Source organism: Tachypleus tridentatus, chromosome 12, assembly GCF_004210375.1.
Source record: "Tachypleus tridentatus isolate NWPU-2018 chromosome 12, ASM421037v1, whole genome shotgun sequence".
Lineage (NCBI taxonomy): Eukaryota > Metazoa > Arthropoda > Merostomata > Xiphosura > Limulidae > Tachypleus > Tachypleus tridentatus.
The window spans coordinates 60,223,493-60,295,581 of NC_134836.1; positions in this window are offsets into that span (position 1 = coordinate 60,223,493).

Sequence of the window (72,089 nt, forward strand, 5' to 3'; positions counted from 1 at the left end):
ACATTTACTATGTCCACAATATAACTTGGCCTATTTTAAGAACACTTCCTAACTCCACAATATGACTTAGCCTGTTTTAAAAACACTTACAATATTCACAATATGAATTGGCCTGTTTTAAGAACACTTACTAGCTCCAAAATATGACTTGGATTGTTTTAAGAACACTTACTATGTCCACAATATGACTTGGCCTATTTTAAGAACACTTACTAATTCCACAATATGACCTGGCCTGTCTTAAAATCACTTACCAACTCCACAATATGATTTGACCTGTTTTAAAAAACACAATATGACTTGGCCTGTTTTAAGAACACTTACTACCTACCACTCTTACAGGAAAAATAAATTTAGATACGTTTTCTTTATGTTATCCAACTTTTGTACAATATGCATAATTCTTAAAAAAAACATTATTTATGCATTATACTAATCTATTTATGAACATATGGCCTTAACTTTAAACATCTGTTTTCTGTTTCTAGCGTTTATGACAGTAAAAATGTTTTTCATCTGATCAAATAAGTTTCAGACTCTGAACAATTAATAAATCATAAAAGAACACTGTGATATAATTGCACGTAAAGAAATGTATTCTAATTTTCGCTCGTTTTTAATCCATGTTAACTATAATTTTGGTCGTGTGACACCAATATAGGTTTCAGTAGCTAGTAGGCAGTTTCTCTGACAAATAAGCTTAAGGTATTTTTTATGTATTTCAAAATTATATCAAAATCGATGCTAAGAAATCGTGACGAGGCCATAACACTACGGTCTTTAGCGTTTAACCTACTTTCGTTGATATGTTTTTTTTAATGGTCACCCATTACCCATCGTTATATCCTTTATCTCGCTTGGAATGAAAAACCTTTTAAAACGAATACATTTAGCACTTTTATAACTATATAAAATATGTACTTGCATGTATAAGTTAACATTCCATAAATAACAAAGCTACTTATATCATCCTGCCTTCTTCCCTTCGTAAGAGCAAAAACGAAAATATTCCCAAATATGTAAAGTCCACTCTGGTAGTATTGGTGGAAGCCCAAAGAGATGAGCGTTCATGGATTACATTATATCTGTCAGAAGGCAGACGGCGGAGCTTGACTTCCAACATTAACCCTCTACCTACTGAATACTAGATGAAGTGAACGATAAGGCTGCTAATGATATTCTAACAGAAGAGTTATAGCCATACATATGGTAGATTTAGGACTGACTTGCAAATGTGATGTTCGGTATGAATTACTCCCTGACTCGTTTTCTCTGCCGAAATGGTCTTAGCTATAGTTGGAGATTCAAGAGGCTGGCTTAGAAATATACTTGCCACATACATTTTAGGCGAGAATAAATATATTTTAAGAAAACAATCTTTTGAAATTCATCAGTTATTCTCATTTCCTGGACTTAGTGCATGATAGAGATTTACTTATAAGCCAAAAATTAAGGTTTAAGGTATGCGTTTGTGTGGGGGGTATTTTTAGGTTTTCAGTGATGTTGTCCTCTGGAATAGAAGATTTAGTTTCGTTTATAAAATAAAGTTATGAGCATTTCACGTTTTGAAGTTTTCATATTTTGAACGAACAAATAAAAGGAAAGACATAATAAAAGAGGAGAAAACAACTCCAACGGCCTCAAGTGGATACAGCACGTTGTCTTCGCACTAATTTGCAAATATTCATTCAACTCAACAGATGTTGTTTTGAATTAAGCACAAAGCTACACAATAGGCTATCTGTGCTCTGCCCACCACAAGTATCGAAACCCGGTTTTTAGCGTTGTAAGTCTGCAGACATACCGCTGAACCACTGGGTGACCAGTTCAACAGAACTGTGTTTTTTGACTAACTACTCTTCAATTAATTCTAACTTATAGTTATTACCCTTAGCTTAAAATGATACTCAAAACTCAATTGATCAGTTTATTTTATCTATTTTTCTTGAATATTTCCTGTTAATAATTGATTGGTTTTGATTCTCGCGCAAAACTACGCGATGGCTATCTGCTCTAAGCGACTCTAGTTTAGCAGTGATGGATTATACGGAAAGCAGTTAGTCAAAACCACCCATTTCACTATAAGTTGTCAAGTCGGCTCATAATTAACTTATTTCTGGGAGTGATACTTATACAACAGTTTAGTTAACTTATTTCTAGGAGTAAAATAATATACGTTACTATAAACAACAACAGTATAGCAAGTGAGCTCTCATCACGTTGCGCCAAACATGCTCGCGCTTTCAGCCGTGGGCGCGTTATAATGTTATTGTTCATCCCACTATTCGTTGGTAAAAGAGTAGCCCAAGAGTTGGCGGTGGGTGGTGATGACTAGCTGCCTTCCCTCTAGCCTTACACGATTAAATTAGGGACGGCTAGCACAGATAGCCCTCGAGTAGCTTTGTGCGAAATTCATAAACAAACAAAGCAAACTCATCACGTTTGGTTTGAAAAAGCAACCAACACGATATAAAACTGATAGGACTGGTTTAGTAGTGATAGAGCAGAATAGGAACAGTTAACCAACACAACCTATTGGAATTCTTTTTTACTAACAAATAGTGGGATTGAGTGTTACGTTTTAACGCTCTCACTGGTCGAATGACAATGATATTCAATGATAGAGATTGGAACCTGCAATTCTTAGATTGCGAATCAAGTAACTTAATCATTAGGCTGTTTAGACCTTTCTATGAAACCACACACAAGCTCTTTAGTGAGCATAAAGTATACATGTACGAATCAAGCGCACAACTTAACAAATAAGCGTCTACTTACATCTCGTGTTAACTACAACCTCAGCGTTCTATAAATTTTATCTGTCATTCTTAACGACGAGAAACCCACTTGAATTAAAACTGTGTTTCAGAATCGCTGGTATAGGTATTAACACTATTAATCTGAAGATGACCTAGGAAGGTCGAAACGTTGTTCTCTGCTTTATTAATAAAAATGTTAATACCCATACCAGCCGTTCTGAGATGCATATATATCAGCCATTTTTCGTAGGTTATCACAATTAAAGAAACTACTGCGAGTGCATACACCTTTAAATACCAAGGTGCACATATGTTTTTAAGATCGACAGAAATCAACCACAAATGTCAAAAATTTCGTTATATGGATATTTACCTAGAAAGTTTACTGGAAACATTTTAATAAAACTTTAGTCATAAGAGACGGTCGTAATCCGAGGGTCGCGGGTTCGAATCACGGTCGCATCAAACATGCTTGCCCTTTCAACCGTTGGAGTGTCATTATGTGACGGTTAATCTCACTATTCATTGGTAAAAGAGAAGCCCAAGGGTTGGCGGTGGGTGGTGATGACTAGCTGCCTTCCCTCTAGTCTTACACTGCGAACTTAGGGACGGCTAGCACAGATATCCTCGAGTAGCTTTGTCATCATCACCCACCGCCAATTTTTGGGCTACTTTTTTACCAACGAATAGTGGAATTGTTCGTAACTTTGTAACGCCCCTATGGCTGAAAGATTGAGCATGTTTGGTTTGATAAAGATTCGAACCGGCAACCCTCAGATAACAAATCGAGTGCCTTAATAGCCAGGCCATGAATATGATAAAATGTTTACCAGTTCTATATGTAACTATCATGTTCTCGTGGGTGCTACAGCTAATGACGTTTAGTTTCGTCAATATAAGTAATTTTGTTACTACACGTGATAAATAAATGACCCACAAAATAATTAAATAACGAAATGTATATGATGGTTGAATTAAATATTCTCAGCTCTACTTGGGAATAGTATTTATACAACAGTTTAGTTAACTTATTTCTGGAAGTAGTACTTATATAACAGTTTAGTTAACTTATTTCTGGGAGTAGTACTTATACAACAGTTTAGTTAACTTATTTCTGGTAGTAGTACTTATATAACAGTTTAGTTAACTTATTTCTGGGAGTAGTACTTATATAACAGTTTAGTTAACTTATTTCTGGGAGTAGTACTTATATAAGAGTTTAGTTAACTTACTTCTATGAGTAGTACTTATACATCAGTTTAGTTAACTTATTTCTGGGAGTAGTACTTATATAAGAGTTTAGTTAACTTACTTCTATGAGTAGTACTTGTACAACGGTTAGTTAACTTATTTCTGGGAGTAGTACTTATACAACAGTTTAGTTAACTTATTTCTAGGAGTAGTACTTATACATCAGTTTAGTTAACTTATTTCTGGGAGTAGTACTTATATAAGAGTTTAGTTAACTTACTTCTATGAGTAGTACTTGTACAACGGTTAGTTAACTTATTTCTGGGAGTAGTACTTATACAACAGTTTAGTTAACTTATTTCTGTGAGTAGTACTTATACAACAGTTTAGTTAACTTATTTCTATGAGTAGTACTTATATAACAGTTTAGTTAACTTATTTCTGGGAGTAGTACTTGTACAACAGTTTAGTTAACTTATTTCTGAAAGTAGTACTTATATAACAGGTTAGTTAACTTATTTCTGGGAGTAGTACTTATATAACAGTTTAGTTAACTTATTTCTGTGAGCAGTACTTATACAACAGTTTAGTTAACTTATTTCTATGAGTAGTACTTATATAACAGTTTAGTTAACTTATTTCTGGGAGTAGTACTTATATAACAGTTTAATTAAGTTATTTCTGGAAGTAGTACTTATATAACAGTTTCGTTAACTTATTTCTATGAGCAGTACTTATATAACAGTTTAGTTAACTTATTTCTGGGAGTAGTACTTATATAACAGTTTAGTTAACTTATTTCTGGGAGTAGTACTTATATAACAGTTTAGTTAACTTATTTCTATGAGTAGTACTTATATAACAGTTTAGTTAACTTATTTCTGGGAGTAGTACTTATATAACAGTTTAGTTAACTTATTTCTGGGAGTAGTACTTATATAACAGTTTAATTAAGTTATTTCTGGAAGTAGTACTTATATAACAGTTTCGTTAACTTATTTCTATGAGCAGTACTTATATAACAGTTTAGTTAACTTATTTCTGGGAGTAGTACTTATATAACAGTTTAGTTAACTTATTTCTATGAGCAGTACTTATATAACAGTTTAGTTAACTTATTTCTGGGAGTAGTACTTATATAACAGTTTAGTTAACTTATTTCTGGGAGTAGTACTTATATAACAGTTTAGTTAACTTATTTCTATGAGTAGTACTTATATAACAGTTTAATTAACTTATTTCTGGGAGTAGTACTTATATAACAGTTTAATTAACTTATTTCTATGAGTAGTACTTATATAACAGTTTAGTTAACTTATTTCTGGGAGTAGTACTTATATAACAGTTTAGTTAACTTATTTCTGGGAGTAGTACTTATATAACAGTTTAGTTAACTTATTTCTATGAGTAGTACTTATATAACAGTTTAATTAACTTATTTCTGGGAGTAGTACTTATATAACAGTTTAATTAACTTATTTCTGGAAGTAGTACTTATATAACAGTTTCGTTAACTTATTTCTATGAGTAGTACTTGTATAACAGTTTAGTTAACTTATTTCTGTGAGTAGTACTTATACAACAGTTTAGTTAACTTATTTCTGTGAGTAGTACTTGTATAACAGTTTAGTTAACTTATTTCTGTGAGTAGTACTTATATAACAGTTTAGTTAACTTATTTCTGTGAGTAGTACTTGTATAACAGTTTAGTTAACTTATTTCTGTGAGTAGTACTTATATAACAGTTTAGTTAACTTATTTCTGGGAGTAGTACTTATACAACAGTTTAGTTAACTTATTTCTATGAGTAGTACTTGTATAACAGTTTAGTTAACTTATTTCTGTGAGTAGTACTTATACAACAGTTTAGTTAACTTATTTCTGTGAGTAGTACTTACACAACAGTTTAGTTAACTTATTTCTATGAGTAGTACTTATATAACAGTTTAGTTAACTTATTTCTGGGAGTAGTACTTGTATAACAGTTTAGTTAACTTATTTCTGGGAGTAGTACTTATATAACAGTTTAATTAACTTATTTCTATGAGTAGTACTTATATAACAGTTTAGTTAACTTATTTCTATGAGTAGTACTTATATAACAGTTTAGTTAACTTATTTCTGTGAGTAGTACTTCTACAACAGTTTAGTTAACTTATTTCTGGGAGTAGTACTTGTATAACAGTTTAGTTAACTTATTTCTGGGAGTAGTACTTATATAACAGTTTAATTAACTTATTTCTATGAGTAGTACTTATATAACAGTTTAGTTAACTTATTTCTATGAGTAGTACTTATATAACAGTTTAGTTAACTTATTTCTGTGAGTAGTACTTCTACAACAGTTTAGTTAACTTATTTCTGGGAGTACTACTTATATAACAGTTTAGTTAACTTATTTCTATGAGTAGTATATATATAACAGTTTAGTTAACTTATTTCTGGGAGTAGTACTTATATAACAGTTTAGTTAACTTATTTCTATGAGTAGTACTTATATAACAGTTTAATTAACTTATTTCTGGGAGTAGTACTTATATAACAGTTTAATTAACTTATTTCTGGAAGTAGTACTTATATAACAGTTTCGTTAACTTATTTCTATGAGTAGTACTTATATAACAGTTTAGTTAACTTATTTCTGTGAGTAGTACTTATACAACAGTTTAGTTAACTTATTTCTGTGAGTAGTACTTATATAACAGTTTAGTTAACTTATTTCTGTGAGTAGTACTTATACAACAGTTTAGTTAACTTATTTCTGTGAATAGTACTTATATAACAGTTTAGTTAACTTATTTCTGTGAGTAGTACTTATACAACAGTTTCGTTAACTTATTTCTATGAGTAGTACTTATATAACAGTTTAGTTAACTTATTTCTGTGAGTAGTACTTATACAACAGTTTAGTTAACTTATTTCTGTGAGTAGTACTTATATAACAGTTTCGTTAACTTATTTCTATGAGTAGTACTTATATAACAGTTTAGTTAACTTATTTCTGTGAGTAGTACTTATACAACAGTTTAGTTAACTTATTTCTATGAGTAGTACTTATATAACAGTTTAGTTAACTTATTTCTGTGAGTAGTACTTACACAACAGTTTAGTTAACTTATTTCTATGAGTAGTACTTATATAACAGTTTAGTTAACTTATTTCTGGGAGTAGTACTTGTATAACAGTTTAGTTAACTTATTTCTGGGAGTAGTACTTCTACAACAGTTTAGTTAACTTATTTCTGGGAGTAGTACTTGTATAACAGTTTAGTTAACTTATTTCTATGAGTAGTATATATATAACAGTTTAGTTAACTTATTTCTGGGAGTAGTACTTATATAACAGTTTAGTTAACTTATTTCTGTGAGTAGTACTTATACAACAGTTTAGTTAACTTATTTCTATGAGTAGTAGTTATATAACAGATTAGTTAACTTATTTCTGGGAGTAGTACTTATATAACAGTTTAGTTAACTTATTTCTAGGAGTAGTACTTATATAACAGTTTAGTTAACTTATTTCTGGGAGTAGTACTTATATAACAGTTTAGTTAACTTATTTCTATGAGTAGTACTTATATAACAGTTTAGTTAACTTATTTCTGGGAGTAGTACTTATATAACAGTTTAATTAACTTATTTCTGGGAGTGGTACTTATATAACAGTTTAGTTAACTTATTTCTATGAGTAGTACTTATATAACAGTTTAGTTAACTTATTTCTGGGAGTAGTACTTATATAACAGTTTAATTAACTTATTTCTGGGAGTGGTACTTATACAACAGTTTAGAACTTATTTCTGTGAGTAGTACTTATACAACAGTTTAGTTAACTTATTTCTATGAGTAGTACTTATATAACAGTTTAGTTAACTTATTTCTGGGAGTAGTACTTATATAACAGTTTAGTTAACTTATTTCTGGGAGTAGTACTTATATAACAGTTTAGTTAACTTATTTCTGGGAGTAGTACTTATACAACAGTTTAGTTAACTTATTTCTGTGAGTAGTACTTATATAACAGTTTAGTTAACTTATTTCTATGAGTAGTACTTATATAACAGTTTAGTTAACTTATTTCTGGGAGTAGTACTTATACAACAGTTTAGTTAACTTATTTCTGTGAGTAGTACTTATATAACAGTTTAGTTAACTTATTTCTATGAGTAGTACTTATATAACAGTTTAGTTAACTTATTTCTGGGAGTAGTACTTATACAACAGTTTAGTTAACTTATTTCTGTGAGTAGTACTTATATAACAGTTTAGTTAACTTATTTCTATGAGTAGTACTTATATAACAGTTTAGTTAACTTATTTCTGGGAGTAGTACTTATATAACAGTTTAGTTAACTTATTTCTGCGAGTAGTACTTATACAACAGTTTAGTTAACTTATTTCTAGGAGTAGTACTTATATAACAGTTTAGTTAACTTATTTCTGGGAGTAGTACTTATACAACAGTTTAGTTAACTTATTTCTGTGAGTAGTACTTATATAACAGTTTAGTTAACTTATTTCTGGGAGTAGTACTTATACAACAGTTTAGTTAACTTATCTCTATGAGTACTACTTATATAACAGTTTAGTTAACTTATTTCTATGAGTAGTACTTATATAACAGTTTAGTTAACTTATTTCTAGGAGTAGTACTTATATAACAGTTTAGTTAACTTATTTCTGCGAGTAGTACTTATACAACAGTTTAGTTAACTTATTTCTAGGAGTAGTACTTACATAACAGTTTAGTTAACTTATTTCTATGAGTACTATTTATATAACAGTTTAGTTAATTTATTTCTATGAGTAGTATATATAGAACAGTTTAGTTAACTTATTTCTGGGAGTAGTACTTGTATAACAGTTTAGTTAACTTATTTCTATGAGTACTACTTATATAACAGTTTAGTTAACTTATTTCTGGGAGTAGTACTTATATAACAGTTTAGTTAACTTATTTCTATGAGTAGTACTTATATAACAGTTTAGTTAACTTATTTCTATGAGTAGTACTTATATAACAGTTTAGTTAACTTATTTCTAGGAGTAGTACTTATATAACAGTTTAGTTAACTTATTTCTGCGAGTAGTACTTATACAACAGTTTAGTTAACTTATTTCTAGGAGTAGTACTTACATAACAGTTTAGTTAACTTATTTCTATGAGTACTATTTATATAACAGTTTAGTTAATTTATTTCTGGGAGTAGTACTTATACAACAGTTTAGTTAACTTATTTCTGGATGTAGTACTTATATAAGAGTTTAGTTAACTTATTTCTGGATGTAGTACTTATATAACAGTTTAATTAACTTATTTCTAGGAGTAGTACTTATCTAACAGTTTAGTTAACTTATTTCTATGAGTGCTATTTATTTAACAGTTTAGTTAATTTATTTCTGGGAGTAGTACTTATATAACAGTTTAATTAACTTATTTCTAGGAGTAGTACTTATCTAACAGTTTAGTTAACTTATTTCTATGAGTGCTATTTATTTAACAGTTTAGTTAATTTATTTCTGGGAGTAGTACTTATATAACAGTTTAGTTACCTTATTTCTATGAGTAGTACTTATATAACAGTTTAGTTAACTTATTTCTGGGAGTAGTACTTATATAACAGTTTAGTTACCTTATTTCTATGAGTAGTACTTATATAACAGTTTAGTTAACTTATTTCTGGGAGTAGTACTTATACAACAGTTTAGTTAACTTATTTCTGGGAGTAGTACTTTTATAACAGTTTAGTTAATTTATTTCTAAGAATTATGCTCCATTTACATAAATAACAAAAAAAAAAAAGATAAAAATAGGACAAGTTTAGGAACAGTAATCCGTTTAGTGTCGCATGTGTGAATAAATTGTAATTCAAGGCTTGAGGAATGAATGAAGCTTTCTTGGAGAACTTCATTTGGTTTAAGATAATAATGTGCATTATATTGTTGGTTTGTTATAATAATGTGCAATATATTGTTGTTTTGTTATAATAATATACAATATATTGTTGTTTTGTTATAATAATGTACTATATATTTTTGTTTTGTTATAATAATGTACAATATATTGTTGTTTTGTTATAATAATGTTCAATATATTGTTGTTTTTATCATAATAATGTACAATATATTGTTGTTTTGTTAGAATAATGTTCAATATATTGTTATTTTGTTATAATAATGTCCAATATATTGTTGTTTTGTTATAATAATATACAAAATATTGTTGTTTTGTTATAAAAATATACAATATATTGTTGTTTTGTTATAATAATGTTTAATATTTTGTTGTTTTGTTATAATAATGTTCAATATATTGTTGTTTTGTTATAATAATGTGCAATATATTGTTGTTTTGTTATAATAATGTGCATTATATTGTTGTTTTGTTATAATAATATACAATATATTGTTGTTTTTATCATAATAATGTACAATATATTGTTGTTTTGTCAAAATAATGCTCAATATATTGTTGTTTTGTTATAATAATGTTCAATATTTTGTTGTTTTTATCATAATAATGTACAATATATTGTTGTTTTCTTAGAATAATGTTCAATATATTGTTATTTTGTTAGAATAATGTTCAATATATTGTTATTTTGTTATAATAATGTTCAATATATTGTTGTTTTGTTATAATAATGTGCAATATATTGTTGTTTTGTTATAATAATGTGCAATATATTGAAGTTTTCTTATAATAATGTGCAATATATTGTTGTTTTGTTATAATAATGTGCAATATCTTGTTGTTTTGTTATAATAATGTGCAATATCTTGTTGTTTTGTTATAATAATGCACAATATATTGTTGTTTTGTTATAATAATGCACAATATATTGTTGGTTTGTTATAATAATGTGCATTATATTGTTGTTTTGTTATAATAATGTACAATATATTGTTGTTTTGTTATAATAATGTTCATTATATTGTTGTTTTGTTATATTAATGTATAATATATTGTTATTTAGTTATAATAATGTACAATATTGTTGTTTTGTTATAATAATGTACAATATATTGTTGTTTTGTTATAATAATGTGCATTATATTGAGGTTTTGTTATAATAATGTTCAATATATTGTTGTTTTGTTATAATAATGTGCATTATATTGTTGTTTTGTTATAATAATGTACAATATATTGTTGTTTTGTTATAATAATATACAATATATTGTTGTTTTGTTATAATAATGTACAATATTTTGTGGTTTTGTTATAATAATGTGCAATATAATTTTGTTTTGTTATAATAATGTGCATTATATTGTTGTTTTGTTATAATAATGTACAATATATTGTTGTTTTTATCATAATAATGTAAAATATATTGTTGTTTTGTTATAATAATGTACAATATATTGTTGTTTTTATCATAATAATGTACAATATATTGTTGTTTTGTTAGAATAATGTTCAATATATTGTTATTTTGTTATAATAATGTCCAATATATTGTTGTTTTGTTATAATAATATACAAAATATTGTTGTTTTGTTATAAAAATATACAATATATTGTTGTTTTGTTGTAATAATGTGAAATATATTCTTGTTTTGTTATAATAATGTGCAATATATTGAAGTTTTGTTATAATAATGTACAATATATTGTTGATTTGTTATAATAATGTGCAATATATTGTTGTTTTGTTATAATAATGTGCATTATATTGTTGTTTGTTATAATAATATACAATATATTGTTGTTTTTATCATAATAATGTACAATATATTGTTGTTTTGTCATAATAATGCTCAATATATTGTTGTTTTGTTATAATAATATTCAATATATTGTTGTTTTTATCATAATAATGTACAATATATTGTTGTTTTCTTAGAATAATGTTCAATATATTGTTATTTTGTTATAATAATGTTCAATATATTGTTGTTTTGTTATAATAATGTGCAATATATTGTATTTTGTTATAATAATGTGCAATATATTGAAGTTTTCTTACAATAATGTGCAATATATTGTTGTTTTGTTATAATAATTTGCAATATTTTGTTGTTTTGTTATAATAATGTGCAATATCTTGTTGTTTTGTTATAATAATGCACAATATATTGTTGTTTTGTTATAATAATGCACAATATATTGTTGGTTTGTTATAATAATGTGCATTATATTGTTGTTTTGTTATAATAATGTACAATATATTGTTGTTTTGTTATAATAATGTACAATATATTGTTGTTTTGTTATAATAATGTGCATTATATTGTTGTTTTGTTATAATAATGTACAATATATTGTTATTTAGTTATAATAATGTACAATATATTGTTGTTTTGTTATAATAATGTACAATATATTGTTGTTTTGTTATAATAATGTGCAATATATTGTTGTTTTGTTATAATAATGTGCATTATATTGTTGTTTTGTTATAATAATATACAATATATTGTTGTTTTTATCATAATAATGTACAATATATTGTTGTTTTGTCATAATAATGCTCAATATATTGTTGTTTTGTTATAATAATATACAATATATTGTTGTTTTTATCATAATAATGTACAATATATTGTTGTTTTGTTAGAATAACGTTCAATATATTGAAGTTTTCTTATAATAATGTGCAATATATTGAAGTTTTGTTATAATAATGTGCAATATATTGTTGTTTTGTTATAATAATGTGCAATATCTTGTTGTTTTGTTATAATAATGTGCAATATCTTGTTGTTTTGTTATAATAATGCACAATATATTGTTGTTTTGTTATAATAATGTACAATATATTGTTGGTTTGTTATAATAATGTGCATTATATTGTTGTTTTGTTATAATAATGTACAATATATTGTTGTTTTGTTATAATAATGTGCATTATATTGTTGTTTTGTTATAATAATGTACAATATATTGTTGTTTTGTTATAATAATGTGGATTACATTGCTGTTTTGTTATAATAATGTTCAATATATTGTTGTTTTGTTATCATAAAGTACAATATATTGTTGTTTTGTTATAATAATGTACAATATATTGTTGTTTTGTTATAATAATGTACAATATGTTGTTGTTTTGTTATAATAATGTACAATATATTGTTATTTAGTTATAATAATGTACAATATATTGTTGTTTTTTTATAATAATATACAATATATTGTTGTTTTGTTGTAATAATGTGGATTATATTGCTGTTTTGTTATAATAATGTTCAATATATTGTTGTTTTGTTATAATAAAGTTCAATATATTGTTGTTTTGTTATCATAGTGTACAATATATTGTTGCTTTGTTATAATAATTTACAATATATTGTTGTTTTGTTATACTAATGTGCAATATATTGTTGTTTTGTTATAATAATGTGCATTATATTGTTGGTTTGTTATAATAATGCACAATATATTGTTGTTTTTATCATAATAATGTTCACTATATTGTTGTATTGTTATAATAATGCTCAATATATTGTTGTTTTGTTATAATAATGTTCAATATATTGTAGTTTTGTTGTAATAATGTGAAATATATTGTTGTTTTGTTATAATAATGTGCAATATATTGATGTTTTGTTATAATAATGTACAATATATTGTTGTTTTGTTATAATAATGTGCAATATATTGTTGTTTTGTTATAATAATGTGCATTATATTGTTGTTTTGTTATAATAATATACAATATATTGTTGTTTTTATCATAATAATGTACAATATATTGTTGTTTTGTCATAATAATGCTCAATATATTGTTGTTTTGTTATAATAATGTTCAATATATTGTTGTTTTTATCATAATAATGTACAATATATTGTTGTTTTGTTAGAATAATGTTCAATATATTGTTGTTTTGTTATAATAATGTGCAATATCTTGTTGTTTTGTTATAATAATGTGCAATATCTTGTTGTTTTGTTATAATAATGTGCATTATATTGTTGTTTTGTTATAATAATGTACAATATATTGTTGGATTTATCATAATAATGTACAATATATTGTTGTTTTGTAATAATAATGCTCAATATATTGTTGTTTTGTTATAATAATGTTCAATATATTGTAGTTTTGTTGTAATAATGTGAAATATATTGTTGTTTTGTTATAATAATGTGCAATATATTGATGTTTTGTTATAATAATGTACAATATATTGTTGTTTTGTTATAATAATGTGCAATATATTGTTGTTTTGTTATAATAATGTGCATTATATTGTTGTTTTGTTATAATAATATACAATATATTGTTGTTTTTATCATAATAATGTACAATATGTTGTTGTTTTGTCATAATAATGCTTAATATATTGTTGTTTTGGTATAATAATGTTCAATATATTGTTGTTTTTATCATAATAATGTACAATATATTGTTGTTTTGTTAAAATAATGTTCAATATATTGTTGTTTTTATCATAATAATGTGCAATATATTGTTGTTTTGTTATAATAATGTGCATTATATTGTTGTTTTGTTATAATAATATACAATATATTGTTGTTTTTATCATAATAATATACAATATATTGTTGTTTTTATCATAATAATGTACAATATGTTGTTGTTTTGTCATAATAATGCTCAATATATTGTTGTTTTGTTATAATAATGTTCATTATATTGTTGGTTTGTTATAATAATGTGCAATATATTGTTGTTTTGTTATAATAATGTGCAATATCTTGTTGTTTTGTTATAATAATGTGCAATATCTTGTTGTTTTGTTATAATAATGTTCAATATATTGTTGTTTTGTTATCATAATGTACAATATCTTGTTGTTTTGTTATAATAATGCACAATATATTGTTGGTTTGCTATAATAATGTGCATTATATTGTTGTTTTGTTATAATAATGTACAATATATTGTTGTTTTGTTATAATAATGTACAATATATTGTTGTTTTTGTCATAATAATGTAGAATATATTGTTGTTTTGCTATAATAATGTACAATATATTGTTGTTTTGTTATAATAATGTACAATATATTGTTGTTTTGTTATAATAATGTACAATATATTGTTGGTTTGTTATAATAATGTACAATATATTGTTGTTTTGTTGTAATAATGTAGAATATATTGTTGTTTTGTTATAATAATGTGCATTATATTGTTGTTTTGTTATAATAATGTACAATATATTGTTGTTTTGTTATAATAATGTGCAATATAATGTTGTTTTGTGATAATAATGTTCATTATATTGTTGTTTTGTTATAATAATGTACAATATATTGTTGTATTGTTATAATAATGTTCAATATATTGTTGCTTTGTTATAATACTGTTCAATATATTGTTGGTTTGTTATAATAATGTATAATATATTGTTGTTTTGTTATAATAATGTACAATATATTGTTGTTTTGTTATCATAGTGTACAATATATTGTTGCTTTGTTATAATAATGTACAATATATTGTTGTTTTGTTATAATAATGTACAATATATTGTTGGTTTGTTATAATAATGTACAATATATTGTTGTTTTGTTGTAATAATGTAGAATATATTGTTGTTTTGTTATAATAATGTGCATTATATTGTTGTTTTGTTATAATAATGTACAATATATTGTTGTTTTGTTATAATAATGTACAATATAATGTTGTTTTGTGATAATAATGTTCATTATATTGTTGTTTTGTTATAATAATGTACAATATATTGTTGTATTGTTATAATAATGTTCAATATATTGTTGCTTTGTTATAATACTGTTCAATATATTGTTGGTTTGTTATAATAATGTATAATATATTGTTGTTTTGTTATAATAATGTACAATATATTGTTGTTTTGTTATTTAGTACGAAGCTACGTTTGTGCCCCGGCCTCTACGAGTTAGGAAACTCAGTTTCTAGGAATGAAATAATAATCAGTGATTTCGAGAAACCCATTTGTTGAGAAATTTATATGCAAAAACGGCTCGTTTGGGTTGAGAAAATATTTTACATAGAAGAGCGAACAACGTTTCGACCTTCTTCGGTCATCGTCAGCTTCACTCTTCGTTTTTCGCTCTTTTATGTAAAATATTTTCTCAACCCAAACGAGCAGTTTTTGCATATAAATTTCAGTTTCTAGGAGTTTTTCGATATGCCGCTGTGTCACTTATGGGAGTACCCATCTCTTTCGTTTCGCAGAAGCAAATGTAAAGAAAAACAGTTTCTATCCACTCGAATAAGTAAGAAAGTTATTTAGTCACATTTAATCGTAAAGTGGAAAGCGTTGCCGAAGAGCATGTAAAGGATCAGCATGTAAAGAATCAGCATGTAAAGGATCAGCATGTAAAGAATCAGCATGTAAAAGATCAGCATGTAAAGAATCAGCATGTAAAGGATCAGCATGTAAAGAATCAGTATGTAAAAGATCAGCATGTAAAAGATCAGCATGTAAAGAATCAGCATGTAAAGAATCAGCATGTAAAGGATCAGCATGTAAAGGATCAGCATGTAAAGGATCAGCATGTAAAGAATCAGCATGTAAAGGATCAGCATGTAAAGAATCAGCATGTAGAGAATCAGCATGTAAAGAATCAGCATGTAAAGAATCAGCATTTAAAGGATCAGCATGTAAAGAATCAGCATGTAAAAGATCAGCATGTAAAGAATCAGCATGTAAAGGATCAGCATGTAAAAGATCAGCATGTAAAAGATCAGCATGTAAAGAATCAGCATGTAAAGAATCAGCATGTAAAGGATCAGCATGTAAAGGATCAGCATGTAAAGAATCAGCATGTAAAGGATCAGCATGTAAAGGATCAGCATGTAAAGAATCAGCATGTAAAGAATCAGCATGTAAAGGATCAGCATGTAAAGAATCAGCATGTAAAGGATCAGCATGTAAAGAATCAGCATGTAAAGGATCAGCATGTAAAGAATCAGCATGTAAAGGATCAGCATGTAAAGGATCAACATGTAAAGAATCAGCATGTAAAGGATCAGCATGTAAAGAATAAGCATGTAAAGAATCAGCATGTAAATATCAGCATGTAAAGGATCAGCATGTAAAGGATCAGCATGTAAAGGATCAGCATGTAAAGAATCAGCATGTAAAGGATCAGCATGTAAAGGATCAGCATGTAAAGAATCAGCATGTAAAGGATCAGCATGTAAAGAATTAGCATGTAAAGGATCAGCATGTAAAGAATCAGCATGTAAAGGATCAGCATGTAAAGAATCACCATGTAAAGGATCAGCATGTAAAGAATCACCATGTAAAGGATCAGCATGTAAAGAATCAACATGTAAAGGATCAGCATGTAAAGAATCAGCATGTAAAGGATCAGCATGTAAAGAATCAGCATGTAAAGGATCAGCATGTAAAAGATCAGCATGTTAAGGATCAGCATGTAAAAGATCAGCATATAAAAGATCAGCATGTAAAGGATCAGCATGTAAAGGCCATTGACAAATTTCTTGCTCTTTGAAAATGTAAAAAGAATCATTAGTATCACATTTATATGGTCGTATAAGACTGTGGTTGTTCTAAGTTGGGGTGATAAAAGAATAAAAATCCCAAAAATGTAGGTGCGTGATACTTAGAACTAAATATCTCAAAGTATCATCCACAGCTGATCAGCTTCAGTTCTTCAGAGTGTTAAGTCATGATATCACATAACGATTTTAAAAGCATAAATTAAGAACCGGCCGACAGATAAATACACAGAAATGTCGTCTATAATCTAAAAAAAAAAGGCAGGAATCGAGTACAAATCGAGTGTTAGTGAGAGTGAACTCGAGAATTTGTTCAGATTGTTAGCTATTGAAATCATATAAAACTGTTTTCTATTTTTGAAATGGTTACGGAGATAAATCTTTGGTTGGTTTGTTTCGAATTTCGCGCATATTTACACGAGGGCTACTTAAGTTAGTAGTCCTAAATTTAGTGGTGTTACACTAGAGGGAAAACAGCTAGTCATCAACACCCACCACCAACTCATGGGCTACTCTTTTACCAACGTATAGTGGGATTGATCGAAACATTGTAACTGGTGCACGTTTTTTGCTTTAGTATAATTAGTGCTAAGCATTGCCAAGTTAACACTATTATTAAATAAACTTATATTGTTATTGTACGGCTTAGCGTTGGACGTTTCTAAAAAGCTATAATGTGTCGTTGCAATAAATGTGTACTGACGTATATTTACATCTGCGTATTATTTATATCCGTTGAAGTGAGGTGCGGGTACATGAACATTTTAATAACAAAGTGCGCATGCGTTTTTCAGGACGGCAGAAAATAAATTTTACTACAATAGATTTTTCTTAAAACAGTGAGTTTGTCGGGGTGGAAACCAAATATAAGGTTTACAGATCTTATAACTGTGGAATGCAGATAAGGCTGGGTGTTTAGTGTTATTTGGATTCTTTGGAAATTGCTAGTCCGATTCATACAACTATTAAGTTACAACAGCTGTACAGTTATTAACTCATAATCTTCTATTAATGAGGTCACTTCATTCAGTTCAGCTGTTAAGAAGTGAAGTTGGGATTTAAAGGATGTATTGATATCCAGTCATAAGGAAATCTCTAAAGATCTACTGGTGCAATTCGTTAGCAACGATTATGAAAACAATTTGGTACATTGTTTATGACAATAGCTATTAAACGTAATGAGTAATAATAATATACCACTTGCAACAATGTATGTTCGGTTTATTAAGACATAAGTAATTGTCTGTTTGAAATAAATCTGTTACTAAAAACCATTGTTTATTTCTACTTTCCTAGTTAATAATCGATTATTGTACAGAATAGACCGTGATTTCCTCGTTGTTCTAGAGAAATGAGAAAGAAAAAAGGACCGATTTTGAAATTCAAGGCGTTGGTTGTAGAAGTATTATGTTCGGAAAGCTATACACATTGTCAAAGCAATTGGCTGTACCAAAAATGGCGTAGATATCTCTTAAAACTGAGTTAAGAGGGTCTTCATTACATACCTACATCAAGGCCACAGAAAACTGGTTACGAAGCTAGCCTCACTCGATCCTTAGGAAGGTTATTCAGCTGTGACAAAACTTCACTTCTTAGCTAATTTTCCCCGATGAAATTATCAACCACTACCTTTCTAATCTTTCAAAAATGGCTTGTATCTTTTATCCGGATGCAATTCACAATAATGTAAATAATTCCTTAAACTCTACGAACAAGCCCGGTATGGTCAAGTGGGTTGAGGCGTTCGACTCGTAATCTGAGAGTCGCGGGTTGGAAACCCCGTCGCACCAAACATGCTCGCCCTTTCAGCCGTGGATGCATTATACCGTGTGGTCAATCCCACTATTCGTTGGTAAAAGAGTAGCACAAGAGTTGGCGGTTGGTGGTGATGACTAGCTGCCTTCCCTCTAGTCTTAATTAGGGACGGCTAGCACAGATAGCACTCGGGTAGCTTCGCGTTAAAGTTAAAGGAACAAACAATCTGCGATCGATACTCATTTTATGTTTAATTATCGCCTTTTTGTCAACATAGATGGCGCTACAGTGTGGCCAACCCTCGACCTGACCTCATCTCGTTTTCACTTTCATTGTTAGAGTTCATGGTGCGACAGTTATCCAGATGACCTTAAACCAACCCACCATAGAAAATATGTCGATAATACCTTTTGTAAGATTTCGCTAAATATCATATATCCAACTATTAGACTATCTAAATCCCTATCATGTATTCTTGTTGGGAAGATAACAATCAGTCGTGACTTTCAACTATTTTTATACATTCACACCTCTCAGGAATAACTCCATTAATCTCAACAATAGTTCTTCTCCCAATCACAATAGTAACGTGACAACACGCTTACTTGTTCTTGAAAGTTTATAACATTTCTCCTTTATAATGGCGTAAACAACGAATTGAAATTGGTACATCGTTTTCTTAAACTAAATGCGTTTCTCGAACCTTTTTGTGAAACTAATGCTCATGATGTGTTAGTAAACATAACATACCCTCTCAGCAGTGCTAAATGGATTACTGGACCTAAATTCGTTATTGATGTTTCCAAGTATGGGCCTGCACTAAGTAAAATGAACTTACCACGCTAAATTTCAAGGTTTGATTCTCCATAATAGAAAGAGTATGAAAACTAACTGTGTAACACTAAACTAAATGGAGAAATAAACAAAGAATTCCTCCTATATTTATAGTTTCCTTACTTAAGTTTCTTTGTGAATTTCGCGCATAATTACATGAGGCCTATCTGAAGTCACCGTCCCTAATTTAGCAGGGAAAGATGAGACGAATCACAGCTAATAATCGTCAGTTACCACGAACTTCTTTCTACCAATCAATACTGGGATAGACCGTAACATAATATTGTCTCCACTCCTGAAAGGGCAAGCATGTTTGGTATAATAAGATTCAAACCTGCCACCCTCAGATTACGAGTTAAGCGCTCTAACCATCTGGCTATTCCTGGTCAACTACCCTAATGAGAATACTGCTTTGTTACGAATTACTCTCTATGCACAAAACTAGAATTTTCTAAAACATCTTATGCCAGTAGCATCCAATTTTAACAGAGGTTTTTAATTTACTATAAGTTTCTAAATCTAAAAGCTAAACAAAATTTCTTTGTTTTTTTTTTTTTTTACTTTGGATTTAATCGTTTCCTTAGCTAACGAATAATATATTCAACTACTTAACAAAACTACTAATCAAAAGGTCCCATAACTGAAAAAAGGCATCTTAATACATCTAAGATTGGTTTGAATCGGATCATGTATTTAGCTACACAAATCTAGTTGGATTATTAACCATTACAAAGACAAAGGTTTGGTTAGTCGAAAATGTAAAATCGATTATAAGGCGAAACTGAACATTAATTTAAAAAAGGAAGACCCAATAACTCAACGAACATACTATGGACTATGGACTAAACAGATGATCATGGCCGGCATGGCCAAGTGGTTAAGACACTCGACTTGTAATCCAATGGTCGCGAGTTCGAATTCCCGTCACACTAAACATGCTCGCCCTTTCAGCCGTGGGGGCGTTATAATTTGACGGTCAACCCCACTATTCATTAGTAAAAGAGTAACCCATGACTAGCTGGCTTCCCTCTAGCCTTACACTGCTAAATTAGAGACGGCTGGTTCAGATAGCCCTCGTGTAGCTTTGCAAGAAATTCAAAATAAACATATGATCATACAATAGTTTCGTATAATTCATATAAGTAGGAGCCCATATCTAGTTAATTAATTAATTTTGTTGCATACACATAAATTCATAATTCCTGTAAGCTACAAACTGAACTAACGATACACGATATTGAAATACAAGACATAGGCAAGTTCTCGATTCGTATATTGAAAATTACGACCACGTTACAGAGGGTAATGATAAACAATTTTAACGAAGTGAATTATTCAAAATGGTTTGTTTGTTTTTCAATTTCGCGCAAAGCTACTCGAGGGCTATCTGGCTGACCCTAATTTAGCAGTGTAAGACTAGATGGAAAGCAGCTTGTCATCACCTCCCACCGCCATATCCTGGGCTACTCTTTTACCAACGAATAGTGGGCTTTACCGTCACATTATAACGCCCCTATGGCTGAAAGGGCCAGTAGGTTTTGTGCGACGGGGATTCGAACCCTTAACCCTCAGATTACGAGTCGAACGCTTTAACTACCTGACCATGCAAGGTCTGGTGCAAATAAATCTACTTAATTCTATACAGTAAGCAGAAGATAATTTACTCTTAATTTGCTTTAATTCTACAATATAGTATATGGTTAAAGATTTGGTTCAAAGATTATTTGTAATACAAAAGATTTATTTGATTTTAGCTTGACGTCTTTACTTTTCTTATTCACCACCGTTTCACGATTTACATTTAACACAGTATACTAAATCGATATAATCATTCTTTTCATTTAATCATAACATTATATTCATATATTCTGAATTCAATAATGTGTAAATATTACTCCGTAGATTGATATACCAATTAAAGAATTACGTCAAATTATTAACACTAATTATATCACATAATAAACACTAATTTCTGGGCATAAGCGTCTGAAACTTTTCCATCGTATTGTTATTTTGAGTATTGTTTTTTATTATTTCACACATTACCTTTTAAAATTAAGCAATTCCTAATAAAATCTGTTCACCAATGAGATCACGTTTAAGAACTTCGAAGTAAATGAATACTATAAATATGTGAACTGATGTTTGAATTCTATTTTGCCTCAGGATGAAAAATATTTTTACAAAACAGTAATTGAATTTTTATCTTTGTTTTTCACATTCCTAATTCATCTTTCTATATGTTTTCGAATTCTGGTGGCAGTTCCTTCTTCGTTTTTTGACTGGAATTTCCAGACGAAGTTTAAAGCTTCTTACAGTGTGGAACTGTATAAGAACCCGAGCTAAGAAGGTAAAAGGAGAATATATAGACAATAAATTTATTGAAAATGTTGTGTTAGATTAACTTTTAGAATCTGTCTTTGATTCGTATCGATTTGTAATGTATTATCAATGAATGAAATTGATTGTATACAAAGTATACGAAAGGCATTGATGCTTGGAGTGGAAGTAGCAAAAAAACAGTTAAGTACGTTTTTAAGCTTTATATAGTCGTTTGAAAGCGTCCTGGGTGTGGGGTAATAAAGGAAACCATTTTCGACATTTTACTTGCTCATTCCAACTAATAACCTTATCCAACCATTTGTTAGATGGTTTATTTAATGTTTAAGCAATAACTCATCACAATCAAAAGGAAGAAATTTCATTTGTTTCAACTATGAGCTTTATAACTGATGTAAACATAACTTGACTTACCTCGTCCCAATATAGTGTTCAGATAAAAATGTCCAACTCATCTTATAAGCCCGGTTGTTGAGCCAGAAACAGGTGTTTCCTGACTAGATACTGCAAGTGTCGTTCTAAACACAGAACCTACTTGTAATAACTAGCACTAGAATTTCTTCAAAATTTCTTTCGTTTTTAAGAGATCTGGCATGAAATTTTATAATCCACATAAATCGTGTCACAAATGGATTTAAAAGTAAACCTTTTCCCTAAATTAACGATTACACAATACGTAAATATTTTACAGTATATACACTTCAAATATTTTAGTTTATTAAAGTTGTTGTCGTCGTTAATGTGTTAAAACTGTATAGCTTTATTAATATAAAGTTTACATGCTTGTGTGTGTGTGTAGATACTACACACCCTCGTGCAAATTAATTGAAACAAGACGGAAAATTACGATTTTTTCACTTTTTTGCGTTTTATTTCTGAGAATCCAAAAATTTCTCACAAATTAATACATGATATGATCGCCTTTATTTTTCAGAAGATCATTAATCAACTTTGGCATCGAGTGCACGAGTTGACTGCAATCTTTACTAATTTTTGGATCGCGGTATCACACCTCTATTATGGCCTCAATTAGCTTATTTTTCGTAGTACAGTCTTTTACCCGAAGAATTTCTTTACAAATTGCCCAAGATTTTCAATAGAATTTAAGTCCGGAGAGTTTCCAGGCCAGTCCAGCACCTTTATTCGCGATGTAGTCATAAAATTTCTTCACAAGTTTCGATGTGTGACACGGAGCCAGATCTTGCTGAAAAATGCAAGATCCATATGGAAATCTCTTTTTGAATTCTGGAACGACTCTCCTCTACAAAACTTCGATGTACTGTGGTCCTCGCATCATACCTTCTACGATATGTAAGCCTCCGACGCCATAGTAGTTGAAAAAGCCCCAAAACATTTTCTTCAAGGGATGTTTTACGAACTGATTGATGTGAGATTCTCGAAATTTCTTACCTGGAGATATGTGAACATGCAGACTTCTTTGACCCTGTACGAAGAAATGAGTCCCATCACTGAATAACACCTTCCTCCATTGTTCTTACGCCCAGTTCTTGTATTTCAGACCACACTGATATCGTGTTTACTTCATTGAGTTGGTAAGAAATTGTTTTTTGACTGGTTTCCTTGCCCTTCTAACGCAATTTCGAATGACGTAATATTCCTCAAAATTTCATCATATATCCCAAAAATAGATCAACCATACTGCAAAACACAGCTAATGACGCCGTCTGTGTGAAAAAAATGACTATTAAAGGAAATCAGCGGGTCCAGCGAGCCAACACCGGCCGCCATGCTGAAAATATTGAAAATGACCATTTGTTTCGATTAATTTGCACAAGGGTGTACATGACTGAAGACGTTATTTCTTTAAAGTATCATGAAAAGTGCTAGTGGTTACTATTAAACGTGTCATGTGATGAGAATGATTCAAATATTTCTAAGTGCTAAAATTTAAAAGAACTTGATTACGTGAAAGTTTCCTAGTCGCAAGATATTAATTGTAATTGATCCTTTTTCTCGAAAACTATACACATCTCAGTGGTATAAAAATATACAGAATAGATATATATAAAAGGGTGTACCTGCGTGTTTGTGTGTGATCGTTATAACACCAAAAGGAAAGAGCCAACAAGCCTAAGTTTTTGCACCCGTACTGAAAAACCCTGAGGGTGTACACCTGAGTATTATTACTTATTCAATTGTATGCGCAAGTGCGATTAATATATATATTAAATTATTTAGTAGTACAAATGGGCCTACAAGTAATAACAAAACCAAATGTTCAAGAATTTTCTTATATTACATTATAAGTGATCATTTAAAAACATTTACAGACTTTCAGATATAGATATAGATTAATCTGTAATTATTACATTTGTCAAATGAATGATATGACCTTGCTACCACATTATAAATTGAAGAGTTAATTTCAAATTAAAATACGCAAAGTAAAATAGGATTGTTAGTCATATCATGATAAATTTGAGGTATTAATGCTATACCAAGAAGTTAATTGAAAGCAATCATTTTTGTCAATTATTACATTTATGGAGACTTATGTTTTAACAGACTATGCATTTAAAGTACTGACGTTCCTTCTGATAATAAATATTAGGTAGAGTGTGTCTCTCAATTAGTGAACTTACGACATCTTATTATCTTAATTAATGAGTTCAACGACACAGATTTTTCTAAAAAAGACATTCAGAGTAATAATGTTTTCCAATTAAATATTTTAATACAACAAGTACTTAATCCAAACAATCCAGCGATTCATCATTCAGACCTCACTTTACCTTTAAGTAATGAATATAAGCAACCAGTGTTTTTCGATTAATGAATGTGAAGCAGCGGGATTCTCGGTTATCAAAGCTGAGTCAGTGACATTTATTTATAAAATAAATAAATTCAACATTCTTCACTCTATTAATGAATCTAAAAAGGGAAGCTTTATATTTTATAACAAACTTTAAGGATAAGAACTTTTGAAAGAAAGAAATTTAGAACAGAGAAATTCAGTCGAATAATAAATTTTAAAATGTGGTATTTTGTAATATTTAGGTAAAATTTTAAGCTTTAATGAAAAGTAATGATAATTATTGAATTACTCATTTCGTTCAATTAAAATTTCGGTTTTTGTTTCATTAATGTAGGAGGGTTGAATAGTTATTGTGATTAAAACGTGGACTCCTTTACTATATATATGTATGTAAGGGAAAGATACGAAGTCCTATAACCCGAGTACAATACTACACCATTGTAGAATTACTGATGTTGGTCTTCGGTTCTCTAATTAAACCCATTTTTTTAAAATATTTATACATGTATGTTGTTCCATGATTTGGTTGGTTATAATAACATACAAATTACAAATACAAAATTCAGGATATTATTGATACTACACGAATTTCTGCCCAGGATTCCATATGCATTTTAAATAGAAAATTGGAAACTTTACTCCATTTTTATCTTGGTTCTTTACATTGAGTCATGTACGAGATACACATCTCTTACAAGAGTATATTAACACATAGAAATATTAATTTAACCATATATGCCAACGTTTAATATTAAAATCCTATTTTACGAATTCTAATTTGATTCAAGAACAGCAAAATATCAGATAAATCTTCTTATAATTGGTATATTAACACCAATGCAAATCGACCATCGATGTGGCATGCTTGGATGAACAAAGAAGTAATTTGCTCGAGTACCATGACCCTCTTCTCCATCAAGTGTAGCCACAGGTCTTTCAGAGAACATACACATCTAATCTGATTCATTACAATTCTTTCCCTCGATACGTTTTCCTTCCAGAAAGTTGCTAACCTCTTGAGTGCAGTGGATATCTGGATTACCACCCATTAAAATTACACAATGACCAACTTCAGCTGCAGATAGCAATACTAACGGTCCTAAGAATACACTAATAGATCCTATTTCATCCAACTTGAGTTTTAAGAGTTAGTACTCGAAACATTCAAAATACATGCACTATTTCTATCTTGGTTGCAGTGTACCTCCAAGTATTTTCGACACCAATGAAGACGAGGTGTTTTTTGTTAATATAATTTTGGTAATCTAGTAGGAGAGTGGATTTTCTGAAATCTGGCCATATATGTATTTATATTCCATCCAATTATTTCTATAAACTGTTGAATTAGTTGAGAAAACGAGGCTTACTGTTTGAAAAACTGCGCTCGTACTAACTGTACTGATGGTTTTGAAGACCACATTTTGTGTAACGGATTTATTGTTATACATTTATTTTAGTATCTACGTTTATTTTAGATCAATGTTTGTAACGTATATTGTTAAATGTGTTTTGTGCAAGTCCTGCCTGTTCTCTATATTTGAAGAAGTTTCTCGAGTGTAAGAATCAACAATATATGTTTTCTAAATACAGCTGATATGGGTATTAAAACTCTAATTAAAATAAAGTTTTAATACACATACTAGCCGTTTTAGAATACATGTTTACTTCAAGTGTGTTTCTCGTCACCATGGAATATGAGTTTTACGAAAACACTAGCGTATCTTCGAATATTGTTGAACTTTTGAGAATCTCGCCAAATGAGTATAAAAGTCATCCATCGCAAGACGCAGAACGACAGTAATAAGACATTGTTTGGTAGTTACAATCACTATTCTATACAGCTCAGAATCTACAATTGTGATAAACGCTTATTAATCAGAAAACTACAGACTTTTGAACAGCATGTTTATAGATTTTGAACATCAAAAACATCAGTGAATTGAATTCGGACATCAGTATTTCTACGAAAACATTAAAAATTATCGTTGGGAAAACTCACTGTGTGAAGAACAGAGCTAGTTAGCGTTCCCATCAAGCGAAGTATATCTATGTATCAACATAAAATTAATTTAACCTTAGTGGACCTGGACCGTCGATAAAATGTATTTGTTGGTATCTGGCATGTTTCAAACTAACTTATGTCATTGAAATTAATTAATGAACAGAAAATTTACTTCGTCGTAGTTAGAAATTAGGAAGTTTTGATTACTTTGTAATCACTTTAGTTTGCAAATTGGAGCCCGGCGTGTTAAGGCGTGCGACTCGTAATCTGAGGGTCGCGGGTTCGAGTCCCTGTCACACCAAACATACTCTTTTTTTCAGCCGTGGGGGCGTTATAATGTGACAGTCAATCCCACTATTCGTTGGCAAAAGAGTAGCTCAAGAGTTGGTGGCGGGTGGTGATGACTAGCTGCCTTCCCTCTAGTCTTACACTGCTAAATTAGGGACGGCTAGCACAGGTAGCCCTCGAGTAGCTTTGCGTGAAATTAAAACCAAACCAAACCAAGACCAGCTTATTCAATACTTAACTATTGGTGGTATTCACTACCTACCTTCCCTCACGATAATTTATATCGTCAAAGGTAGGACGGGCTCGCGCAAATAACCCTCATGTAGCGTAATGCAAAATCTAACAAACAAAAAATGTTATTTTCAACTTCGTTCTGTTAATGGGTTAAAGGAAATTAAGTTTTTTCAATTAGTGTTAATAAATGATCAGTGTCTTATATTTCGTTCACCAGTACTCCTTCGGATAAAGGAAACGAATATCCGTTAAAAAATGTCCACCTAATAACATCTGAAACAAGAGATCTCTCGAAAAATTAACTGTCTTTTCAAAGTTTTTTCATTTCAGGTTTTTAGTGTTATAAGGCAAAAGACTCATCACTGAGCAAGTGGGACATATATATATAAATATATATTCTAAACGGGTTCTTTTCAGAAGTCACACGCTTGTAGAATTGACTATTTAAAATCATTGCTGACTTTATTTTTTTTAACATTCCCTAAAAGTGTTCTAAACAATCTAGTCAAAGGTTTCGTTTGCATACTTCACTAAGAAACGTTATTGACTTGACTGAATTTGTCGTGTGGAACCACTAATGATGCTTCGAATAAGCTCGGTCTTCGTCTTTCTGAAAACTTACGTCTGTAAGGTATAGGCTCTAAACTTCATCCTGGAATGTTTTAATTAGTTTAAAATAGCTTGTTTAAAATACATGGCGTGATGCAAGCTAAGCGACATGAGCATTCTTATAACGACATGCTAATGAAATTCTCTCGAATAATCCTTGTAGAAGAAATAAACGTAACATATTCCAATGCTGAATGCTGAGGAAACTGCGCTTCCGCTGTAATTTATATTAATTAGATGGCTAAAGTTTAACAAGCGACTTTCGAAAAATAACATTTACAAATGAAAATTGTTAGTTAATGCAACTGATGTAGGAGCTGGCGTGTGTGATTCGTCTTATGTTTAAATGTTTCCATGTAAAGTTTAACAATGCAAGTCTAAAATATAACGTAGAAAACTATGCTTTTTTTAATGAAAACTATACCGTGATCTGTTCGTGCTGTGTCAAACTCGGATATCGAACCTTGATTTTTAGCATTATTATATCATACCGCTGAACTATCAAAACAAAAAAACAATTCGATTACTTATCTGTGTATATTGTGTGTAAGAATGAAACTGCATAATGTAACTTAGGCACTGAACTACCAATGGATGGCAAATGTTTTATCTCGTAAACCAGTATTTATTTATTTATTTATTTACTTGCGTAGCATATGTAATGCTATAACAATATTGAATTCAAATATACCATTAATTAGCAGGTATAATGCCTTACTGCTAATATAACTGAGTTCAGGGAATGACAATAACGTATTGGTGAGCGGTAACAGGTGGCGACTCGTAAAACATTTGCAGTAATTTTTCATACAATTTGCTTGAAGTTTCTTTATTTCAACATTTCAGTTCATCACTCGGACAACAGTAATTCTACGGATTTACAACACTAAAATCACAGGTTCGATTCCCCTCGGTGGACTCAGCGGATAGCCTGATGTGTCTTTACTATGAGATTAGTTTGGTTTGTTTTGAAATTTGGGTAAAGCTACACGAGGGTTATTTGTACTAGCCGTCCCTAATTTAGCAGTGTAAAACTAGAGGGAAGGCAGCTAGTCATCACCACCCACCGCCAACTCTTGGGTTACTCTTTTACCAACGAACTGTGGGATTGACCGTAACATTATAACGCCCACACGGTTGAAAGGGCGAGCATGTTTGGTGTGACGGGAATTCGAATCCGCGACCCTCCGATTACGAGTCGAGTACCTTAACTATCTGGTCATGCCGGGCCTACACGTCAGACAAACAAACTCACGTAGAGGTAACTTTAATTATTATAACTACACGTAAAGTAAGCAATAAAGTAATGGTATTTGTTACATTGTGCAGAATATGACACGGTTTTATGAGTTCAAACAAAGAAACTAACAAAAATCACAAATAAAGTCGGTACAAGACAAAAAACATTAGTGAAAGATTTTTATACCATTCTATGAAACAAACTGAAGCTAGGTTATGGCAAAGTAAAGTAAATATAAAGTTATAACGAAGGCTAAATTAGCTGAATATACAGAAGCGCCTGAATACATGTTCTCAAAGTGATAAGCATGTAGTTTTGAACAAGCTGCGCATGTGTATTTTAGACCTAAATACGTCGAGAAAGTTCATATAAATTGTATTTAGTGTAGTTAGTGTTCAGTTATTAGGAAATTCCACGTGTGAAGTGATGGTAACGGAATTATGTCATTATGTGCAATAGACGTTGTAATAAAAGGTTTGACTCAGCAAAAAACGGTTAAGTTTATTCTGAATGGAAAAGTCAATATGCAACCTGGACTCCTCAAATAAATACCTTTCTAACGATATGAGATTTGCAGCGTTTGGTTGAGAAATTTGCGAGAAAAATTCCAGAGAGAAAACCTGAGCATATAACATATATATATAATGTATTCTTAATGAATTGTATTTACTGAGGTACCTGCCTAAAACTGAAAGTCTATATTACGTCTAACATATATATATACACATATACAGATAATTATTTCCGTAACTATAATACAGTTTATTTCTTGCCAAAACCGCGCAAACCATAATACCGTATTTTTCGAATTTACGACGTCTTCTAATTTGAGACGGACCCCACTTTTAAAAATTGATTTTCAGGGGAAAAAATTATAGAAGATTAAATATGTTTTAAAAGTATATATTAATGAATGAAAAAAATGTTAATAATAATAAAAATGTATAGAATATAGAGAAAGATTAAAATTTTCATTACAATAATGTTTCTTTCTGCTTTCTTTATCGAATCAGAATGTTACTCTCATGTTTCTTCTGAAGTCGAAGATTGTTGTGTTCCATCTTCAGCATTGGATAAACATTTCATCAACTATTTTCTAATAATATTGTCTTTCGAAGTTTTTGGAATCCGCTCCACTATTGTTGATGCTAATGCTATTTTATTTTGCCACTCGATGTCAAAGCATGATTGTTTATATTCATCCAAGCATCATGATGCTTACGGGTAGAATTTTGGAATGGCTTGTTAATGGACACATCAAGAGGTTGTAACTGACCTGTCATTCCGTCAAAATTGTCACCAGATCACTGATTTCTTTTGTTAACATCTTTGACGCTAGGCATGGCCAAGCGTGTTAAGGCGTTCGAATCCCGGTCGCATATATGCTCGCCTTTTCAGCAGTGAGAGCGTTATAATGTGACGGTCAATCCCAATATTCGTTGGTAAAAGAGTAGTCCAAGAGTTGGCGGTGGGTGGTGATGACTAGCTGCCTTCCCTCTAGGCTTACACTGCTAAATTAGGGACGACTAGCACAGATACCGTCGAGTAGCTTTATGCAAACTTCCAAAACAAACAAACAAACCAGTCTTACACTGCTAAATTAGGGACGACTAGCGCAGATAGCTTTCGAGTAGATTTTCGCGAAATTCAAAACAAGTTAACATCTTTGAACGACTTGTCAATGGACACATTAAGAGGTTGTAATTGACCAGTCATTCCGTCAAAATTGTCACCAGATCATTGTTTTTGTTTGTTACCTTGTTTGATTTTGTCGGAAAGATGGCCACGAAATGCATTCATTACAAGCATGCTCAGTTGCTTTAACAATGCACCAGACCAACGTTACCATATACATTTCCAACTACACTTCCATTAACTCTGATGTCATCCTTACATTTTCTGTGCACGAAATATCACATATTTTTTTTTTTAATATGACATACAGAAGTAATTTATTTCCATCTGCAGTAACACGTAGCATAACTTTTCACAACCACTGGTTTTGATTGCCACCTGCTTTTGTTGTTGTTTTTTTTCCTTTGCCATTTACGCTGTAGTTGCGCGGCATGTCGAAAAAAAAAATCCATTTCATCTGATTTACCGATTTCTTTGGAGTAGACCAATAACGTAATGTTGATATTTAATGAGTTTTGTTTCAAAACCAAACGGGAAATTTTTCACTAATTGTTGTCCTTCGTTGTAATGATAAACTTTCTCTTTTCATAAATTGTTCACACTAGCAACGAATAGCCTTGAAAGAAAGATCACTACTTCCTTCACGTTTTTTCTTTTAACATTAAGACTTTTCTCGTTACAGGAAGTCCTTCACTTCGTAACTCTCTGAAATACGTTAAAACAGCGGCATCAATTTCAAGATGTCTTCCTTTTCTTATACGAGAAAATAACTTTGTACTTTTCTTGTAAGGAAGCGACTTGGTTTTCATACATCGCCAACGACGTAAATTTGTCTCACTCACTGTATATTTTTTACTCGCTGCACGATTCTCAATCTTTTCGGCGCATGGTGCGTAAAACGCTTTTCCATGGGTAAAAATATGCAATAAAAATAAAAAACACAGGAAAGTCAGACATAGACTGAGTACGATGGTATCCTACTACACGCCAGCAAATTTCACGTTTTGGTTTGATTTGTTTTGAATTTCGCACAAAGCTACACGAGGACTATCTGCGCTAGGTGTCCCTAATTTAGCAGTGTAAGGCTAGAGGGCAGGCAGCTAGTCATCACCATCCGCCGCCAACTCTTTGGCTACCCTTTTACCAACGAGTAATGGAAATGATGTCTTTATAAGCTCAATTCTATTTAAAATATAGTCCAAACTGTCTGTTAAGGCAGGATTGTTTTCGAAAATCTTTATTGTTCAAGGAAAATTATGTTTTCCAGACTTTCGAAGAGCGAAAAAATGATAACTGGAAATTTAGACGCATCGTAATGTGTGGTTGAGAAACGGTCCGGCATGGTTAGGTGGTTAAAACACTCAACTCGTAATCTGAGAGTCGAAGGTTCGAATCCCAGTCCCACTAAACATCTTTGCCCTTTTATCCGCGGGAGCGTTATAATGTGTCTGTCAATCCTGCTATTCTTTCGTAAAAGAGTAACCCAAGAGTTAGCGGTGGGTGATGATTACTAGCTGGCTTCCCTCTAGTCTTACATTGCTAAACTAGGGACGGCTAGCGCAGATAGCCCTCGTGTAGCTTTGTGCGAAATTGAAACAAACATTAATGGAAAATAATGTCGCAGCTAAACACTTCGTATGAAAGATTAATACTATTTTGTTGATTTTTGTGAAGTAAAGCATGAAAGAAAACCTTTTAAAAATAAGATGAAAGAGACCTGAAAATTACAAAACCATAAATTAATTTCCAGTGCCGTTCGCTAATAATGGTTTATGAAAAGACGTATACTCATATGGTGATGGAATTACCAGGCAGAATAGCATTAGCCCCATCAAGTGCAATAAATATATATTCTACTAAACGTTGCATGACATTTCAAGGATTTTGTCTAACGATAAAAGCTTGGATACGCAGTTTGCAACAACGAATAAGTCTGCTTGTATTGAACAGACTGCGTTGTGGGAAAACGTCTAGATAAGAGAGCAGAACTAGTACTGATATATGTCAGTCAAGACAGCAGAGCACTAATACTGTCATATACTAGCAAAGACAGCACTAATACTGTCATATACCAGTAAAGACAGCACTAATACTTATGTGTATCGGTCAAAACAGTATCAATACTGACATATACCAGTCAAGAGAGCTCTAACACTACTAAAATATAACAGTCAAAGCACAACTGATACTGCGTTCACGTGACACTAGTGTTACTTACATATGCCAATTAAGACAGAAAATGTTATTCGCGTTTAATGGGACTCGGAGGACAGTAAGAAGTTACCTCAGAACTTCTGTTGATTACATACTGATTCTGTATATTTGATTACCCCCTAATATAAAAGGTGTGATATTTTTTAAAGATGTTATTCCTTCAGTATCGTCACATAAAACCAATAAATGTTTAAGAACTGTTAAAATGTATCTCAACCCTATGCAAGATGTTTTAACTTAAATTAATACTGTATGGCTGGAGAAACGTTACTATGTAACAACCCCGAAAGTACGTGACGTGAACAATGGTTTGGTAAAATACACTGAATTATGTTGTTTTTTTTTTGTTTTTTGTTCTTAAATGAGTCTACTTTGAGAACAATTCCAGTAAAAATATAGTAGACTGCTGAACATGAGACTATTTTACACAGAAGTAAGTTATTCAAAGAAACACTTCAGATTAAACAAGCTACGATAAGTGAACTTTTAAAACACTCGAGTTCGCTCACTTCGGGTATTCTCAGAAAGCTACATGAAGAATATTACTCATCAGCAACTCTCAGGCGCCTCAATATTCAAACTGGTTGTCGCTCTTATAACACTCCTACTGTCCCAAAGTGATTTATTTTTGAGGCTACGAAACGCGAACCATGAACCCTCGTATCACTAATCCAGCAGGCTAAGCACTCTGCCGTTTCAAACAATAAGACGTCTCTTAAACGAGAGATATACAACACAGAATTAAAGTAGCTTGTTCTATCTTACAAAAATTATCATTTTTTATCAGTAATTCAGAACCTTTATGCCAGTTTCGTTGTAAAGTAAAAAGTTTACACATTGTGCTTTCCATTGGAAAAGAACTTTGAGGCGTCGATGGAAAATTATATAGTTATGTTTATATAATATTCAGTTGTCTGGAATGGTAAACTTTATTTATATCTACACTAAAATTTGCGTTTTAGTTTACTGTTTTAAAAAAAACAGACATTTAGTTTTAGGTCAGTCTAATATAGTACAATGAGTCCATGTATATAAAGACATTATAATGTTTTCTGCTTAGATTTAAGATAATAATTAAATATTAAATTCAATCGTCTTTGTTTTCGAATCTGCAGTTGAACCTTTTCTCTTTTGGCTGTTTACGTCCAAGTTCAAATCAAATCTGTTTTACACCTATTTACTATCTGTCATACTGTTATAAAAATATGAAAAAAAACTAAACTCCTTTGCGTACGATATCCATTATATTTCTCTGAGTTTATGAAAGTATCTATAATCTATATAGATAAAGAACAGCTAACCTTCTGCTAACTGACAGGAACCGTTTTGAGGTGTAAACTGAATATGCTGATAAAAATCTCTCACACTGTTAAAAAATTTAAAAGCGCAAAACTTCGTTTCCTACTCTAAGTTTTAACAGTATCTGTAGTCTATATATATTAAAGAAGAGCTAATTCGTCTCCTAAGTAACACGAGTTACTTCGAGGAACAAATTGAATCTCGCTTACAAAATTTGTTAAAGAAACTCGAGGGTACTCGTTAAAGGTCGAGATTAAGTGTATGAGCAATCGAACGAAATAATTCAGCTGACATTTTCATTTTACCGCCTTAATGTTGTAAATTATGGCTCAACTAAACGAAAAGGTAGACGGGAAAGTATGTCACATGAATGTGAAAAGATATCTTTACGTTAAATGAACGGTTCGTGTTATAGGCCTCAAAATAGTTACATTAAATTTGTTATTTTCAAACTGGTTTCTCAGTTTTATGCTCACAAAAATAACATTAATTTCGAAACCGACCAGTTTATTTAAAAAGTCACTTCTAGTCCATGTGAGCGAGAAAAATAAACGTTCATTTCATTTTTAATTGTTTAGTCGCTAGCGGAAGGTTATTTAGACTTAGTTTACTAATACACTAAGAATCTCGATATTATTTGTCCATAAGAATGGACAACTGGACAAAAGTTACTCTAATTTCGTTTTTAAAATATTTGAACACTGCGCTAGGGAAAGGTTGAAAGACTTGTGAGACAAATCAGAAATTTTAGTTTCAGTGTTGATTTCCAGTAACAACAACAGTATGATTAAAAAAATAAATACACTTGAAGAGATTTTCCTAATTGCCATAAGGATTAAAGTAAAAAAAAATCATACCTGTAACTAAACAATCACACGAGATGTATCAAACCTTTCTTTAGGTTTCCTGAAAAAAATAAACCACATTTTAAATGTGTTTGTTTTGAAGTTCACACAAAGCTACATGAAGGCTACCTGCGTAAGCCGTCCATAATCTAATGTTGTGTGTTTTTTATAGCAAAGCCACATTGGACTATCTGCTAAGTTCACCGAGAGGAATCGGACCCCTGATTTGAGAGTTATAAAATTTAACTGTGTAAGACTGGACAGAAGGAAGCTAGTCATCACTACCTACCCCCACGTCTTGGGCTACTTTTGACCAACGAAAAATAGAAATGACTATCACATTATAATGCTCTCACGGCTAAATGAGCGATCATGTTTGACGTGACGGGGATTCGAGCCCGCGACCCCTACTTCGAGCACCCCTAACCATTTGGCCATGTCTGGCCGATATATTTTACCTCTTTCTAGATTAATACTATTACTAAATATAGTGCCCGGATAAGAAATAAGGATTTTCTGTTTGTTTTGAATATTGCGCAAAGCTACTCAAGAGCTATCTGCGCTAGCCGTCCATAATTTAGCAATGTAAGACTAGAGGGAAGGCACCTAGTCATTACCACCCTCCGCCAACTCTTCAGCTATTCGAGAGTTATAAAAACATGCACTCAGATTTTTGATAATTGTTACGACCAGGTCATTCGCATCTACGTCTTTTCTTTCAACTTTATCTAAGATGTACTTATTTCTATCATGAAAGACTAATGCTAATGTTCATATAACAAATTGATTATCTGTAATAAATTACACATTAACATAGAAATAGGTTTGACTTTTTTCTGGTATTATGCTTCTTTCACCATTCGACTATTCTAGTTTATTCTTTCTCTCTCACATTTCCCAGTTTTCTTTTCCTCATTGTGTTACTGTATTAAATATTTCTCTCTTAAAATCACGCCGGATCGGTTTTGTTTTTTTTACCTTGTTACACCTTTTTTCTTGTTGTGTTTTTACTGTGGATCGTATTACAACATCTCTTAATCATTGGGGTTTTTATAATTTCTAAACCCGGTGAACAAAAATGGTGTTAACTCACTCTAAAAAATTTATGATAATTTAAAGTATTCTAATCTCTTTAACCGTTATCGATCGGCCAAAAACAGGACACTGTTTCACCTCTATCAACACTCACAGATGTTTCTTAGTCCTAACTTCGTAACATTTCCATAATGCCTTCTATATAAAAGTAAGACGGGTAATTTTGGAATAACACTTTGTCTTGTATAAATACGGTGTATAATTTCTCGTTACACAGTATAAACGTGACAAATAAACTTTCTGAAATTCTGAATTAATACTTGGAAAATGAAAGAGATTTCAAATTAGTGGGTGTTTTAGACAACAGAATACTTTAAAGAATATCATTGCAGAACCAAGTATATAATCTATCCTCAGGGCATCATAAAAACAAAATACCTTCACAAATATATTGATGTACCTTATCTATCCTCAGTACATCATAAAAACAAAATACCTTCAGAAATATATTGATGTACCTTATCTATCCTCAGTACATCATAAAAACATAATACCTTCAGAAAGATATTGATGTACCTTATCTATCCTTAGTACATCATAAAAACAAAATACCTTCAGAAATATATTGATGTACCTTATCTATCCTCAGTACATCATAAAAACATAATACCTTCAGAAAGATATTGATGTACCTTATCTATCCTTAGTACATCATAAAAACATAATACCTTCAAAAATTTATTGATGTACCTTATCTATCCTCAGTACATCATAAAAATTACCTACAGAAATAAATTGATGTATCTTATTTATCCTTAGTACATCATAAAAACATAACACCTTCAGAAATATATTGATGTATCTTATCTATTATCAGTACATCATAAAAACAAAATACCTAAAAATATATTGATGTACCTTATCTATCCTCAGTACATCGTAAAAGCACAATACCTTCAGAAATATATTGATGTATCTTATCTATCCTTAGTACATCATAAAAACATAATACCTTCAGAAATATATTGATGTATCTTATCTATCCTTAGTACATCATAAAAACATAATACCTTCAGAAATATATTGATGTATCTTATCTATCCTCAGTACATCATAAAAACAAAATACCTTCAGAAATATATTGATGTACCTTATCTATCCTCAGTACATCATAAAAACATAATACCTTCAGAAATAAATTGATGTACCTTATCTATCCTCACTACATCAAAAAAAATACCTTCAGAAATATATTGATGTCCCTTATCTGTCCTTAGTACATCATAAAAACAAAATACCTTCAGAAATATATTGATGTACCTTATTTGTCCTCCGTACATCATAAAAAAAATACCTTCAGAAATATATTGATGTACCTTATCTATCTTCAGTACATCATAAAAAAAATACCTTCAGAAATATACTGATGTACCTGGTCTATCCATAGTACATCATAAAAACATAATACTTTCAGAAATATATTGATGTTCCTTATCTATCCTTAGTACATCATAAAAACAAAATATCTTCAGAAATATATTGATGTACCTTATCTATCCTCAGTACATCACAAAATAATACTTTCAGAAATAAATTGATGTACCTTATCTATCCTCAGTACATCGTAAAAGCACAATACCTTCAGAAATATATTGATGTGCCTCACCTATCCTCAGTACATCATAAAAACATAATACCTTCAAAAATATATTGATGTACCTTATCTATCCTCAGTACATCATAAAAACATAATACCTTCAGAAAGATATTGATGTACTTTATCTGTTCTATGTGCATCATAAAAATATAATTCCTTCAGAAATATATTGATGTACCTTATCTATCCTCAGTGCATCATAAAAACATAATACCTTCAGAAACATATTGATGTACCTTATCTATCCTCAGTACATCATAAAAACATAATACCTTCAGAAATATATTGATGTACCTTATCTATCCATAGTACATCATAAAAACATAATACTTTCAGAAATATATTGATGTACCTTATTTATCCTTAGTCCAACATAAAAACATAATACTTTCATAAATATATTGATGTATCTTATCTATCCTTAGTACATCATAAAAACAAAATGCCTTCACAAATAAATTGATGTACCTTATCTATCCTCAGTACATTGTAAAAGCACAATACCTTCAGAAATATATTGATGTACTTCACTATCCTTAGTACATCATAAAAACATAATACTTTCAGAAATATATTGATGTATCTTATCTATCCTTAGTACATCATAAAAACAAATTACCTTCAGAAATATATTGATATCCCTTATCTATCCTCAGTACATCATAAAAACATACCTTCAGAAATATATTGATGTTCCTTATCTATCTTCAGTACATCATAAAAACAAAATACCTTCAGAAATATATTGATGTACCTTATCTATCCTCAGTACATCATAAAAACATAATACCTTCAGAAATAAATTGATGTACCTTATCTATCCTCAGTACATCATAAAAACATGATACCTTCAGAAATATATTGATGTACCTTATTTATCCTCAGTACATCATAAAAGCATAATACCTTCAGAAATATATTGATGTACCTTATCTATCCTCAGTACATCATGAAAAAAATACCTTCAGAAATATATTGATGTACCTTATTTATCCTTAGTATATCATAAAAACATAATACCTCCAATTATATATTGATGTACCTTATCTATCCTCAGTACATCATAAAAACAAAATACTTTCAGAAATATATTGATGTACCTTATCTATCCTCAGTACATCATAAAAAAAATACCTTCAGAAATATATTGATGTACCTTATATATCCTTAGTACATCATAAAAACAAAATACCTTCAGAAATATATTGATGTACCTTATCTATCCTTAGTACATCATAAAAACAAAATACCTTCAGAAATATATTGATGTACCTTATCTGTTATCAGTGCATCATAAAAACATAATACCTTCAGAAATATATTGATGTACCTTATTTATCCTTAGTACATCATAAAAACATAATACCTTCAGAAATATATTGATGTACCTTATCTATCCTCAGTACATCATAAAAACATAATATCTTCAGACATATATTGTTGTACCTGATCTATCCTCAGTACATCATAAAAACATAATATTCGTATGCAAAATTTAGTGTTTAACCGATTTTGTAACATCAAAATACATGCATGTATTTTAGTTTCAACACTTTCTGAAAACTTGAAAATTTAATATTCCCGAGTTAGTTTCACCGACCAGAAATACTTAGTCTCTGACAATAATTGTAATATCAGAAAACTCCGTCTCCAGTTCAGTATTTCAACAGTGTGAGTATTTTAATATAAAAACACATTCATTTAAATCAGTCTTTTGTAGTAGTCATGTCAGATAATTAGTTGAAGTGAAAAAAAAATGTTCATCATTTGTAATATTTTGTAGCAAACCTGGTTTATATATCTGTCGTTGGTGTTGTTTCGTTTTTTTATCTTTCAGTTATTTTATTTGCATCTTTTGATTGTTGGAAGGCATTCACATAAAGAAGTTTTATTTGTCATATGTATAATTTGTAGTACAGCCATTTATTATGTGAGATTTATTTTTTTCGTATTTTGTATACGAGTCTAACTGGTATATGTGGAACTTACTTATTTTCAGGTGCGTTACTGCTATTCGTTAGTTAACTAAGCATTTTTGTCGTTAGGATTTGTGTCAACATAGTAGGCTCATTAAGGTATGGAGTCTGAAGAAATCTACTTATGAAGAACAGCGTTGGACTAATGTCCGTGATCTGGAACTTCCTTCAGTTGAGTCGATACGGAATGGTAAGGTACCTCGTGAAGTTAACGAGGCGAGACGGTCACTGCAAACAAACTGCACTGGTTGGCGTGAGAAAGATTAATTGTTCGCTCTTACTGTCAACACTACTACTAAGGGAGTTCGCAGATATTTGAGAGGAAATTTAGTTACACGTCGCTTATTATTCAGGTGGGACGTTCTGCTCGATTGTCTCACTCAGAACACTAAAAATATCAAATATTTAAATTTGTAGATAAAAAATTGTTTAAAAAACATTATTAATATTTAAATGAATCTATAGAAAAAGAAAGAAAGAAGCAACTACTATTTGAGGGATAAAACAAGTTGCGCCATTTTCTGTTAGTTCATCAGTGAAAACAAACTCTAACTAATTAACTAACCTTGTGAATGTTCTGTAACTGAACTATTCAAAAATACAAACCCTCACATTTGACCTGTACAGTTTTTGCTGTTGTTTTCTTTCTATGTATATAGTCACCGTACTAAGTTGTGGTCAGGCAGTTAGTTGGTTGATTTATTACCACGCAAACAAATTATTCAAAGTATATTACACTTATGTTTATTTTATTATGATTTAATAAATTTCGTTAGGATGTGAATAAACGCGTCTTTTCATTGATTTCCAAGAGGTTTATGAAAAAACAAAGTTATTTTGTTTGTTTTGAATTAAGCACAAAATCTACTCAATGGGCTATCTGTGCTCCGCCCAAAACGGGTATTAAAACCCGGTTTTTAGTGGTGTAAGTACGCAGACATACCACTCTGCAACTGGAGAGAGCGCATTCTTTTGAAACAAATGACTGTATTTCGTTTTTTTATCCACATGCACAGGATTAATATTGATACAAATATTTTCAACGTTAGATTTTAATTTGTACATAATCATACTAAGTGGCTTGTTTATTTCGCACGTATTAACATGTACAGAATTATTGATTATTAGTAAAATTTAAAAACATATTATAGTTGAGTAAACATATTTTTATGATTGTTGATTAGACTATATATATATATTAGCCAAGAAACCTTTTATTATTATTGTAAAACTAATTTAAATTTTACGACATAAATTTTTATTATTGTGGGTTAAGCTTGTTACAAAGTTAATGATAGAAGTATTGCACCAGAGGTTTGGTCCCTTTAACCAACTTCTGTATCACAAATCAGTCTGTTGTTAGGGGACATTACACATTAGGATCTCCAATAAGATATCAATGACTCTTTACAAATAAACAATAACTTTTTCTTTTATTTCTTTAATTTGTAATCTTCATAATACCATCCAGATTGAAGGTCAAATGCCTGCTATCCCACATAGAGATAGCATTTGGGAACTGGCAGTTTTATTGACACAGTGTGATGACAATGTCACGTTTTCTCTGCAAAGAAAACTAGTGCAACACAGATTAACTTTCATGTTAACAGTTGTTATCCACCTTCACGTTAACAGTCGTTATCCACCTTTTCATGTTAACAGTTGTTATCCACCTTCATGTTAACAGTTGTTATCCACCTTTTCATGTTAACAATTGTTATCCACCTTTTCATGTTAACAGTTCTTATCCACCTTCATGTTAACAGTTGTTATCCACCTTTTCAGGTTAACAATTGTTATCCACCTTCATGTTAACAGTTCTTATCCACCTTTTCATGGTAACAGTTCTTATCCACCTTTTCATGGTAACAGTTGTTATCCACCTTCATGTTAACAATTCTTATCCACCTTCATGTTAACAGTTGTTATCCACCTTTTCATGGTAACAGTTCTTATCCACCTTTTCATGGTAACAGTTGTTATTCACCTTCATGTTAACAGTCGTTATCCACCTTCATGGTAACAGTCGTTATCCACCTTCATGTTAACAGTCGTTATCCACCTGCATGTTAACAGTTGTTATCCATCATACAACTTGATAGACTAAAATAATTACCCTAATGACTTGTTACCTGATATTCATGGACACAAATGACATATCTTGAAAAAGAAACAAAAAGGTTAAAACTATATTAAAATAGTCTCTACTTTGATAAAAACAAAAGTTATAAGAAGATATTTTTCATTAGCGAATATCAATCACTTTTAAGAAAAGTAAAAAAAAAAAATGGTTTGTTTCGGATCAAGCACAACGGGCTATCTGTGCTCTGCCCACCACGGACAATGGAATCAAGATTTTTGTGAGTCTGCAAACATACCGTCATGCCACTGGGAACGAAAACAAAATAATATTTACTTCTTTAGCTGGGGTACCAAACATTAGTTGTTGTTTTTCTAACCCAACATTTGACAACTGCAGAATTTGTTTACCAAAACCATAGAACTTGTATCAGATACACCAAAATTTACATGTTAATAACCACACAATCACTGTGGGTTAGCAGGTCAGAGGAAATATCTTGGCTGGTCCGAATTATTTGTGTATAATTTTATACAGTCCACATAATAACAAAAGCGTGATGTCATATTAGAACAATCTATTTAAATAAACACAAGTTGTAAGTTTCTTTGTATGTACAAAATGACACTATGGTCTGACCATTGTTGATACCGAAACTCGGTTTTTATGGATACCCCGTGCTTATGGGAAGACTTGTAAGTAGAAGGATCTTGTTTATATAACTTTATAACACAATTTGGCTTTTACAGCTCACTACCCAAGACAAAACACATGTGGAGCGTTGCGTAACTTACACTAAAATCATTTTGTTTGAAAATTCATCATGTACGTTTATGCTTTATATCAGTAGGTCACAAAATTTTCAAGCTTACGTAAGGAACTCGACTCGTAATTTTAGGATTGCAGGTTCGAATCCCCGTCACACCAAACATGCTTGCCTTTTCAGCCGTGCGGGCGTTATAATGTGCGGTCAATCCCACTATTAGTTGGTAAACGAGTAGCCCAAGAGTTGGCGGTGGGTGGTGATGACTAGCTGCCTTCCCTCTAGTCTTAAACTGCTAAATTTGGGACGGCTAGCGCAGATATACCTCGAGTAGCTTTGCGCGAAATTCAAAACAAATTCAAACAAGCGTAGCATATGTAATGCTATAACAATATTGAATTGAAATATACCATTAGCTAGCAGGTATAATGCCTTACTGCTTAAATATGGGGGAATAACAAGAGATAAAATAAATTTTAGGTTAAATAACTGAGTTCAGGGAATGACAATAAGGTATTGGTGAGCGGTAGCATTGGCGACTCGTAAAACATTTGCAGTAATTTTTCATACAATTTGCTTGAAGTTTCTTTATTTCATAATTAAGTACAGATGATATCTTTGTCTTAGAAATTATAATTCCCGATTTGAACGCATCTCCTTGACCTGAATGGGTAACTATTATCCAGCAGAAATTATTGTTACATCCTTCCTAAAAGCAATCGATTGTTTGTTAGGATCATACTACGACGAAACTTACATAATATCACAATGTATTTTTTATTTCCACGAATACTTTATGTCAGCAGTGGTTGTCATTCGCTTATTTGCACATTCCATGTTGTTTAATATAACTACTGAGTTCTCTGTACATATGAATATTAATAACACACAATTCATGTAAACTCCAACAAACAGTATCATGTTAAATTGAATAACACACAGTCGACGTATAAATATTTAGTAAACCTGTTACAAACAACTATGTTAAATGAAACACTGAACACAAAACCAGCACTTGAACAATTACATACTTTTGTATCGTGCTAGAAGATATAAAACAGTGGGCCCTTTAATGTATGCATTCACGTTCGATATAGTTTTGCTATGTATGAATATAACAGTGAAGGTTGTCTTAATATGTTGTTTAATTCAATTACTATTATATTTTAAATGTGTTGAAAGTTAGTAGTTTTAAATACTTTAACACTCGGATTATTTTAATAGCTATAATTTAGTAAATAAAAACAAACATAAGTATATTTTGTTTAAAAACCAGGACCATTCATTTGTACTTGTCAACGTATTTCAATCACTCAGGTTGGTTTGGTTTGAATTTCGCGCAAAGCTGAATGAAGGCTATTTGCGTTAACCGTCCATAATTTAGCAGTGTAAGACTAGAGGGAAGACAGCTAGTCATCACCACCCACCGCCAACTCTTGGGCTTCTCTTTTACCAACGAATAGTGGGATTGACCGTACATTATAAAGCCCCCATGGCTGAAAGGGCGAGCATGTTTGGTGCGACAATTACTCGGACCTTTGAGCTTAAACCTGTAAATTTATTTTGTACAAAATACTGTATTGGAAAATGTATGTTATATTATACATTACTTCCTTAGGTTGAACGTCAGACAAGATTCTTTTAGACAAGTAAGTCTATGACATATTATCTTTAGCTGTCGTTTTAACTGGTTTTATAACAGCAGTTTCCTTTCAGTGCATGTTTTACAAAACAAACCAAAACATAATTTATAGCAACAATCAACTTGATTTAAGGTGATAAAATTTACCGCGTAAGAGTATTATAAACACTGAAATTTTATTGGCAACAAAAAGAGCGAGAAAAACCACTCTTTTCTCACAAATACTAACCAACTGAGATGTTCATAAAACTCGTGTAAGTTAAAGTAAAATTCGTCCGGATATCTCTAATATAACCGACGCATTTCTCTCTAACATATCGATACGAACAAAAAATAAATCGTTTAAATTTCTCTAACAAGCACGTGTTACGTTAATCGAAATAACATAAAGCTGGTAATAAGTGTACACTCATTCTCTTAGTAATATTTAAGCAACATTGTTCTCTTCGGAGACCTTTCATTATCCGTTTCATAATGATAGTAATTAATGTTTTTCTTTCATTAATTACCATATTTCTCCTTGTTAATAACGTATATTGTAGAAGATATGATAACGTAACTATCATACAGGCTAAAATACGATACCTGTCTACGCTGTATTCCAAAACATATTTTCTACATAATACAACCAACGTCGTTTTGAATAAATTTCTGTTTCGGTAATCTGAGTAGAAAACAACCCATCTTGTAATAGTTCATTTTCGTGAATTTGTAAGCAGTTTGTACGTCAACAGGCGTTCAATTAGAAGCAAGAAGTATAGTTGTGAAGTTTTCTGAATTGTTGTTTATAGGTGCAACAACTTCAATTAAACATCCAAAAAATAACTGTTACAAAAATGGTAGGACCAGAAGGTAAACAAAGTTATAGAGTGGTTAATATAGCAGAAGTGTTGTGTGCAGAATGTATAGTTTGTACGATTTATCTCTTTGGAACATAATATTACATGTACACTAAACACAGATTTCTATTTACAAATCTTTGCTTAAGCATTCCCATAATTATTACTAACGAAACTTATGGACAATTGTTTGTTTGTTTGTCTTTGAATTTCCCACGAAGGTACACGAAGGCTATCTGCGCTAATCGTCCCTAATTTAACAGTGTAAGACTAGAGGGAAGGCCTTAATCCTTACAACCCACCGCACAGTCTTGGGATACTCTTTTGTCAACGAATAGGGGGATTGACTGTAACATTATATCGCCCCCATGGCTAAAATGGCGAGCATGTTTGGTGAGACGGGGATTCGAACCTGCGACTCTCTGATTATGAGTCGAAGGCATTAACCCACCAGGCCATGCCGGGCCATTTAAAGAATGAATCTAGTTATATGATGCCTTTGAAGGCGAACTATTATGGGATTAATCTTCTGCATAGGTTGACTAATAGCCAGAACAAATTATTTCAAACAATACTGTTAAGAAAATCTATGTAAGAATCAATTGAGATTGAGAGAGAGATGAGAATACGGTCGACTTTTGGTCAGTCCCTATGAGATAAAGAAATTACAACAGTAATTGGTTAGAAAATTATTGATAGAACATTCGCCTTCTAAGCTCAGAGGATTCAGAAGATATACAAGAAGTAATACGAGGGGTTTTAATACGATATTAGAAAAACAGATTTTGGTATTGTTTGTGGAGTGCTGTATAAAATACAAGGCGATCAACAAGAAAGAAGTAAAGTGTTATCGGTGTAAGAACCAAAACCTAATCTAAATCTACGAGTTTTTGATATAGTAATAAATAGAAAATATTATGTTTACACCTGATGTGTATCAATTCCTTACAGAAATAAGTATAACCAAATCTTAAGAGAAGGCGACATATTAGTAAAACATGATCGTAAAAAAAAGGAAACCTAGTAAAGTGATGTCAGAAGAGAAGCCATAACAAAACCTCGTGTAAGTATTTCACAGTCTAAGGTGCAGTATTTCACAGTCTAAAGTGCAGTATTTCACAGTCTAAAGTGCAGTATTTCACAGTCTAAAGTGCAGTATTTCACAGTCTAAGGTGCAGTATTTCACAGTCTAAGGTGCAGTATTTCACAGTCTAAGGTGCAGTATTTCACAGTCTAAAGTGCAGTATTTCACAGTCTAAGGTGCAATATTTCACAGTCTAAAGTGCAGTATTTCACAGTCTAAAGTGCAGTATTTCACAGTCTAAAGTGCAGTATTTCACAGTCTAAGGTGCAGTATTTCACAGTCTAAGGTGCAGTATTTCACAGTCTAAAGTGCAGTATTTCACAGTCTAAGGTGCAGTATTTCACAGTCTAAGGTGCAGTATTTCACAGTCTAAAGTGCAGTATTTCACAGTCTAAAGTGCAGTATTTCACAGTCTAAAGTGCAGTATTTCACAGTCTAAGGTGCAGTATTTCACAGTCTAAAGTGCAGTATTTCACAGTCTAAGGTGCAGTATTTCACAGTCTAAGGTGCAGTATTTCACAGTCTAAGGTGCAGTATTTCACAGTCTAAAGTGCAGTATTTCACAGTCTAAGGTGCAGTATTTCACTGTCTAAGGTGCAGTATTTCACAGTCTAAGGTGCAGTATTTCACAGTCTCAAGTGCAGTATTTCACAGTCTAAGGTGCAGTATTTCACAGTCTAAGGTGCAGTATTTCACAGTCTAAAGTGCAGTATTTCACAGTCTAAGGTGCAGTATTTCACAGTCTAAGGTGCAGTATTTCACAGTCTAAGGTGCAGTATTTCACAGTCTAAAGTGCAGTATTTCACAGTCTAAGGTGCAGTATTTCACAGTCTAAAGTGCAGTATTTCACAGTCTAAGGTGCAGTATTTCACAGTCTAAAGTGCAGTATTTCACAGTCTAAGGTGCAGTATTTCACAGTCTAAAGTGCAGTATTTCACAGTCTAAGGTGCAGTATTTCACAGTCTAAGGTGCAGTATTTCACAGTCTAAAGTGCAGTATTTCACAGTCTAAGATGCAGTATTTCACAGTCTAAGGTGCAGTATTTTACAGTCTAAAGTGCAGTATTTCACAGTCTAAGGTGCAGTATTTCACAGTCTAAGGTGCAGTATTTCACAGTCTAAGGTGCAGTATTTCACAGTCTAAGGTGCAGTATTTCACAGTCTGAAGTGTAGTATTTCACAATCTAAGGTCCAGTATTTCACAGTCTAAGGTGCAATAATCCAGAGATAATAGCTGTCGAAGAAAGACGTTTTAAAACGTATTTATTGCTCTCTTTACAGCCAGTACTGGAAAAAAAGAAACTCAGAATGACAAAAGTTACACAGAGAAGGCCTAAACTTATTGTATCATCTTATATTTCCTCAACACAAAAATCCTAGGATAATAAAGAAATTGAAAAGATTTCTATATTACAAATTAATTTACAGTTCAGCACAAAGTTACGTAATGGGGTAACTGTGTCCTTCCAACTAAGGATATCGAAACCCAGCTTCTAGCAATGTAAGTTTGCAGACATACTGCCTAATTATGTGATAACTTATCCATTGACATTCTAAGTACTTCTAATTAAAGTACCAAAGGATGAGGGTAGGAGTGCGTAATTACTGAAACTTATTTCTGTAAACAATATTTATGTAAAACTTATTTCCGTAAACAATATTTATGTGAAGTTATTTCCGTAAACAATATTTATGTAAAACTTATTTCTGTAAACAATATTTATGTAAATCATTGACCTTCAATGAAGGTTTGGAAAAACAACTTTGAACTTATGTCTCCAATTCACACTTTCTATAATAATGTCTGATTTTTCTAATATACATATATATATAACAGAAGTGAGAGTAATTTATCGCATATGCACACGAAATTAAAACAAGCAAACAGATTTAATATCATGTTAGTGCACCATCTAATATTCTACATTCAGGGCTAGTGGCATAAATTGTCATGATTATAGAGGTAAATACCACTGTTGGTGACGGCTAGTGACATAAATAGTCATGATTGCAGAAGTTAATACCACTGTTGGTGACGGCTTGTGACATAAATAGTCATGATTGCAGAAGTAAATACCACTGTTGGTGGTGGCTAGTGACATAAATAGTCATGATTACAAAGGTAAATACCACTGTTGGTGAGGGATAGAGATATAAATAGTCATGATTACACAGGTAAATACCACTGTTGGTGACGGCTAGTGACATAAATAGTCATGATTGCAGAAGTAAATACCACTGTTGGTGACGGCTAGGGACATAAATAGTCATGATTGCAGAAGTAAATACCACTGTTGGTGATGGCTAGTGACATAAATAGTCATGATTACAGAAGTAAATACCACTGTTGGCGAGGGATAAAGATATAAATAGTCATGACTGCAGAAGTAAATACCACTGTTGGTGAGGGCTAGTGACATAAATAGTCATGACTGCAGAAGCAAATACCACTGTTGGTGATGGCTAGTGACATAAATAGTCATGACTGCAGAAGTAAATACCACTGTTGGTGATGGCTAGTGACATGAATAGTCATGATTACAGAGGTAAATACCACTGTTGGTAATGGCTAGTGACATAAATAGTCATGATTGCAGAAGTAAATACCACTGTTGATGATGGCTAGTGACATAAATAGTTATGATTACAGAGCTAAATACCACTGTTGGTGATGGCTAGTGACATAAATAGTCATGACTGCAGAAGCAAATACCACTGTTGGTGATGGCTAGTGACATAAATAGTCATGACTGCAGAAGTAAATACCACTGTTGGTGATGGCTAGTGACATAAATAGTTATGATTACAGAGGTAAATACCACTGTTGGTGATGGCTAGTGATATAAATAGTCATGACTGCAGAAGCAAATACCACTGTTGGTGAGGGATAGAGATATAAATAGTCATGATTACAGAGGTAAATACCACTGTTGGTGAGGGATAGAGATATAAATAGTCATGATTACAGAGGTAAATACCACTGTTGGTGAGGGCTAGTGACATAAATAGTCATGATTACAGAAGTAAATTCCACTGTTGGTGAGGGATAGATTTATAAATAGTCATGATTGCAGAAGTAAATACCACTGTTGGTGATGGCTAGTGATATAAATAGTCATGATTGCAAAAGTAAATACCACTGTTGGTGATGGCTAGTGACATAAATAGTCATGAACACAGAAGTAAATATCACTGTTGGCGAGGAATAAAGATATAAATATTCATGACTGCAGAAGTAAATACCACTGTTGGTGAGGGCTAGTGACATAAATAGTCATGACTGCAGAAACAAATACCACTGTTGGTGAGGGATAGAGATATAAATAGTCATGATTACAGAGGTAAATACCACTGTTGGTGAGGGATAGAGATATAAATAGTCATGATTACAGAGGTAAATACTACTGTTGGTGGTGGCTAGTGACATAAATAGTCATTATTACAGAGGTAAATACCACTGTTAGTGACGGCTAGTGACATAAATAGTCATGATTGCAGAAGTAAATACCACTGTTGGTGAGGGATAGAGATATAAATAGTCATGATTACAGAGGAAAATACCACTGTTGGTGAGGGATAGAGATATAAATAGTCATGATTACAGAGGTAAATACCACTGTTGGTGAGGGATAGAGATATAAATAGTCATGATTACAGAGGTAAATACCACTGTTGGTGAGGGCTAGTGACATAAATAGTCATGATTACAGAAGTAAATTCCACTGTTGGTGAGGGATAGATTTATAAATAGTCATGATTGCAGAAGTAAATACCACTGTTGGTGATGGCTAGTGACATAAATAGTCATGATTGCAGAAGTAAATACCACTGTTGGTGATGGCTAGTGACATAAATACTCATGATTACAGAAGTAAATACCACTGTTGGCGAGGGTAAAGATATAAATAGTCATGACTGCAGAAGTAAATACCACTGTTGGTGAGGGCTAGTGACATAAATAGTCATGACTGCAGAAGCAAATACCACTGTTGGTGATGGCTAGTGACATAAATAGTCATGACTGCAGAAGTAAATACCACTGTTGGTGATGGCTAGTGACATGAATAGTCATGATTACAGAGGTAAATACCACTGTTGGTGATGGCTAGTGACATAAATAGTCATGATTGCAGAAGTAAATACCACTGTTGGTGATGGCTAGTGACATAAATAGTTATGATTACAGAGCTAAATACCACTGTTGGTAATGGCTAGTGACATAAATAGTCATGACTGCAGAAGCAAATACCACTGTTGGTGATGGCTAGTGACATAAATAGTCATGACTGCAGAAGTAAATACCACTGTTGGTGATGGCTAGTGACATAAATAGTCATGATTACAGAGGTAAATACCACTGTTGGTGATGGCTAGTGACATAAATAGTCATGACTGCAGAAGCAAATACCACTGTTGGTGATGGCTAGTGACATAAATAGTCATGACTGCAGAAGCAAATACCACTGCTGGTGAAGGCTAGTGACATAAATAGTCATGATTACAGAAGTAAATACCACTGTTGGTGATGGCTAGTGACATAAATAGTCATGATTGCAGAAGTAAATACCACTGTTGGTGATGGCTAGTGACATAAATAGTCATGATTACAGAGATAAATACCACTGTTGGTGATGGCTAGTGACATAAATAGTCATTACTGCTGAATCAAATACCACTGTTGGTGATGGCTAGTGACATAAATAGTCATGACTGCAGAAGCAAATACCACTGCTGGTGAAGGCTAGTGACATAAATAGTCATGATTACAGAAGTAAATACCACTGTTGGTGATGGCTAGTGACATAAATAGTTATGATTACAGAAGTAAATACCACTGTTGGTGATGGCTAGTGATATAAATGGTCATGACTGCAGAAGTAAATACCAGTGTTTGTGATGGGTAGTGACATAAATAGTTATGATTACAGAGGTAAATACCACTGTTCGTGATGGCTAGTGACATGAATAGTCATGATTACAGATATAAATACCACTGTTGGTGATGGCTAGTGACATAAATAGTCATGATTTCAGAAGTAAATACCACTGTTGGTGACGGCTAGTGACATAAATAGTCATGATTACAGAGGTAAATACCACTGTTAGTGATGGCTAGTGACATAAATAGTCATGATTGCAGAAGTAAATACCACTGTTGGTGACGGCTAGTGACTTAAATAGTCATGATTACAGAAGCAAATACCACTGTTGGTGATGGCTAGTGACATAAATAGTCATGATTGCAGAAGTAAATACCACTGTTGGTGATGGCTAGTGACATAAATAGTCATGATTACAGAGATAAATACCACTGTTGGTGATGGCTAGTGACATAAATAGTCATTACTGCTGAATCAAATACCACTGTTGGTGATGGCTAGTGACATAAATAGTTATGATTACAGAGGTAAATACCACTGTTGGTGATGGCTAGTGACATAAATAGTTATGATTACAGAGGTAAATACCACTGTTGGTGACGGCTAGTGACATAAATAGTCATGACTGCAGAAGCAAATACCACTGCTGGTGAAGGCTAGTGACATAAATAGTCATGATTACAGAAGTAAATACCACTGTTGGTGATGGCTAGTGACATAAATAGTTATGATTACAGAAGTAAATACCACTGTTGGTGATGGCTAGTGACATAAATGGTCATGACTGCAGAAGTAAATACCACTGTTGGTGATGGCTAGTGACATAAATAGTTATGATTACAGAAGTAAATACCACTGTTGGTGATGGCTAGTGACATAAATAGTCATGATTACAGAAGTAAATACCACTGTTGGTGATGGCTAGTGACATAAATAGTTATGATTACAGAAGTAAATACCACTGTTGGTGATGGCTAGTGACATAAATGGTCATGACTGCAGAAGTAAATACCACTGTTGGTGATGGCTAGTGACATAAATAGTTATGATTACAGAAGTAAATACCACTGTTGGTGATGGCTAGTGACATAAATAGTTATGATTACAGAAGTAAATACCACTGTTGGTGATGGCTAGTGACATAAATAGTCATGACTGCAGAAGTAAATACCACTGTTGGTGATGGGTAGTGACATGAATAGTCATGATTACAGAGAGTTAACACCACTTTGTGGCATAAACAACATATGTTATTCATTCCTTGTTTGTATTTAAAATTTCCATGAGCAGTTTGATCGAACAAAATATATCAGGTTGTATGATATACGTGTATAGAAAACTTTATGTATACGCTTGCCATTCTGTGCGAAGTGAGACATAAGGTATGGATATTTCCGAAGCATTTTGCTGGAAATACAGCTTTCGGTTCCAACATTTTCACAAGTGGGGTACCTTCGAATATTTTAAGTTGAAGATACTGGACATCAGTTATTACTTTCAAGCACCGTAAGTTGTCACGTTTTTTTTTTGTTGTTGACTCTCACGCAAAGAGACTCCAGAGTTATCTGTATTAACCGTCACTAATTTAAAAGTTATAAGCTAGAGAGATGGAAGCGTATTCAAACCACTGTTCGCTAATCCTAATAGCCAATGAAAGCCACTGTTCGTCAGTTCCTGGGGTGCTCGTTACTAGCGATAGTGAAATTCATTGGCGACATTATAACACCGTCGTTTCTGAATAGATGAGCATGTCTGACGATCTACTTCGAGCCGAGTATCGTATCCACCAGACGTTGTTCCTGAATAAGGAAAAATACGAATGATATGCTTGATTTTTATGTTTTAGGTTGCTCTAAAAATTAGCATACTGAAAACAGCGAAGAAATTAAAGTTTTGACCTAGTGTCGTGGTAGAGCACACATTTGGTCTATGACGCTTCTCTCTTCATTAACTTTGAGTGTTTTAAAAATGTAGCGGTTTTGTTTCTGACTGTACCATATCTTTGATACGGAAGCCAAAATTAAACAAACCTGCAGTAAGCAAGGTCAAATAACCATGGGATTGTTTTGCTAAGCAGAGAGGAATATCTGTTATTTTCAAAGAGCACGCATACCGAAAACACACATATTCAAGGTCCAAGACGATAGCTATTTCAGAGCTTAAATGGTGGATTTTGTTTATATTATATTTTATATCAGTAAATAAAAACACTCTTGTATATTGTGGGGATTTCGTCCAGATGAGGTTTCAGGGTTACTCTATGTGAAAATCCCTAATTGTACCAAAGCTGACACCTGAACATCCCTAATTGTACCAATGCTAACAGCTGAAGATCCCTAAATGTACCAATGTCAACACATAAAGATCCCCAATTTTACCAATGTCAACACCTGGAGATCCCTATTTATACCAATGTCAACACCTGAAGATCCCTATTTATACCAATGTCAACACCTGAAGATCCCTAATTGTATTAATGTCAACACCTGAAGACCCCTAATTGTACCAAAGCTAACACCTGAATATCCTTGATTGTACCAGCGTTAAAACCTGAAGGTCCCTAATTGTACCAATGTCAACACGTGAAGATCCCTAATTGTACCAATGCTAACACCTGAAGATTCCTAATTGTACCAAAATCAACATTTGAAGATCCCTAAATGTACCAATGTCAACATCTAAAGATTCCTAACTGTACCAATATCAACACTTGGGGATTCCTAAGCGCACCAATGCTAACATCTTAAGATCCCTAATTGTACCAAAGCTAACACTTGGAGATCCCTAAATGTGGTATGCAGCCATAAACTAAACTAAACTAACGTGGCAGGGGTTCAGTTTAGAGAGAGAGAAATCCGAAGAGTTCTCTCTCCAACTGGGGTGTTCAGGAACTTTGTAGTTCCTCTTCGTCCCCTTTCGTGGATTGTTATTAGGATCAAGTGGTGGGTTTTTTTTTATTATTATTTTAATAAATTAATTATCGTTATTATTCTTGACTTTTTGGGTGGGGAATGTCTCACTAAATGGTCTTTTGGGTGGAGGCAAAGGCAGCAGTGGAAAGAAAAGCCGGGACCTGTCTCGAAAAGAAAAAGTTGGTTAGATGTGAACATGAATGTAATTCACTCAAGTTCAGATCAAATCAAACGGCCCGATTCTGGGTCTGGCAAAAGGTTGCCTGGGCTGGGATCTAGAAATCCAATGCCTGAAGATTTTGATGTGGGGAAACGGGAGTACCCGAGAAAACCCACTTTCACAGGACAGGCGCCGAAAGTTTTGCCTGTCGTGTGCCTGTACCTGAAAAAAAAAAAAAGGAATTCATGTTAATAACATAGATTTTATTTATTTAGACTCTTTGTTGAGTGGATTGTGATTCTTGAAATATGTTGTAAGGTGATATGTATTTTGTTGGTGCACTTGATAATTTGTGTAGTGATGCCGTTAGTTTGTTTCTATTTTCTGCTTTTCGATAATATTTCAGAGAAAGTTCTGTTATTCTATCTCTTATAGTTGGTAAATTACTAATTTGGTGTAGATAATTTGTTGGTGTAAAAGATGGTAAACTGAATGCGGATTTTAATATTCTGTTTTGTTGCACTTGGATATTTTGGAGTGTGTTGTTTGACATATTGTATGTTACTTGACATCCGTACTCTATTAGTGGACGGATGTAAGCCTTGTATATTTGTATAATGGTGTTCGGTGCGCATTTCGATTGTTTACCAGTTATAGTCTTTAGATATGAAATCCTTTTCTGATTGATGAGTGTATATTGTTTATGTGTTTTTCCATGTTAGTTTTGTGTCGAAAGTGACGCCAAGGAATGTGATGTTTTTGCTCATGTTAATGGTTGTGTTTCCAAGTGATAGATTTATTTTTTCTAGATTTTTTCTTTGCTTCTTTAGTTTTCTATAGAAGGTGATTGCTTGTGTTTTTGTCGGATTTAACACGACCCTCCACTTGTTGCTCCATGTTGAGACGTTGTTTAGTGATTCTTGTACGCGAGACATGGCCATTACTGGGTTTCTGGAGGTGCTCCAGATTGCGATGTCATCTGCGTATTGTGAATTGTGTGTGTATGTTAGATTTGGAAAAGGTATGTCACTGACGAAAATTATGTAAAGAAGTGGAGAGAGGACTGATCCTTGGGGCACTCCTGCCGTTATATTAAATAATTTGGATATGGTTTTATTGACTTTTACTTGTGCTGTTCTATTGGTTAAAAAATTTGAAATCCATTTGACTATCGTTGGATTTATTTGTAGGTGGTTTAGTTTGTATATGATGGCATTGTGCCAAACGCTGTCGAATGCTTTTTTTGACATCTAGGAATACCCCGATGGTTACTTGATTGTTGTTGTAAGCTTTGTATATTGATTCGGTGAGTCGTGTGAGGTGATCTGTTGTTTGTCTATTTTTCTGGAGGCATTTTGAGATTCTGGAAGGATGTTGTTTGATTCGCAAAAATGGAGGAGACGGTTGGAGATAATTCTCTCCATCAGTTTGCCAAGGCAGCTTAACAGACTGATGGGGCGGAAATTATCTGGATTTGTTCTGTTAGTTTGTTTCTTGGGGATCGTTGTTATGATGGCTTTTTTCCACGTGTCAGGGTAATACCCTGTCGCTAATGAAATGTTCATGATGTTTGTGAGGTGTTGTAGTAGGAGAGTGGAACTTTTTTTGAGAATAATATTTGGTATTTGGTCATGTCCGGGGGAAGTGTTCTTCAAGTTTTTGATATTAATCTTTATTTCGGTTATGGTTATTTTCTATTGATTGAATTTGAGTATGCTTCTAGTGTCTCTCCGGGAAATCCTGGTGAGAATGAAGCTTGGTTTATGCAGCCATTAAATGCAGTCTGCTCTTTATAGCTACTTTTGAGAAGAACTAAACCACATAAGCTGTACATGTGAAGCTTCATATTTCATCATACACATGAGATGTATTTGATTGGCTCATTTAAACTAACCACAAGAAGTAACCATAGTAGATAATTTGTTTGAGAATTCCTCTGGCAAAATAACAATATCCTTTCACCATCCAGCACGAGAATATTTTAACAAATACCCTTCTTTTAAATGTGGACATACTGCTGTTGTGTTTGATTAACGTCTATGTTCCAAACTGCTCCATTTGTCAGTTATCCTCTCTGTAACTACAGATGGCACATTGTCAGTTTTATGATGTATCGACAGATACCTTATCGGCTACTTCAGCTGTGATGTTAAGGTCCGTATCACAGCCAACACAAAGACCAAACCTATAAAGTTTTCTCTGAGACATTTCTACTTTGTGCCTGAAAGGAACAAAAATTGATGTCCAGTCGTAGATGAGGTTCAGCTGTGTTTTGTAACTTAGTGATTTACAGATGAACCACCAGTTACGTTATTAATAGTACTGCTAGTCTGTTTCTTCAGGTTGGTCTCACTTAGATTCTGAATATTAGGTTCTTTAAAATTGTAATTTAAATGCAAAAGACTCATGTTCAAAACCAATAAAACTCTTTAAACTTCCCTATTATATCCTAGAGACCTACATAACTTTGGAATTGGTGAGTCTTAAGTTTGCAACACGACATGTAAGGGGTTCGTCTTCTTCTTTAGGCGTTTCAAAAGCAGTAAATGTTCCAGTGTTGTTTTTTTTTTTTGGGGGGGGGGAACTGGCGTTACTGTCGAATAGTATGAAAAAAAACTTTATTAGAAACCTACAACGTTTAGATAAATTTTGTGTCAATTCAAAATTGACCTAAATGACTACATTACGCAATTCAACATTTGGAGTGCATTTAAAAGTGTGAAGGCAATATATTAACATTAGTTATATTACATAATGGCTTATGATGGTTTGTGTACCTTAAACGATTACGGTCTAAATTAGGAGGCGTTACATGTTTCATTGTTCGGAAATTTGAACCCGCGACCCTTCAATTACGTGTTAATTGCTTTAACTACTTGGCCATGCTGGGGTTCAGTAATAGCCATATTATGCTTATATAATTACAATTTTAGTTGTTTTTCTTACTTTCATTAATAACACTGCAAACAAAGTTTTTGCTTCTTGAACACTGTTGGGTGTTCCTTATAGATTTTTGGCTCCTAATCACGAAAATCACATCCAAACTTGCCCATCACGTACCGTTTCATCGAAATCTTCAGTTTTGTTACAATAGAAAAACGATATCAGAACAACTGGATTCCGTCAATGCTTGCTGACTACTATTGGACACTGCAACGTGATGCACCGGACATTGAATACAAACGAAAATCAGGAGCAAAACACTTTTAATTATGTTGAACTTAATAGTGTATTATAAACATAAACGCAATTAAATACGTTATTACCGGTAAAGAGTTAACTGTCTATTTCTCAGAGTTCCTACGTGATGCAGCAAAACCAAAACTATATCTGTGCATACCCACAAGGTACCTGTCACAATCAGCAAAAACTTTTCAGGAGACAAAACTTTTCAAAAAAATTGTTGTGCAGTGTAATCCTAAGGAAGATGATACTAGAAAATTGTTTGTTTGTTTTGTTTATTTTTTTGAATTTCGCACAAAGCTACTCGAGGGCTATCTGTGCTAGCCGTCCTTAATTTAGCAGTGTAAGACTAGAGGGAAGACAGCTAGTCATCAACACCCACCGCCATCTCTTGGGCTACTCTTTTACCAACGAATAGTGGGATTGACCATCACATTATAACGCCCCCACGGCTGGGAGGGCGAGTATGTTTGGCGCGACTCGGGCGCGAACCCGCGGCCCTCAGATTACGAAGTTCACGCCTTAACGCGCTAGGCCATGCCAGGCCCCATACCATACTATACTACATGAAAATATGTCTTCAGATTTATGACAATTTTTATTTTTTGAGGTTGCGTTATTTACTCTTATTCGTGGATTATTAAGACGTAATAACAATGCAGATGAAGCATTTGTGCGTTTGAAGTTAAGCAAAAAGCTACACAATGTGCCATGCTCACCACTGGTATCGAAACCCAGTTTGTACCGTGTACATTCTTGTCATTCAAGGTTGACAAATGTTCCAGCTTGTTTAGTGACACATAGTTTACCGGCCCTGACATGCGACTGTGCCACTAGGGGGCTCAAATGAAGCATTCCCTCGAGACATAACTGTTACATGTCAATATAACAACAACAACATTTGTTCGTTCGTGGATAGCGTTTTAAATTTCATGAAACAATGTAAAATGAAATAAGAAGTAGAGAAGGTTGGTCAACACCACCACGTGAGTGAGGAAGTGTTAAGTAGTGTTATGTATATGTCCTCCGCTAGTACAGTGGTAAGTCTTCGGATTTACAACGCTAAGATCAGAGGTTCGATTCCCCTCAGTGGACTCAGCAGATAGTTCAATGTGGCTTTGCTCAGACAGCAGAGTTAATGTATTACAATTTCATGTGTGAATTTTGTCATTTGTTTATAAAGACTAAGAGTACGGTGCTGTTGTTTTAACACTTGCCTCTGACACCCAACTTGTGGGTGTGTCGCTATATCTGATGCTTCTTGTTAGCTACGTCAGTCGGTTTGTCAGTTTTGATCACACCATTCAGCTCACAGTGTGCTTTATGTACTATGGTTATATGGTGGGTATGACGTGTTTTGAAATAAATTTAACACACTTTATCTCAGACGCGCAGTCAATAAGACGCCCCTCGTGGTCATCACATTCATTAGAAACTCGACATATTCAACCTCTATAGTGAGTAATCTAGGCAGATCGTTTAACTATTTTAATTACATTAAATACGTCGCTCTGCCTTTACATTTTATAAACTTCGTGTATTCAAATACAAAACATCACAACCAATAAAAGTGTTTCGTATGCGAAACACGAGTTTTGCTCCCTAGTTATATATTATAATAGGTAAAGGAACAGTTATTTAGATGTCTGTTTCTAGACGAATATTGTCGGAAAGCTACGAAATGAAACTGATACATCAAAGTATGAAATTTCTTAAACAACTATATCGTATCTAATAGTATGCATAAATAATGTCTCTATGTGTTTATTTTAAATCATAATTCTCTCTCTCTCTTGTTTCTATGGTTCTTCCAGTATTCCATCTTCAGGATATTTGCTTTATTACTTTGGTTTCTTTTGAGTTTCGCGCAAAGCTACACGAGGACTGTTTGCGCTACCCGTCCCTAATTTAGCAGTGTAAGACTAGATGGAAAGCAACTAGTCATCACCACCCACCGCCAATTCTTGGGCTACTCTTTCCCAAGGAATAGTGGGATTGATTGCAATGTTATAATGCCCTCAGGGCTGAAAAGGCGAGAATGTTTGGTGTGACGAGGATTCGAACCCGCGACCATCATATTACGAGTCGAGTATCTTAACCACCTGGCCATGCTTGAAGTTATGTCTATAAAAATCCTAATATTTCTAATAAAATATGTCTATGGCTTATACGTTGAAGGAAAACAGTAGGAATACGTACGTGTTAGTTTAAGTTATTTGAATATAGATATTTCTTTATTTTTTGAACTAATTTATTTTAATACAAATATATTTACAAAATCTACTGATGAAACGCGGCATCAAACCAACTTCTAAAATCCATATTTTTTCTTAAAATTCCAAATATTAAACATATAAAGTCAGATTAAGTTATTCCATTGTATTTTGTTTTTCAGATTTTCATTTCCTTTCGTGACGTACGAGAGAAACCTGACTTTTTTTACTAGTTATTTATTTACTGCAAATATTCTCATGTTTCACGAAGCTTAAAACAAGGAAATAAAGGTTTAGAAACTGAAGGCTATGTCTCTAAAACAGGATATTAGTCTTCTGGCAGAACCGAAGATAAAAATTATAGACTTCACCCTCGAAGCGCACGTTATTTTACTAATATATATATATCGTCTGATTGCAAGATGGTGAAAGCATGCACGTGCAGTCTCTCTTCTGCTTTAATCGATGCTTCGACTTTGCTTGCGTGAGATTATATTGAACTTTAGTGCACGAGGCATTATGTTAGTAAATTATATTTATTGTTGCTTGTTATATAATACAAATAGAATCAAATTGCTTTTCGGTGAAAAGTAACGAAATTTCCGTTGTAGAAAATCACCACTTGATCAAATCTTAGCTTGAATTTATCATTTTTGTTACGTAAGATTATCAAAAGTCAACGTTAATGGAATTTCCAAGAGGGTTCTTCACACGCAAGACGTTTCAAAAAACTCGGATTATTAATTCTTCATTTTGTATTTTGTGTTTACAAAATAATTCTGATTTCTTTACAATTCTGGTTTTATTTTGAAGGAATATATTTACATTTTAGAACAAGTTAGACTTACGCATAAAAAATTTTAACAAAACACACAATAATTTCGAAATAAAAACAGTCAGCTGAGCTAAAATTGCCCTGAATTCATGCTTGGATTTATCTAACTATTAACACAACTGAACTTACGCGCAAATTAGAAACAATTTTTGAATATTTTTATATTATTATTTTATATTATTAATTATATTTGAATACTGTCCTCAAAGCGAGGGTAAGCAGTAAGCAGTGCTCGTCGCTTAAATTGTTTCTCTTAATAGAATAATAATTCCTATAATTGGCAAAGTGAGAAGTATTCGAACCTTGAATCCTTTAATTCATAACTCCACGCGCTAACTAACAGAGTACATTCTTAAATTTAATATACTTGTTTAATGGGAAGTTTTTAATATATACGTTTACAAAAACCATTTCCGATGGTCAGCCACTGATATGAGTGACACTAAAATTTGTTTGTTTGTTTTCGAATTTCGCGCAAAGCTACACGAGAGCTATCTGTGCAAGCCGTTCCTACTTTTGCAGTGTAAGACTAGAAGGAAGGCAGCTAGTCATCACCACCCACCGTCAGCTCTTGGGCTACTCTTATACCAACGAATAAGGAGAATGACCGTTACATTATAACGCCCCCACAGTTAAAGGGCGAGCAAGTTTGTTGTGACGGAGATTCGAATTCGCCACCCTCAGGTTACGAGTTGAGCGCCTTAACCACCTGGCCATGCAAAGTAGCGTTAGATTAGAGGGATGACAACTAATCAACACTTCCAACAAGCAACTCTTGGCCTTCTGTTTTATCGACGAGTAGTGGGATTATCCGTCACTTTATAACCTCCTTATAATATTTAAAACTGTAACTTAATTTTTAGGCTTGATTTTTATTTTTTTAATGTTTTTTCTACTTAAACCATATTACTAAATGGATAGAAAATGACGCTCCTTCACTTACATTGCATCATTTCTTACGGATAGGGAAGATAGTTGGAGGTACACTGTTGTTGTTATTGACAAAATGCTAATGAATGGTGCAATTATTTTTGGCTTGAAACAGATAATAACACTTTTGTCTAAATACATGTTTCAAGCAATAAGTTTCATATTAATTTGTGATGACGAGAAACCCACTTGAAGCAAAAATGTTTCTTAAGATGGCTGGTATGAGTGTTAACGCTTTTACAAAAGTGAAACAGAGAACGACATTTCGACCTTTATTTTGGTGAAAGTGTTAATACCAATACCAGCATCCTGAGAAACATTGTTTCATATGAAATTCCTTTCTGCACAGACTTTTCTAAAAGTATGAAAGTGTTAGAGATACGCCCTGATTTCATTTATGTTTTTATAAATATAAACTATTTTTGAGTCATTATTTAAATTGTTAATAAATTATAAGAAACAATAACTGGTTGTACAGAACAAAGCTCGGTTAATATCTCACACGTTACAAAATATGAAGCTACTAGCCCTGTTAAAACCCCGTATTGGAGAAATTTACGAATATATTACATTATACTATAATGGAACTCTTGCTTATTTGATACTGGGAAAACATTTCTATTACGAGATATGTAACCACCAACTTCGCGAAATCTTTATACTGTGTGCATGTAGATTTGCAATAGTGGTACGATTTTCCCGTTTAACTTCCGTTTACAGGCAAGGATATCTTTATTTTTCTCTATTCTCATGGTGCTGATATGGCGTCATTATACGTCATACGTGAATCTAATGTACTGGCACCATGTGTATAAAAATAATAATATTGTCTGTTATATACCCATGTAACTACTTCGCAGGATGTTGATGGATCTTCACCAAAATTGGAGTGGAGATTCATTAAGTTCATGGGAAAATGGACACAAATTTTCAATTTTGCGTTTTGCGGGTTTTATGAGCATTTTTTTGCTGATTTTTTTTCCATTACATCGCCCTTGTTGATAGATCTTTACTAAATTTAGCCTGAAGAGTGTATTGGGCCTATGAGAAAATACATACAGACTTATGGATTCACATTTTGTAGTTTGCTGTTTTTTATGGGCGTTTTTTTAAAATAATATATAAAAGAAACAACAGCTTTCATGTTCTAAGATAACCTTTCAATAATCATTAATTTACACAACTTCCATCCAAGGTACGGATACCTCAGCTAGTAGGTATAAAGCTAGAAATATATGCGGTAACTGAAGGAGGATATGTTATGATAAAAATAATGTTATATAAAAAATAATTATGATATCAAATCAATCAAACACTATACTTTAGCCTGTTTGTTTGTTTGTTTATTTTGAATTTCGTGTAAAGCTATTCGAGGGCTATCTGCGCTAGTCGTCCCTAATTTAGCAGTGTAAGACTAGAGGGAAGGCAGCTAGCTAGTCATCACCACCCACCGCCAACTCTTGAGCTACTCTTTTGCCAACGAATAGTGGGATTGATCGTCATATTAGAACGCTCCCATGGCTGAAAGGGCGAGCATGTTTGGTGCGACGGAGATTCAAACCCGTGACCCTCACATTACCAATCGAACGCCTTAACCCACCTGGCTATGCCGGGCCTATTTTAGCCTAACTTGTTCTCATAATATCACTTCTTTTATTTTATTACATTTTCATGCACTTCTATAGACTTCTATATTTCTTTGTACTCAATAAATTAAACTATTCATATGTAGATAAAATAATAACAAATGCGCCTTCTTTCAAGACAACAAACGAAGTCCTAAAATAGAAAAAAAAGTTTAAATTTAACATGAACAGAATGCATAATTTCAAAGCTCAATTCCTCCCTGAAAGTACATTAGAATGGCTAATTATCGAATAAGCCTACATTATCATGCAAAGATAGCCCACTAAGGCTTTAAGAAGGATTGTGTCATGTTATAAGAAGATTTCAAAAGCTCTTCATTACTAATTTATAATACTGTTCTTTATGTTATATTTATTCAATTCATGAATTAGTGATGCAATAGAAGGTTTCCGGTTAACGACTGACATAATTCTTTATAATATGTAAACACACTTTTTGTACTACAAGTGACGTTAGCAAATATTCTTATTACAAATATAAAAAAAAACATTTCTAGCTGACATATGAAAGGGAATATAAAGCATTATTATCCATGCTTACCTCTCTCTCTCTGTTGGTGTTTGGGTGTATAAATTTTGTATACCCGGGAGGGTCAGGTACACTGGACCTCTTCCTTCTTCCTTTTCATTGTTAGAGTGGACTGCTTACTACATTTAAAGTTAATACATGAGGACCAGAGTGATGAACATCACTCAGGCCCTTTTCACAGCAATGTCCATGTGAATTGTACTTTCAGATTCACTGAGTCTACATCATAGGTGGCGTGTTTTATTTTAGCACTAATTTATTATTTTTATAATATTTTTTATTTTATTATTATTTTAGTTAATTTTAACTTAATGATCTAATGTATAAATTAATCGTGGAGAGATGTTTAGGTCTCTCTTCATCATGTATGCAATACCTGTCTAGTTCACATAACAACTCATTTTGTCTCCAATTTTTATCGAAATATTTTATTGTACTATGTAGAAGTCTATCTGATATTGTTTGTGTATTAGAGTATTGGTACATGAACTTTGAGGAAGTGGGTTGGGGTACTCAATGTGCTGTCGTAATTAATGTATTTTGTAATGATTGTAGTTTGGTTTGTATTTGTTTTTTATTTACGTTAATCCATGCAGGAGCTGCATAGTCTACCACTGGTCTTATATATGTTTTGTATATTTTAAGGATGTTTTCAGGTGTTGTCCCATAATGTTTTACCAGTTAGATAAACTCCGAGCATAGTTTATTCATGGCCAAATTTAACATTTTAATTTAAAATTAAACATGTTTTATCCAGGCAAGTTTAGAATCTTATGTTAGTCCTAAACTTTTTGCAGATGTAGCGGTCTGGAGAAGCGCTTCGTTCATGTAAATCTGCGGTTGTGCTTTTCGATGTTTCGTTGATTTTAAAAATATCGCTAAATATGCCTATGCTGTATTTATTTTGATTCTATATTTTTGGCAGTATTCACTTATTCTATTTAGTTGTGGTTGTATGTTAGTGACTGCTATTTCTGGTGTGGGGGCACTTTTCCAGATTGCTACATCGTCAGCGAACTGTGACGTGTATCCATGGTTTGGGTCTTTAAGTGGCATATTATTCACATACATGATGAAGAGAATAGGGCTAACCACCCCTCCTTAAGGGACGCCAGCTTCTACGTTTACTCTATATTTTCTCTTTTCCTAAAAGTAAGATAACCAGCTAATAATTTCTCGCTGTAGTCCCACTTCATTCGTACGGAACCGTAGACCATCGTGCCATATAGTGTCGAATGTTTTTTCGATATCGAGGAAGCAGGCGACAGTACATTCTTTATTATTAAAGCTATTTATTATTCTTTCAGTTAACCTAATTAAATAGTCTGTTGTTTGTCTATATTTTCTAAATCCGTTTTGTTCCTCAGGTAATTTTGAAGTAATCTCCAAAAATGTGGAGAGCTTATTACTTATTATTCGTTCAAGAATTTTGCCTACACAGCTGGTCAGGCTGATTGGTCGATAACTATTTGGCTTATTAGCTGGTTTATCTTCTTTGTTGAACATTAATATATTAGCTTGCTTCCAAGAAACTTGGATGTATCCAGAGTAGAAAGAAAAATTAAAGATGGCTAATAAGTGGTAAAATAATTTTGGAGTGCCTTTTATTAGGACAATTGTTTGTATACCATCATTTCTTGTTTATCATTGGTTTGCTTTTGGTTTGTTTTGAATTTTGCGCAAAGCTACATGAAGGCTATCTGCGCTAGCCGTTTCTAATTTAGCAGTGTAAGACTAGAGGAAAGGCAGCTAGTTACCACCACCCACCGCGAACCTTTGGCATGTGACAGATATACGAGCCAGCCACCCTCAGATTAAGAGTCGAGTGCCTTCACCACTAGGCCATGCCGGGGCCCGTTTATCGTTATTTTGTGTTTCGATGCACTGAGATACGTTACTGTCTGTCATAAATTGGTGCCTGTGTGCTTTCCTGGAAACCTTAGTCAATGTGTTTATTTTATGCGATATCTAATGGTATGTTTTAAGAGTTATCCAGGCATCAAATATTTTCAACCCGAAGAAGGAGGATATCATTATTGAATTATATTATTCTCAAGAGGTTCTATCTAATATTCCTTCCTTGTGGCACAGCGATGAACCTAAGGGTTTGTAATACAAAACGTTCAGTTTCGAAACTTGCGGTGGACGTAGGAAACCAGTTGTATGGAGAACGATCAGTTGATTGGAATAAAAGAGTTAAATATGCTTCTGTTCCAATAAAGTGGTTTCTATTGAAGGTGAAAGTTTGTTGCTTTGTATTATCTTCACTACAACGATCAGCGGTATGTCTGCGAACTTACAATTCTAAAAACTGGGTTTCGATACCCGTAGTGAGCTGAGTACAGAGACCCTATTTTATAGTTTTGTGCTTAATTCAAAACAACATTCTCGAATGTCTGCCTGCACTCAGACCAACCTAACAGCTATTCTGGTGGATAACACTATATAGTAATGATGAGTCTATATTGACACTTGGCTGTTAACAACAGTATATTTATCTACGTGTGTTACAAATAAACGGTTCAGTTATGTTCGTATTCACTGTGAAAAAGGAGAATACTTCCATTTCGTAGCTAGTTTCTTAATGGTTAATCTTAACTGTTGCACCTGTAAACAAGTGTTCTATGCCATAAAAAAAGTAATTTCTTAAGAAAATTGACTTTCACGTAGCCTTACACGTGTGTAATATATTATTACACATGAAGTATTTTACGTGTTTTGTCCTTGTATTATTAGAGATCAGAAAACGTTTAAATATTAAGTTAACATTACCTGTAAGTTTTTATTATAGTTATGTATTATTTCTTATTAAACTACAGAAGGTTATTGGTCCAGTAGGTTATATACATATATATAAAACTATTACAGGGAAGTTTGAAAATGCTCGTTGAAAACGGCCCGGCAAGGCCAAGCGTGTTAAGGCGTTCGACTCGTAATCCGAGGATCGCGGATTCGAATCCCAGTCGCACCATACATGCTCGCTTTCCCAGCCGTTGGGGCGTTATAATGTGACGATCAATCCCACTATTCATTGGTAAACGAGTAGCCCAAGAGTAGGCGGTGGGTGGTGATGACTAACTGCCTTCTCTCTAGTCTTACACTGCTAAATTAGGGACGGCTAGCGCAGATAGCCCTCGAGTAGCTTGCGCGAAATTCAAAAAACAAAACAAACAATCATTGAAAACGACACACATACACACATAAAACGATTTATTGTTGTAATAAAAAGAAATATTTTGTCCCGTAAATAAATAAAAGTATTTGGAAAACTGTTGAAAGATTTCAGGGAAAATATGGAGTGAGAAAAAAACATCACTTAGAAAACTAGAATTATAGTGAGAGTAAATTACTGCTAAAATGTTTCATTTCTTAAAATAAAAAAATACCTCATTACAGATTGATTCTAAGATGGGTTAATTATATGACATAAGCGGACCAGGTTATTATATTTTAACAATAAGGACATTTGAAGCAATTTCTTGTCGAATTAAAATGAAAGAAAAGTAGACAATTGCTGCTGTCAGAGTCAACTCGTTTAGAAACAGACAAAACATATCTGAAAGGATACAATGCATGAATTAATGAACCATGATATTGAATGTAGTAATATGCCCTGCTCTCTCTCTGTGGCATTCTATACATTCCAGGTACTTATCTCATAAGCGACTGATATAAATGATATTTCAATGAAGCTTTTGTGAATTGTAATCTAATAGGTCTGATGAACTCCAGTATCAAACAAAAATATTCCTTGACGGCTGCACACAGAAATATTTAACTGTAGCTCTGCATTTGGTCAGGAAATAATTGTGTGGTTAAGAATATAACCATGAGTCTTTTTCTAACTAGACATATTCATTTTGGTTCCAAATTCTTTAATTTTAGTAAATCTAAGCATACTTAAGAAGTGGTCTTAAAACTAGACGACTACTTCTTTCACTGCGAATTTCAATGTATTTTCTTAACAAACTGGAAACGCTCAAAGGTTTTCTACCTTCTACATAAAATACATTTCATTTGCCATGAACAGCCTCAGATGGATTGTCTTCAGAGCTGAGTCTTGTTTTTTCTACATTTGTACGTCTGTCATCGATCTAATAATACTTCTTTGCTACACATTTTGATATGCGTGCACGTGTGTACATGACACAAGCAGAAAACGTTTTTTTGTGTGTGAATTTTAATGTTATTGGAAAATATTATAGCCTAATTTACATAAAACTAATCAACATTTTCTGATAATGAGAACACCATGAAATCATGTAAATCTTTTAATATTAACTGTTGCTTTTGTTGCACGAGGAAATACGACTGAAAGAAACAAGCATACATTTCGATAACCATATATATCTGTACATCCAAATGATGTGTTTACTTATTTATAACCACCATCTAACATCAATAATTATCTTTTATTACTTACTCCACAGAAATCAAGTATTGATAATATACAATGGTATAATATACCTTCAAAACAAACTAAACAATAAAACGTGAGTTCTGGTGTATGTTACAAAAAAGTCGTAGATATTTCAGTAACAAAGAAAGCATTCAACTTTTTTACTTCGAGTGAAAACCTTCCATAAAAAATTCGAACATATGGTTTGATTGATTTATCCTCAGTTGTAACAAAGACATATATTTTATATTCATTAACAAAACTTGTTTTAGTCGTTCAGTTAAAACAGCGAATAGAAAATTTATGTAATTTGTTCTTCTTTTTAAAGTCGTATATAACCGGTTATAAATTTTCATGTTCAGGACCACTGAAAATGTTGATGTCTGTCATTTTTCAAATATGTGTATTCCTTGAAATGTCATCACGTGACTAGAAACACTTGCATGTCAACTTTGCAATTATCCAAACTTTGTAACGTTGATCAAGTGGCTGTCATCAGATTTCTGTCTTCAACGACGAAGATTCATTATTTCGTGAACAAAACATAATTACACTTCATCATCGGTTCGTTTGTTAGTTAAAATGTGTTTATATGTATATATATTAAAAGATTTGCAGAAAGAAATGTCTTTATTCTAAAAGATCTTTATCCATTTTTTACAAGCAACGTTTTTAACTATTTTTACAGAATATGTGAGGAACAACCTTCGAAATTGGTTTTCTCGACAAACTACAGAACTAGAAGGAAACATGTTTCTTATATAAGGCAAAGCTATTGTATATTATATACTATAAATTACCGTAGCATATATATTTTAATTTAATTAACAGACGTGTATAAAACGTGTAGTTTTTATTTCTGGTATTGATTAAGAAGTTGCAGTCAGTACGAGACCATATATATGTTTAATACACTATCATGCTGTGGTATATTTCTACAAAAGACTGAATAACTCTTATTAAAACTATACAAATTCGAACTAGAAACCATGTATCATAACTACATCTCGACCATTTTGGTGTTACGTAGGCGGAATGCGACCGATTATTAATCTTTCTTCAGAAGGATACGTGTCTGTTTGTACGTGTGTATTTTCTTATAGCAAAGCCGCATCGAACTATCCGCTGTGTCCATCGAGGGAAATCGAACCCCTGATTTTAGCGTTGTAAATCTGAAGATTTACCTCTGACCCATCGGGGGACTGGAAGGGTACGTAACAGCCCTTTCAGGTCCAAAATATTCATACATTCAGGTCTAATAGAAATGTTCAGATCATGGATTTAACATTTTCAAAACAGGGGTACCTGGCGTGCTTAATGACATTGATAAACGAAGAAAAACTGAATCAACGTGAGCCACCAGGACTATTTAGATAGGGACCCGCAACAAGTCGTATTTCAACTGTGGTAATAACAGTACGACATATGTAACAGAGGAAAATCCACAAACACAAGGGTTAGTGGCAAAACCCGTCTATATACCCCAAGTAATGGTACGGCAGCATAATCAATATGGATCTCCGTCTGTAAGCGAGATTAACAAAGTATTAGATTCACTAAGATAAGATTTTTAGCTAGATCTCCCGTTCAACCATCACGTACCTCAAGCAGCTGGAACATTCGGGTATTCTTACTAGTTCATAAGGAAACATTCTGGTCAAGTAGTTGAGTGTAGCAACTTTATATTTATTGAAACTGACCGTTTAAAACTACCATCCTCGTACATTAAATGCATTGTGTAAACAACGGGCGGTGGAGGACGTGACGACCATGCTTACTGAGCCTTTTACAAGGGAGACTACGCTGCAGGACTGTTGTCAAAATATACGGTCGTCAGACAGAACATGATCACACAGGGAAACGTAATGAGGCTCCAAGTGAGTTTTATATACACTACTCATCATGTGTATATTGAATTAGTAAAAGTTTTAGCAACTGAATTAGTTATTTACCGCTAAATTAATTTATTGGTGATTATTTTAAATAAATATGATAATTATCTGCTTTATTTTCTGTGTGAGTTGATATATTAGCGAAGATGATATTTTTCATAAGTTTTGAAAAACTCGATCAGTCGTTTCATCTATGAATCAAATACATTATCTGTAAAATATAAAATAATCTGTTGATTCGCCTAGTATGTTTGTATTCTGTTAATTTGTCATAATTGTGTTAGAGTATTAGTTGCTGAGCAATTAGCATTAACAATTGTAATTCTGGATTTCAGAAAAAAAAACTCTAAAACATAAAATTCGTGCACGAATTTATGACTATAAGACGCAAACGATTGATACTGATTTAGTCCAGCATAAGCACTTACGTCTGAATATAAAACAAACAGACCAACATGCAAATCCCCTCATAGAATAATCGTCAAATCGACGGTATGGAACTAAAATATTTCATTTATATGCAATTTCTTCTTTAATATAAATTAAGGCTTACCAAATTTCGTAATAAGATTTCGAGTCTTTCAGAAGAAAAGAAAGATGACATTCAAAGTATGTTTGGTTGGTTTTTTTCTTGCTTGGTTGGTTTTACGGAAACGTTAATAGGTTTTCACAACGAAGAGTTATTTTATTATAATTTTCTTCTGAATTTTATTTTTAATCTAATATGAGAATAAAGTTCATTATAAACCCGAACTTCCCTCTAGAAGTGTCTCAAATATAATTCTTATTATTATGTGTAGTTATTTATAAAAACTGACTTTACCAGTTATTAGAAAATCCCTATCCATCCATGGAGGATTTGTTTTGTTTTGAATTTCGGGCAAAGCTACTCAAGGGTTATCTGCGCTAGCCCTCCCTGAATCAGTAGTGTAAGACTAGGGGGAAGGCAGCTAGTCATTACCATTCACCGCCAACTCTTGGGCTACTCTTTTACCAACGAATAGTGAGATTGACTGTCACATTATAAAGCTCCCACGGACGAGCAATGTTTGGTGCGACGGGGATGCGAACCCGCGACTCTCAGATTACGAGTTGAATGCCTTAACCCACCTGGCCATCCCTGGAATAATCATTTCTGGACGGAAAGTAATTTGAATCCTTAATGTCTGATACTGAAAGAAGGAAATTTTGTGCCAGCCAATTGTAACCCAGACAATAACTCAAGTAATTAATAAATACGTCTGAATATAGGCCCGGCATGGCCAAGCGTGTTAAGGCGTGCGACCTCGTAATCTGAGGGTCGCGCGTTCGCATCCCCGTCGCGCCAAACATGCTCGCCCTTTCAGCCGTGGGGGCGTTATAATGTGACGGTCAATCCCACTATTCGTTGGTAAAAGAGTAGCCCAAGTGTTGGCGGTGTGTGGTGATGACTAGCTGCCTTCCCTCTAGTCTTACACTGCTAAATTAGGGACGGCTAGCACAGATAGCCCTCGTGTAGCTTTGTGCGAAATTCAAAAACAAACAAACGTCTGAATACACTAGTATAAAACAGTTCGTTAGAAAGGGACCACCTGCGGGATAGTAGTGAGTTTACTGACTTACAACGCTGAAATCCGGGGATTGGTTCCTCGTGGTGGACAGAACCAATAGCTGTATGTTTATCTGTTTGTTTTAAGGTAATGGACGAAGCTACATTAAGGGCTATCTGCTCTGCTCACCACGGGTATCGAAACTCGGTTTTTAAGATTGTAAGTTGGTGGACATTAGTCTTATTTGACTTTGCTTTACAAGCAAACAAATGAGTTTTAATAAACTAGCTATTATTACTGTTTTATGATTTTTTTTTGCATTAAAACGTCTTTGGAAATAAATAGATTAAAAATATTTACCGAAACCCAAATATAGTGAAAAATGTGTTCATATTTTTTGTCGTAGAATCTGTTATTGTCGTTTTTTTATAATACTCAAACCTTAACAAGCAATTTCA